Source organism: Trifolium pratense, linkage group LG1 (assembly GCF_020283565.1).
Source record: "Trifolium pratense cultivar HEN17-A07 linkage group LG1, ARS_RC_1.1, whole genome shotgun sequence".
Lineage (NCBI taxonomy): Eukaryota > Viridiplantae > Streptophyta > Magnoliopsida > Fabales > Fabaceae > Trifolium > Trifolium pratense.
The window spans coordinates 8,597,495-8,648,789 of record NC_060059.1 but is presented as its reverse complement, the minus strand read 5'-3'; the positions used below and the strand labels follow the sequence as shown (position 1 = coordinate 8,648,789).

Here is a 51,295-nt window from a genome sequence, read left to right as displayed (position 1 = left end):
AAGTGTTAAAATTTTTCGTTCTGACTCTGATACCATGTCAAGAATTATTGGCTTGATGCCTTTCTCATTGTTATTTCTTGTATATATAGAGGTTACAAGGTTATACAGGTAATTACACTAAATAATTACATTTAATGAGAACAAATCAATATTTGATTTGTTTTCCTTATTCTAGAAACAAACTAATAATTATAATTAAGAGGACAAGTCAACTCCTTATTCACAATTAATGCTGTATCCATCAATGTTTCCCTGCTCAGCCTATGCAACTGTAAGAGCCTGCAAACATTGTACAGATGGATGCTGAATGGACGTAAAATCACAGCCAGTGTTTAGCATCCTATATGCGGAATCTGAAATCAAACCATGTGTCCACCAGTACTCAAATGTCCCAACATAATCATGATAATCATCAATCACACCATTTCCAACCTATGCCACCAATCACAGAATATGATTATTGTAAGGTAGTTGGGTTAGTTGTGACTTGTGTGATAAGCATGGAGATTTTTTTGCGGTTCAGTTCGGTTCACTTCAGTTTTCTTCCTGAACCGAATTATGAACATTTGACTTACAATTGTTCCAAGCATAAGGATTCAAGTAAAGTGACTTGCCATGAGGCCTAATACAAAAAGGGCCAATTTCTTCGGAAGCACCATACGCAATAGAAGAACAACCAGGACCACCATTAAGCCATAAAACCAGTGGCCTTGAATCGGGTTCACGACTCAGTGGTGCTTCAATCAACCAATAAAACAATGCTCTTCCTCTCTTCTCAATCTTGTCTCTTTTTGTATCTTCTATGTTAGAAGCCAATGAAATTTCCACACAGAAAATGGACAAAAACAAAACAACATAGAATATTGAAATGGAATAACTCATATCAACCAATAGTTTTGCAAAAACCAAAACAAAGTAAAAAATTTAAAATATATATTTCTTGGTTTCCTACCCTTTTTAGTTGAAAAACATTTGAGAGGGAAAATGAATGAGTGAGTAAGTGAGGTACTTAAAATTGTGGTATTTATAATTTATAATCAAGAAAGTACAAATATTTGTTATAGTGGGTTGTTAGGGATTAAGATTCACTATTGTAGTGAATACATGCAGTTTCACACTGTTTTCAATCTCGACCATCAATCTGAGATCGGACGGTTTAAATTAAAAACTGTCTTTTTTGTTAAAATCATATCAGCCATTGATTACTGCGTGTTACAGCATGCTGCTGTAATAGCAAGGAATCTTTTTCCAGTTGTAGTTAGCACTATCTATGTAGGACTGACTCTTCACTTTGTCACTACTAATGACGATGTGTTTTAGTTAGTGTCGTTACTCGTTAATGATGTTTGTGTTTGTGCTTCAAAATCAAATAGCACCATGCAAATGATCTAATCATCAATGCTGAATTTTCTTTGCTTTTTATGGATTAATTGTTGTTTATGCATTGTATATTATTATAGTGGTGCACAAGGGAATGGGATTTCTCAAAGTTTCCATCTTTGAGGCAAAGATAGATTTTTTTCCTTTTACTTTTTGGAGTATAATATTAATAACATCATTATTGAGGTTTCACATTGTGATTGCGTTGTCGTCATGTATGCTCAATGCCACTTTATGCAATTGCAATCAACCATATATTTCATTTCACCTAACATGAATATATTCACTTGACTCGAGTCAACTTTGAAAAAATTTGGTTTTAAAATCATTGCAAACAAATAGTAGTCATTACAAACCTACTTAAAAATGATAATCACTTTGTCCCTCTCTAGTTTAATAAGATTGTATTATTTAAACATCAAAATATAAGATTGTATTTATTGAATTGTCGAGATACAAGATGATACATTATCAAAAATATGAGGACTGGACAAAGATGTAGCCACTCTTACCATGGAATGAGGAACTACGCTTGTCTCCGGATAAAAATAACATCATAGTTTGTATTTTGGACGAGAATAGCCTTGCACTCTTTATTAAAGCACCAAATTCTGATAAATCATTATTTGTAGACTTCAATGAGTTCAATCCATTGATCACCTCAAGTGCATCTGTTTCAAATTTAACATACTCCAATTCCAACTCTACATCCCACTCCAAAGCTTCCAGCAGTGAGTGTCTCATTCTGAGCTTGCTGCAACAGATTCCAAAGGTTCTCATTCAGCAGACACGACCTGCTTCGTTGACAGAAAACCAGTGCGTGCTAGTCGCTTTCATCATACATTCCAAAGGTTCTTTGCTAAAGTGCAAAGTATCAAGTATGTCCCCATGTTCTTCTTGTAGGGACTAAATTGTTTATTTTAATTATCATCGATGAACAAAAGTTGTTTTTTACCAATTATTGTGACTGATCTAATTATCTCTTTTCTGATGATGGATTAAGGACTAAGTTGTCTTTTTTTTTTCCTCAATGGCTAAAAGTTGCTTTTATTGTCTTGAGGAACCAAATTGGTTCTCATTGATTTTCTCAGAAGAACAAAAATAATCTTAACTCAACAAGTAATGTTACCAAGTACAGATTGCTTGACACATATGGTTGTACATCCCATTCACACATGTTGTGATTTGACTTTAAGTCTGAGATTCTCTCATTGATTAGGTTATACGTAAATTTCATCCTAAACTTTCAATGTGGTTGATAGTTTTCCTAACCTTGCATGTGGTGTGTGCTTCATATCTAAATATTTTCTTATGAGAAGGGAAGTAATGTTACTAACATGCTCTTTTACTCGAACCAAATATTTTCCTGTTGAACCATGAGCTGTTGGAGAAGGATTTGTAGTATCCTGATTCGAAGATGTGAGATCAGCAGCTGGTCTGCAGTCTATTTAGTAAAGAGGATGCTGAAAGCTGATGCAGTGCTACAAACACCATTGATCCCTGCAGTTCAAGAAGATGAATCATATCGTGGCCAGATCCTAAAGCACGGTTTTCACTCAAAAGCGCATATTATTTGGGCATACATAACATGATTGATAGCTCTGAGTTTAAGGTCAGTGGTGATTGGCCTACTGTTTGGAAGTTGGAATTGCCAGCAACGATTATGAATTTTGTCTGGCGAAGGTTGACGAATTGCCTTCTTACAAGGTCTCGGCTGCGACAAAAAGGTGTGGAATGCTCAATGTCGTGGCTTTGTTCTGGGACCTAATAGAACCTGTTATCCTTGTTGCAAATGACTGAGATTTTTTTACTTCAGGTTTGCAGCCTCCTTATTGCACAACCAGTGTAGCAATTTGTGTCTGCTGTTATGGAGTTGTTGGCATAGCAGGAATGTCCACTTGTGGGAAATTGTTGAGGAAAATTGCACCAGTTAGCAGCTGCGTTTTTGCAGCAGTGGCGCACAACCAATGACAGGTCTCTGTGCAGCAGCCAAGGTAGGAGCAAGCAAATAATATGTTAGTAATGGGTTTTGTATGTTATCCGGTTTTTCTTCTTGCAAAAATCAAATTAAGTCTCACAGTTTTTCTCAATTACTAAAATTGATCTTCACTCTTGTTTAATCCCTTCCATACACTTTATACTATTATACGTTCTCAAAAGGGGTCTTATAAGTAATAATTTTCATTTCTATGCAAATTTTAATTATAAGGCAGAAAGACAAATCTATAAAACATGAAAAGAACAAATTCAGGAGCTATGTCAATGTGTGAAGTAATATCACATTAAAAGAAAGGTGAGCACTAATGATTGGCATTCAGAAGCTAAATTCAAAGTTTGAACTTTTCATTTATGAGAACAGTTTTCTACACAAGATATCACATTAATCTTGCATATTGAATATTATATACTAAAGAATAACACTTTTCATAAAAATAATCACAATTTCAATAACAAATAAAAATAGAAGAGCTACCACTGCTATTGGTACATTTATCGAATTAAATTTCCAGGCAGAGAGGCAAGATGGAACTCATGAGAAATGCATTCCTTATTCTGTCTCGGCCTGTTCCATGTATATGAATATTGAAGGTATTCTTAAGAATGTAGGGTACTTTTTTGGTTCTATACTTGAAGTGAAAAAGAACAAATGCTTCCCATTAGCTTGATGGCATGTACTTGTTCTCCAAGAATGATCTAAAAAGAATAAATGCTTCGCGAGGCTTATGAAGAGGAACCTCGTGTCCTGCACCTCTTACTGTAACCAATGTGAGCCCTTTATAAACTTGACTCCATCCACCAACCTTCACACAAGAACAAATTATATCAGTTAACAGCCTAACACTGACAGATAATGAGATGATAGAAAAATCACAACAGATAGTGTCTGTTGAGAAGTTGTTATTCATAGAAGTTAGCACTACTAACCTTGCCACTGTCATACCAAGGGTACCAGTTGATGATGGTTGGAAGCTTCAAGGCATCAATAGAGTATCGAGTTGCGGCGACGGGAACTACAGCATCGGTGTCTCCACTGCAGCCAAAATATGAAGTTTAAGAAGGGTTCCAATTCTAGATTACAGAATAGGATTTAATTTGTATCCACCGTCAGTGTAAAAGGAATTTATATGTGCATCTAATCACATTTCAGCATGTAGATATCTGTCGAGATGATTTAGAAACTAATCTAACAAAGTAACATTATAATGTGATTTGATTGGAGGTATGTGTGAAAAAAGTTGTAAGTTGTCGGTGCATAGTAATTAATCTGCGCAGTACACATTGAAGAGCAATTTTGTTGAGCCTCAATAATGTCAATGAGCATTTATAGAAATATGATATGGATGAGATTGTTGAATTGAAAAGATGTTAAGAAACACACAAATGATTAAAAGGAACAAAGATATTACTTTATTTTGGCACACTGGTTGAAAAGTTGAAATAAAGATAAGTATATTATTTAAGAATTAAGAATAAACACAACAAAAGTAATGGGATTTGACTCTTTTAAAGTAAGCAATTCACATTAGAGGACAATGTAAGACATGTCAATCAAATCAACCAATAGGTGATATCACATGCACCATGGATGTATTAATTAAAAGTTGAATTATTGTCTAGAGTGAATTTTCTCTTTAGAGGAGTCAAAAAGAAAATACTGCATCCCATCTTAAATATAAGCAAAAAGATACATGTGAATTAGGACCGAATACATATACCTTTTTGTTTATATTTAAGATTAGAGGAAGTAGCTAGTTAAGGTTGGTACCTGAATACCCATATCTTTAGACCGGCATTAATAAGTTCTCGATATATAGGAAGCATAGACAGTGGAGAATCAGTCCAATAATTCCCAACAACATCACTGTCAAGGGGAAAAAAAAACATCTTTTAAACCCAAATTCTTATAGAATTATAGACCTCAATAGAACATCTTAAATATTAATATACCTGCATGTCTTCCATATATATGGAATACCAGTTACATTGGCATGAAGTGCCTTTTGAACTTCCGGACGATTGTAATACAAATCAGAATACCTTTCGGTACACGGATCATACGCTCTAGACATCCATGGCTGTGTCATTTTAGAAGATCAAAAGGAGTTAAAAACAATCGAATGCATTCGCAAAATAGTTTATAGTTTAAACCATTCAATGAGCTGATAGCATCTAGGCTTACATAACGACCGTTCAAGCTGCGTCCGAGCGATCCGGTATTGTTACAAGGCAGTGTATAAATGCTATATGGGTCAATGTTTCCTTGCTCAGCAACTGCAAGTCTAGTAGCCTGCATACATTGCACTGATGGATGCTGAGATGATCCAAAGTCACATGCAATTCTTAGATTCCTATATGTTGAATCTGAAATCAAACCATGTGTCCACCAGTACTCAAATGTCCCAACATAATCATGATAATCATCAGTAACACCATTTCCAACCTGTGCCACCAATCACAGAATATACATGATTAGCATAAGGTAGTTGTGTCGTCACTGTCTTGTGATAACTGATATGCATAGAGGATTTTTCGCAGTTCGGTTCGCTTCAGTTTTCTTCTTGAACCGAATCATGAACGATCCTAGTCTTGTCTATGTTAACATAAAAGATTAAAGCGTGAACCTAACAGTCTTACCAGAAATCCCTTAAAATTGATATCTGGATTATTGATTCCTTTATTTCTCCGGTAAACAAGCTGAGCCAACTGAGGAACATAATGACCTGAAAACCATTTAATTTAATTTTTAAGAAATTGAATGATTCTTGTATAAACCACTCCATTGATAAGTGAAAAACTGATAATTCAATTATCAAATATAGATTCACCTGCATAACTTTCCCCAGCAATGTAGAATTCTCTATGCTTATACTGAGGAAATCTTTCAAACCAATTAACTAGAAAAATATATGCATCCTCAGCTGCACATTCAGAAAACTCAGATCTTAGATACATATTAACAAGTCAAATCTTACTGCCAAAACAAAACAAAAACTAAGTAGCACTGACACAACACCGACATATGCGGTTAAATTCAATTCAATTATTCAATTTTCTCAAATTATTACCAGTGTGAACATGTCAGTGTCATGTGTCGGTGCTTCATAGTTACAAACTTACATTACCTGTTTTTTTGTCACCAAATGTATACAGATCTGTTGATTTATTACAATAAGAAAAACCAACACCAGCAGGAGAATCAAGGAACAATAAATTTGCCACTGCAACATCCAAATTAATAGTAAAAATTACTAAACCAAAAAGGCTGAGAAAGTGGTTATTTTTTTAACGAATCGAAACGACAAAGTTCTGAATCTCATAGAATTAACTTACAATTATTCCAAGCATAAGGATTCAAGAAAAGTGTTTTGCCATCAGACTTAATATGAAAAGGACCAATTTCTTCAGAAGCACCATAAGCAATGGAAGAACAACCAGGACCACCATTAAGCCATAAAACTAGTGGCCTAGAATTAGGTCCACGATTCAGTGGTGCTTCAATCAACCAATAAAACAATGCTCTTTCACTCTTTTCATTCACAGTCACATAACCTGAATACTGTTCAAATTCAACATTCATATTTGGTTGTCCTGGTAACCAACCAATCTTGTCTCTCTTTTGATCTTCTATGTTAAAAGCCAATGAAATTCCAACACAAACAATTGATAAAAACAAAACAACATAGAATATAGAATAACCCATTATTCTATCAATAAATTGTTTTGCAAAAACCAAAACAAAAATGCATATGAATGAGAGAACCAATGGAATTTATTGAAGTACTATAAAGAAACAAAGACAAATCAAAAAACACACATACCAATACAAGGTTTTTTTTTCACATAAAACTAAAAGATCTAAACTTGAATCTAATCTAAAGAAACTATGAAAGAGGGTAAGAGAGAGAGTGTTTGTGTGTGTGAGGAAGTGAGAGACATAAATGTTTGGTATTTATAAACATAAACATGTAAATACAAATGTTAGTTGTTATGATGAGTTGTTACCAAATTAGAACAATGAATTTAGTCTTTGAAAACAATGATGAATGCTTTGAATTTTGTTTTTGTTGTTTTTGGATTGAATGTTGCATATTATGCATTGAATATTAGTAGGCAAGTTGACTGAGGTATTGAGTGGTGCACATGGGATTTATCAAAGTTTTTCCATCGGTAGATAGATCTTTTTATTTTTGTGACTATATTAGTAATAAATATTATTACTATTGAGGTATCAAATTGTGATTGTGTCATCATCATGGTCAATGCTAGTTTATGCAGTTGCAACCACATATAATATGACTAATTTACATCAACAATTCATATGTGAAAGTGACACAAATAACACACATCTATGACTATGAGTAAAAACAAAATCATAAATGTTTTTTAAGTAGATCCCATTGTGGTGTTTCACTGTGGTCCGACCGGTGACGGTTGAAGTTGTGGTCACAGACTCGTGGTGATAGTTGGCGGTGGTTAGATTGACGAGTAGAGTGGATGAAGTGGTGATAAATTAGTGTTAACCTTCCAATTCGTACGAGAACGTGACTTTAGTAATTTAGAGCCCGCAAGGTAATTAAAATTTAGTAAGAAATTGTTTCGGTTTCGTCAATTTTATATGTAGTCAATCTGCAGTCATTAAATCAGAGTCATCCGATCAACATCAAACAGCTCATATTTTAACTTTATTTTAATATTCTAAAATATAAATTTTTTTACCTTAAATTAAAAACCATCCAATTTTAATCGGACGGGTCGATCTCAATGCCAGCATGTAGTCACCGGTGACAATTGCACCTAATCGGATCCAAATAAAGGGGATATTTTTGGAATATCCATATGTTGCATGATTTCTCCACAAAAAATGTCACAGTTTTCAAATTTGATTGGTTGGCTTACTTAGCCTGTTGATAGTTGACTATACTCCATTTTTCAACTTTGTAGGCCACCGTGTTTGCAAGGTTTTTATTAACCTTTTGATGTTTGATGAGATTTGAGGAAAATTTTTTTTTTTACCCCAACATTTATCATTTTACTCCAACATAATTTAAAATATTCCCATCATACCCCTTCAAATACTGTTCCGGTAAGTTTTTGTTTTGCTTGTATGTTAATTTTACGGAACACTTTTTCAAGTGTTCTGGTATGCAAATTTTTATTAGAATCATTCTTGTTTTTACCGAAACAAAGTGTTCCGGTTTGTATTACTTTTACCGGAACAATTTTTGGAATCATACTTGTATTACCGGAACACTTTTCACGTGACTCCTTTGACATCCTCAAGCTTTCAAAACAACATCAACATCATCACCCTTCATCACTACACAACCACCAATAATTCCACCACCACTACAATTGCAGGGTTGTAACCGAGAAGACAAAAAATCTGGAATTCCCAGCGTGAGTGTTCAATAGTAGTGGTGCATACATGGTTGCTACGAAATCAATATTTGAAAGTCTTTTGATAGTAGTACCCATCGACAAGTACGTCAGTATCAAATCTTTGGTTGCTATTCATGAATTTTGATACCATTTAATTCAATAAACAAGGCAACACCGCAACACCAATTTATTAAATCCAAATCCGCTATCTCTGTGATACCAATTCATGAATTTTCACTTCCCACTCCCTTCACCCATTTCCAATTTCTTCCCTCAATTTAACTCTGGATCATCGCTAAGCACGCGCCTTGATTGGAGAGAGACACCCAGATCTCAAGTTTGGAAGGTGGTGCTTCTTGGTTTCAACAACAAAGATGTGTTGGTTTAACTTTCAAGAGGAAAATGATACTGCAAATTATTGTTAAGAGTAGTAATTTCATGAGCAGGTTTAAGATTTCTGAATATGGTAACCTTCAATAGTTTGGACTAATAAGATTAATGGGGTTCGTTGTTACTGTTCTTAAAATTGCATTTTCAATTTTCCAGATTTGTAGTTTAGCCACGGTTAAATCGTGGCTAATCTCCTGGAATTCTTTTTTTTTTTTTTTAGTTTTCCGGTTTAAAACTCATTTTGGTTAGGAATTGTAATCTTCCGGAAAACTTTATCTAAGTATTCCGATTTGAAATTTGGCTATCATAAATTTTTTGTGTGGAAAAAAAATGTAGGGGTGAAGTCAAATGATTAAAAAGGGTAGAGTTGGAAGGAAAAATTATTTGTTGGGGTAAAGGTATAATTGTTGGGGTAGGAAAAAAAATTTTCAGATTTGAGACACAGTATTAAAAATTTATGACAACCCTTGTAGAGAGAAAATGACAAATATAAATGGTAAAGAATCAAATAAAATTGATTGTTAGTATTGATTGTTGATGAAAAAAATACAATGTTCGGATGTGATGGAGAGTGAGAGACATATTTTTGGGAAATGTCTTTTGCTATCACAATAAGATTTTTAACTGGTTCGGCTTTACCTCGGTGGTGTCTTGTGATCTTTTTGCGGTGTTACAATCGTTTTGTTTTGGCAATACAAATGGAAAGCGACTCAATGGGCTCTTTTTAGTGTGACATGCAGTTGTGTGGTCCTTTTGGAGAGTAAGAAATTATTCAATTTTTTCATCTAAAGTGGTGGAAATTGACGAAGTTTTTGAAGGAATTAGGATGATTTCTTGGAAGTGGTTAACGGCGAGAAAAAATTGAGGAAAAGACTGCAATATTGTATCTTTGGATAGGATTTGATTTCTTTTACCGTATGATTGTCAACTAGTGTTACTTTTGGTGTTTGGGTCAAGTACCCCTTGTACTAAGGGTCTGTTTGGCAAGCCAAAAAACTAGCTTTTAGCTTTTGTCTTATGGCTTATAAGCTAAAATACATGTTTGGTAACAGTCTTTTCAGAAAGAGCTTTTAGCTTATTTTACTGACTTATAGCTTCTTTTTCAGAAGCTATTTCAAGTAGCTTCTGAGCTTATAGCTTCTAGCTTTTCATTTTTTTTCCTCTTTTACCCTTATTATTTTAATTAAAATCCATATTTACCCTTTATAATTTATTATCATTAGAATTTAAAATAAAATAACTAAATGCATGTTTTAACGTTGCTTCTTTTAAAATCACATGTATATAGTATGTTTTAACGTTGCCTTATTATCTATTTTCAAATATGAAGGCTAAAACATATTATTTTTTTTATCAATTCATAGGTACGTACCTTACTATAATTCTTTTTTGAAACAACGTACCTTACTATAATTAACCATTATACTATATAGTAAATATATTTTGTTGTTATTTTTTGTTGTTATTTTTTCATAAAGTATATCAACTGAAAGGAAAATAAATTTTTTTAAAAAAATTCAGCATATAAATATTAGTTTAATAATAATATTTGAAAGATATATTTATTGAATTAATAAACTTAAAATATTGTAAAAAATAAAATAAAATAAACTTAAAATATTAAATTCTAAGTATCTTAAATAGTATTAATTTGATAAAAAAATAATTTATTGAATTAAAGATGTCCTTTTATGTCATTTTACATTTATCAGTCAGTTGAACCGCTAATTTTACCAAACACTTCAATCAGCTTATCAGCTAGAAGCTATCAGCCATCAGTCATCAGCTATCAGCTATCAGCCATAAACTATCAGCTAGCTTATCAGTCATCAGCTATTTTTGCCAAACAGAGTCTTAATCCTGACTTGTGGGTATAGTACAATTTGTACTTTTATCCAATCTATAAATTTTGTTGTTCAAAAAAAAAAAAAATTGTATCAAACTTAAACACCGAACCTTTATTTCTTAACTCCTTTTCACTATTTGAGTTACCCACCCCACTCTCTATGGTGGAAAAATTTTAAGGGTCTTGCTAACTTGTTAGGCATATGTTCAGATTTTAAAAGTAGTATTTTTGCATTGAAAAATACAGTATAACATTTTAACATTTGAAAAGTTGAATGCACAATTTTTAATAATAAAATTTTTATACCGAGTTTTTTATCATGTGCCCTTAAGGCACATATTAACATTTGCCAAAATTTAATCATACGTAAATTAATTATGTTAAAATTGATATTGACTAAAATTGAGTTAAAGGTAAATTGATTTATATTTGGATAAATTTATATAGCAGTGAGGCGTAAGGCGTGTCTATATACTTTTTGGGAGCATACAACTCATTGTAAGGTGTAAGACGTGCCTAAATACTTTTGGGGAGCATGCAGTTCGTTGTAATGAGCTTTCAGACTTCAAATACAAGCACGACCTGGTCAGATATGTGTTATTTTTATATTTTTAGGCTGCGGGAATTTCTGTGAATAAAGAGGCACCAATGAACTTCTTGACTGACTCGCAAGAAGGGAAATCGACGTTTTGCTCAACGCATGTTATAGTGTATGGATGGGTGATAGGGAAACATGCTTGTGTAGGCTTGACTGAAGTTTTCCCACTTATAATACCGGTGGTTGGGGGTTTTACTGTGAAACGAATAACCCTCAAAGCTACTTCAAGCAAAATGGTCAAACATGAGAAAGCGTGTTTTGACAATCAATATGTTTTTATACCATTTATTTTTGACATTTTTGGCTTTCTAGCATCAGAGGTTGTAGACCTTCTGAAAATAGCTCAAAGGGTCATGCATAACACAATGGTGTGTAATCTAGGTCTATGTGTGTAGTTTTTCGAATGTTTGGGTTTTACTATATAGAAAGATTTAGCGGCGTAACTTGTTATTTGTGTGTAATTATCTTTTACACACACACACACACACACACACACATATATATATATATATATATATATATATATATATATATATATATATATATATATATATATATTATTTTGATTAAAAAAATTGAGTTGAACAATAAATTTAAATGTAAAAATCAACTATAAAAGCAGAAACTATATATAAATTAAATTCAAAAGTAAAATAAAAATAATAAATAAAAAAATATTTTACATTGACCGAACATAATTTTTTGAACAAGCACAAATGAATTATATTAACATCAAAAGAAAGTCTTGCCTAGCACAAGACGTGTCAGACAAAACCGCAGAGTTTTACAGTTCGCAGTAGTACATTGAATCAAAAGTTTAGTCGATGCCCAAGCATACAAACGGGCTCGACCACCACATGTGGCTGTTTGTGCCTAGATGGACATTTTTATGAAAACTGCATAAACTCAAAAATAAATCAATCCAAACTGTCCCCAAATTTATGAAACCTCATAAGAATAAATTATTAAAATAGCCAAATAAAATAAAAGGGGGTTTTATTCAAACTTACCATCCTATCACCTGCTGAATTTTAGGACCAAATTCTTCAACCTGAAATAAGATAAATCACAATCATTATTTGAATTTTAAAAAAAAAAAGAAAAGGATATTTATAATGAAAAGAAAAAGAAAAAGAAAGAATAACCTCAGTTGGGGTAAGAGAGATATGAGCAGTTTTTGCCAAATGAGAAACATTTGGAGGTTGAAGAGAACAACAATTTGTCGTTTTTGAAGACAACCTTCGAAACTGTAACAACTTGTGTTGGATTTTTGGATTCCACAATGTTGTTAATGGTGTTCCTCTAAAGTACAATACTTTGCTACTCATCTTTACAAAACCCTTATCTCACTCAACAATTTAGTCCTTTATTGGCAAAAAATTAATCCTTTATTGGCAAAAAATTTAAATTTTCAATTTAGTCCCTCAACAATTTCATAATTCTCGTACATATCCTTCTATAAATAGAATAATTTTCTTTTCTTTTTTTTTAAAAAATCTTTTTTACTTCCTGTTTTTGCAAAAGCACGCAGAGAAACTTCATCATCATGTCGCGGCAGAGATCCAAAAGATTCGACCTTCCTCCCGCTCTAGTGGTACCTAAAATCTACGATTCATCAATTTTGTTTCTTCTTAATTCATAATCATTGTTGGAACAAAGTTCACATTGATGTGTGAATTGAAAATAAAATTGAGTCTCATATCGGGTACTAGAACATACTAGTGTGTTGTAGCATACTAATATGTAATTTGAGGAAATAAATAAATTAAGTTTCACATCGGTTACAAACATTATTTATTTATTTATTATTCATTATTCAAGGATATAATTATGTTAGAACTGTAACCGAAAATATTAAAAACTATGCTCCTTATGAGTGTGAAAATAAAATAAAAGGAGCTTGCATCGACAGAAATATGAGAAAAAAACAATCACATAGTGTGAATTCAAAGCATCTCATGATCATCATATTTCAAACTCATTACAAGAAGGTTTTGAAGCTATTGCGGGAACAACAAAACACTTTGCATCTGTGGCAGTAAGTTTGACTGCATTTATATAAATATTCTTGTTGTTTTTCAATTTAATATTTAACATTTAGCTTAATGGGAATTCACTTGTTACATGCAATGGTGTTTACTTGACAAATTTCGTGATGCCAATAATCTATTTGGATACGTCATAAATTCCCTAAACTTGTTGCTAATTGATATAAGATCACTTGTTAATTTTTGATTTTATCAATTGATGGTTTTCTTCGTCAATTTGATTATATAACTGCTTTTACGGTTCATATATCCGTGCACTGTGACTAATGAATGAAGAATATAGGTTATATTAGTCATGTTATGGTGTTTTTGATAAAGGATGATTTTGAGAGTTACTTCATTCTAAATTATGTTTTGAATATAATGGACTTTCTTCGTAGATTTTAAGTTTGATATGTCTATATTGAACTTGTTCTATTGTCTTGTTAGACTTTTAATTCTAATAAAATTACTTGTGTATATTAGAATATTTTATAAGTTGAAGCTTTGAATAAAAGAGAAACCTTATTACTGTTAATTTGGTTTAAGAGTGATAAAAGTATCACTAGTTCCTTCAAATAAAGAATGGTTTTAGTATCATTATCCCTTTGATTTGAGAATGGTTTTAGTACCATATTGGAATGGCCTTAGTGTCATTATATTGATTGATATTGTAATATCATCAATACATGTGGTATTGTAGTACCACATGTGGTATTGTAGTACCACATGTGGTATCGTAGTACCGTTGATTCATAGATTGAGGTTGTAGCATCAATCTGAGTGGTATTGTAGTACCACTGAATCACCGATGAAACATAGAACGATGTTGTAGCATCAATTCGAGTGGTATTGTAGTACCATTCAAGAAGGTGTATTCTTTGACCGATTTCTACCGTGCAGTAGCATATCGGTATACAGTTGTAACTGAGTTGTTTTATCCTGGGGACGGCGTGGCTGATAGTCTGCTTGCACGATTTTGGGCAGTGCCACGAAACGTCTTAAAGAGAGCGACCTAGTCCGCGACTCAACCCAGTAATCTCTTCGGTGGCTGTAAAAAATTTTTTTAACTGTTTTTAAATCCCGAAAACAACAATTTTAAGACGTTTCGTTCTGCCATGACTACCGAAGAAATTACTGGTTCATATTATTATGTCGCTGACTATGGCAAACCATTTTGGTTTAAAGGGAATCACTTCAAACATTAGCAACAAAATAAATCATATTTTTAGAACAATAAAAGAGTTGCTAACGTGTTGAAGGATTATATTTCAATTGTATTTGAAACAATTGAACAAGTTTAAAAATGATAAAAAGTCTAAAGAAGATGCACTTGAAAGTCTGATAACTTGTCTCTTTTGAAAGAAAAAGTTGTAAAGCAAGATCAGAAAAATAACGAAGTGCTTGTTGTCTTGAACAACAACACTAGAAACAGAAAAAGATACTCATCACTTTTGTTGATGAATGTTGAGATTATTTTTCATAAATCTTATGAAAAATAAAAGTGATAAATGATGTTCTTGACATGTTTCAATTCTTTGGAATTGAAATGGAAAATTAGTTCAATAAGAAAGTCAAGTAACTTCATTTTGTTAAGACACAAAATATGATTCCCACATTTTTTAATGAGAATGAAATTACACATGAAACAACTACAACTTACTCTTTTGAGATGAACGGTAAAGCGAAAAAAAAATTATAAAAATAAAAAAAATAAAGAACCTTATACCGAGCTAGTTGTTACAGTCATGTTTAATTTCGGCATTGTATCTCATTAGTGGGGGAATTCAATTAACTGGTTGGTTTTGTGCTAAATAGAGTGCCTAAGTGCAAGAACAAAATTCACTTATGAAATTTTGTAGAAAAGACAATTTAACTTGTCTTATTTTTTGAACTTGGAGTAATTTGACGTAGGTTCAAATTCTCAACTCCAAGAGAGTTTAACTCACTAGTAGAGCCTATGAATGTGTATTTGTTGATACACAATTAACATCAAAGCTTATAGGTTGTTGCCTAAATGCTAAAATGGTCACAGAATCAAAAAATGATTTCTATGAAAATGAATTTCTCTTTAAAATTGAGAAATAGTGGGGGCTCTAGTGGGGGCATTGTACCTGGTCACATTCCAATGATCAGAAGTTGTAATGAGAACATCGAACAAGATGTAATAGAACCTCGAAGAGGTAAGATAGCAAAAGTTGCTAAAAAGTATAAACTTGTTACATGGTTTATAGATTAGAAAATGATCCAACGAACCTCCAATAAACTGTCTTTCTTGGATGCTGATTTATGGTTGTAGCCGTAAATGATGAGATAGATTCTCTATGTTGATTTATGGTGGTAGCCGTAAATAATGAGATGAATTATCTATTGTCTAATAAGACTTGACATTTAGTAGACTTGCCTCATGAGTACAAATTGAATGATTATAAATAAATTTTAGAAATGAAAACAAATATATATCTTTTCAACATGTTTTCTCCAATTACAAGAATAATATCCATAAGGCCAAATGGATGTTATAACTACTTTTCTAAATAGTGAATTGGAAGAAGAATTTTTTATGGAACAACCTAAATATTTTTTTTAACTCATGGGCATGAAAACTAAAGTCGATAAGTTGGATAAGACTTTGTAGAGTCTTAAACAAGCCATATGAAATGACATGAAAAGTTTGACAATTTGATGATTGTCAAATGAATTTCGAAGTAAATGTAATCTTGGATATTGAGATTATTGATCCATGAATGCAAATTTCCTTAAATCAATCTCACTATGATGAGAAAGTTTTAAAGAAATATATTTACGGAAGCAAATTTGTTTGTGCATACTATACGATCATAGTGTAAAAACTATGGAAGAACACTGGTGAAAGTGTAAGACAATCAGAATATGAAAGCATATATATGTTGCCGCATTTGATATGTCACTGATTGTACTTGACCCGACGTTGCATATGTCGTAGCATTGCATATGTTGTGGTACTGTGTGTGCCGGTTTGTTAGTAAACCGAAGAACTAGCATTGATATGCTATTGAGAGATTCATGAGATAAAAATGACCATGAATCTCATATCATATTATTATTAGAGATTTTCTGATATTCTTGAAGGATACAATGATGTAGATTGGAATACATTATTATATGATTCCAAAACAATTAGTGACTATATATTTGGAATATATAGTAGAGAAATTGTATCTTGGAAATCAGAGAAACATACTATATTGGCTTAATCCAATATGAAGTCTGAAATGATACCATTAGCCACAGCTAGTGAAGAAGCAAGTTGGTTGCTTGCAATTTGAGATTCCTTTATGGAATAATCTATGCCAGATGTGTTGATCCGTTGCGATAGTACCGCGGCTATTGCATAAATTGAGAACCGTTATTATAATGGTAAAAGACGTCGAATAAAAAGAAAGCACAACACAGTAAGATAGTTAGTCTCTAAAGGTGTTGTAAGAATGGGTCATGATCACACTAATGAAAAATTTAGCAGATCCTTTGACGAAAGGAATAGCTAAAGAGGAAGTCCATTATACATCTGGAAAGATGGGACTAATGCCTAAATGAATTTCTCATGATGGAAACCCAACCTAAATGACTGGAGATCCCAAGAAATAGGTTCAATGGGTAATAACAAGTTGTGAGGAGTTAAAGATGATCATGCAAGTAAAAATAAGAAAAGCATGATTCCTGAAAGCGAAAGGATGAGATAATAAAACTCTTAATGAGATCTATACTTTGTATGAGAGGAGTACCGAGCTTCAGGAGTACTCTTGATAGACTCACCTATATGAATGTGGAACTAAGGCCGGTTCCTATGGAATTTAGAGGCGAATTCCTAGAGCGTTCATGAAACTGGGATACACGTGCAGGGCCATTAAAGCACGGGCTATAAAGATACACCTTAAGAAAAGGTTGTGTGCGGGTTTGAGAAAAATCCGAGATAGAGTTCAAGACAAGTGTCACTCTTACTAAATCGGGCTCTTACTTGCTATGTAAAGGTTCAAGTCATAGACACCTTTGCTTATGCACAATCTTTTAGAAGCGTCCTACGATATTTTGGAATTTTCTTTTAAATTCAAGTGGGGGATTGTTGGAACAAAGTTCACATTGATGTGTGAATTGAAAATAAAATTGAGTCTCATATCGGGTACTAGAACATACTAGTGTGTTGTAGCATACTAATATGTAATTTGAGGAAATAAATAAATTAAGTTTCACATCGGTTACAAACATTATTTATTTATTTATTATTCATTATTCAAGGATATAATTATGTTAGAACTGTAACCGAAAATATTAAAAACTATGCTCCTTATGAGTGTGAAAATAAAATAAAAGGAGCTTGCATCGACAGAAATATGAGAAAAAAAACAATCACATAGTGTGAATTCAAAGCATCTCATGATCATCATATTTCAAACTCATTACAAGAAGGTTTTGAAGCTATTGCGGGAACAACAAAACACTTTGCATCTGTGGCAGTAAGTTTGACTGCATTTATATAAATATTCTTGTTGTTTTTCAATTTAATATTTAACATTTAGCTTAATGGGAATTCACTTGTTACATGCAATGGTGTTTACTTGACAAATTTCGTGATGCCAATAATCTATTTGGATACGTCATAAATTCCCTAAACTTGTTGCTAATTGATATAAGATCACTTGTTAATTTTTGATTTTATCAATTGATGGTTTTCTTCGTCAATTTGATTATATAACTGCTTTTACGGTTCATATATCCGTGCACTGTGACTAATGAATGAAGAATATAGGTTATATTAGTCATGTTATGGTGTTTTTGATAAAGGATGATTTTGAGAGTTACTTCATTCTAAATTATGTTTTGAATATAATGGACTTTCTTCGTAGATTTTAAGTTTGATATGTCTATATTGAACTTGTTCTATTGTCTTGTTAGACTTTTAATTCTAATAAAATTACTTGTGTATATTAGAATATTTTATAAGTTGAAGCTTTGAATAAAAGAGAAACCTTATTACTGTTAATTTGGTTTAAGAGTGATAAAAGTATCACTAGTTCCTTCAAATAAAGAATGGTTTTAGTATCATTATCCCTTTGATTTGAGAATGGTTTTAGTACCATATTGGAATGGCCTTAGTGTCATTATATTGATTGATATTGTAATATCATCAATACATGTGGTATTGTAGTACCACATGTGGTATTGTAGTACCACATGTGGTATCGTAGTACCGTTGATTCATAGATTGAGGTTGTAGCATCAATCTGAGTGGTATTGTAGTACCACTGAATCACCGATGAAACATAGAACGATGTTGTAGCATCAATTCGAGTGGTATTGTAGTACCATTCAAGAAGGTGTATTCTTTGACCGATTTCTACCGTGCAGTAGCATATCGGTATACAGTTGTAACTGAGTTGTTTTATCCTGGGGACGGCGTGGCTGATAGTCTGCTTGCACGATTTTGGGCAGTGCCACGAAACGTCTTAAAGAGAGCGACCTAGTCCGCGACTCAACCCAGTAATCTCTTCGGTGGCTGTAAAAATTTTTTTTAACTGTTTTTAAATCCCGAAAACAACAATCATAAATAAAAATTACTCGTTTTTAATTAAAATATGTTTTTTAATTTTTGTTTTGGCTGTAATGGTTTTTTTTTGTGACATTTAATGTTGTATTGACTTTTTTTGAGGCATTGCATGTTTTTGTTTCTGGGTTTTTTTGGGTGAGGTTTTTTATGAAATATGGTTGTGGTTTCTTGTTCGATCTGTGGGCGGGGAACCTTGTTGAATAGCGTTGGTGAATTTAGCTCTACGAACCCTAATTTTGGTGTGAAAAGGGATCTGGTTGATTTTTTTGGTGGCGGTGGTGTAGTTTCATTCTCTCTCTCTAACTTCTTTTGTTCCTTATCATCTCACTTTCTCGCTCTTTCTTCCCCCATACAGATTTTCCACCAGCCAACAGAATACGCGAGAAATTTTTCACAGTTTTGAGGCGCAAACACACTCTTCGTAGCTTCTTCTTATTCAATTCAATACTTCATCGGCGAATAAGAGTGGAAGAAGATGATGAACCCAAACATCGGCACCGATGGTAAAGAACAGAAACTAATCCAAACCATAACAACAATGCTATTAACCAATCACAATAATCCACAACAACCTAATCTTCAACCTTTCATCCCTCACTTCACTCTCCCAATCATAATCTCAATCCTTTCATTCAAACCACTTCATTCTCATCCCAAAACCCTAATTTCATTCTTCAAATGGTTCCAATCAAACGCACCTTCATCTCTCTCTCATTCCCCTAAACCACTTCTCACTCTCCTCCCTCCACTCCTCTCTCGCCGTCAATTTGCAGCCGCTAAATCCCTCCTTCTTGATTTCATCACTTCCGATCACCCTCGTCATACTCTCCATCACCATCTCATTCGTGCCGATCATTCTGTCCCGAAACCACTTCTTGATACTTCAGTATCTGCTTATGTTCACTCTCAACAGCCTGAACTTGCTTATCAGATTTTCAACAAAATGAAACGCCTTCATTTTCGACCGAATTTGCTTACTTGTAATACTCTGCTCAATGCTCTTGTTAGGTCTAATTCTTCTCATTCTGTTAATTTATCAAGACAGGTTTTTAAGGATGCAGTTAAGCTTGGTGTTCAACCTAATATTAATACTTTTAATATTTTGATTTATGGTTATTGTTCTGATAATAAATTTGATGAAGCGTTTCGGTTGATTGATCAAATGGGGGAATATGGTTGTTGTCCTGATAATGTTACTTATAATACTGTTTTGAATGTTTTGTGTAAGAGAAGTCAGTTGAGTAAAGTTAGGGATTTGTTGCATCAAATGAAGAGTAGTGGTCTTGTTCCTAATAGGAATACTTTTAATATTTTGGTTCATGGGTATTGTAAGATGAAATTGTTGAAAGAAGCTGCTGAGGTTATTGAATTGATGACTGCGAGTGATATGTTACCTGATGTTTGGACTTATAATACTATGGTTAGAGGTTTGTGTGATGAGGGTAAGATTGATGAGGCTGTTAAGCTTAGAATTGAGATGGAGAATTTGGGATTGGTTCCTGATGTTGTTACTTATAATACTTTGATTGATGGGTGTTTTGAGCATCGGGGTTGTGATGCGGCATTTAAGTTGGTAGATGAAATGAAGTTGAGGGGAGTCAAGGAGAATGCTGTGACTCATAATATAATGATTAAGTGGTATTGTAAGGAAGGTAAGATTAATGAGGCGAGCATTGCAATGGTGAAGATGGCGGAAAGTGGGTTTCCTCCGGATTGTTTTACTTATAACACGATGATTAATGGTTATTGTAAAGCTGGAAAAATGGGAGATGCTTTTAAGATGATGGATGAGATGGGAAGGAAGGGTTTGAAAACAGATACTTTTACTCTTAACACCATATTGCACACTTTGTGCTTGGAGAAGAAGCTAGATGATGCATACGATCTGATCCTAAATGCAAGGAGGCGAGGTTATATTCTTGATGAGGTAACTTACGGAACTCTAATCATGGGGTATTTCAAGGATGAACAAGCAGATAGGGCAATGAAGCTTTGGGGTGAGATGAAGGAAAAAGGGATTCTTCCCACTATTGTCACTTATAACACTGTAATCAGAGGGCTGTGTCTGTCTGGGAAAACTGATCAAGCTGTAGATAAATTGAACGAGCTTTTAGAGAAGGGTTTGGTCCCCGATGAAGCTACTAGTAACATAATTATTCATGGTTACTGCTGGGAGGGAGTGGTAGAGAAAGCATTTCAGTTCCATAACAAAATGGTAGAACACTCTTTGAAACCAGATATTTTCACATGTAATATTCTTCTCCGAGGACTTTGCAGAGAGGGTATGTTGGAGAAAGGTCTTACCCTATTTAACGCATGGGTCTCTAAAGGGAAGCCCCTTGACACTGTTACCTATAACATTATAATATCCTCGTATTGCAAAGAAGGCAGACTTGATGATGCTTTTGACCTTGCGACTGAAATGGAGGGGAAAAATTTAGAGCCTGACCGGTATACCTACAATGCTATTGTGAGTGGGCTTATTAATGCTGGTAGAACCGAGGAAGCAGAGAAATGGGTGTCGGAACTTGCAGAGAAAGGGAAAGATGTGAAAACTCCAGACATTTCTCCAGAGGTTGGTACAAGTGATATGATGTACTCAGAGCAAATAAGTAGTTTGTGTACTCAGAGGAAGTACAAAGAAGCAATGAAACTGTTTCAACAGGCAGAGCAGAAAGGAGTCAGTTTAAGTAAATATACATATATAAAGCTAATGGATGGACTTTTAAAGAGGCGAAAAAGCATATCAAAGGCTGCCAGATAAGATTGACTTAATAATTTTCTCGGTATGTATTGGGCATTTGGATTTATGCTGTCCATAATGTTGTATCGTCGTGATGTAAAGACAATGTTGTGACAGGACTAATGATGTCATGCAAGTTTTCCTTTTCCAATATAATATATAGTTAGCTTTTTTTTCTCAGCTATGTTGACTATATAGTCTTTTGCCTCCATATGCATTTGTGATATTTTGTTGGTTTCTAAAATTAACTATCATTATTATTTATTAGGACTTCTTGTGCATGTTCGGAGTTTAAAACTTTGTATAAATAGAGATTCTAATGGATATCTCACCAGCATTCACTTGAAATTGAAATTTGTTGATTTAGTTCCTAATTGAAATTTATTGAAATCCTTGTTTTTTATTAATTTGATGTCTTTGACCTGTAATTCTGTGCATGTTTCAACAAGGTTTCAAACTAAGCAATTGCTCATTTCTTGCATGATAGGTATTTATCTTTAGGTAATTTGAGGGATGCAAACATACTAGTGGACGAGATAAAGGCGCAAACTCAAACTGGTGATGTTGACTTTCCAAAGACAGACTTGATGCAGTTCATCAATTATCTTTTGCAAACGTGAGTTGACTATATTTCTCAATCGTTAAATTGATTAACCCGTGTTCTAATGAATAGGAAACGGACATTTTTCTCCTGTATTTCATCTATTACCGGATACAATACAAGAACTTTCCTTCACTGATATAGGGAAGTGCTTCAATTGTGTTAGAAATATATGACTCTGTTCCTTAGAGTGCAAGAAAATAATCAAAATCTGTCATAAGGAACGGAGACATAAACCATTAATAAACCACTCAATACAAATTAAAAAGCTAAGTGCTCATCATAGTTTGTTACCGAGAATGAGCAAGAGTGAGAGCAGCTCAATATATAACGCCCCATCGCGCACTCAACACCTTTTTAATTATATTTTTTCTTTGATGCAGGATGGAGAGAGACGCTTTTCCCCTTTTTAATATGTTGAGATCAAATTTCAAGCCATGTATTGAGAGGGAACCTGCCTTCAATGAGGTCAGCTACCTTACCATTCCAAGTTGTATGCTTTATTTTCCTCGTTGTTAGACGATATTTGACATGTAAACTGTGATTTAGTTGCTAGACGATATTGCGGAGAAGTTTTATGGCGTACAGCGAAGGAATCCTATGGGGATGTTTGGAGATATATTCAAGGTAAGGCTATTCAGTATTGATACTTCTCAATTGTTTAATTTTAGCCACATCTTGGCTCTTGCAAAAACATATGCTTTTGAATGCACAAAAACTCATAATTAAGATTCTTTGTTACTGTTATTATGCAGATGATGGGGGCTGAGTAGTGACATTCATGATCAGAGACTCTACTGCTTGATCATCAACTTCTACAGAAGATTCCAATAATTATAGCACCTTTTTTCATATATAGAGCGTATTCATGTCGCGAACAAAATCTCTGTAATTTATTGATAATGTTTATTTTGATGAATATGTAATGATTTGTAAATGCTAGTTTCACAATTTTGAAAAGTCTTCTGTCTCAAAATTACTAGATTATGAATGTTACTGACAAAAGAGGTTCATAATGCCATCAAATCATTTAACTTATTTTCCAAGTATTGACATTCATGTATGTTTTATGTATCTCATTCAAGATTTCGTTTTGAACATCTAGAAAAATGTAAATAAAAAGTGATATATTTAGCTCTCTTTTTACAAAGAAATGTTAACATAACACTGTCACATGAAGACATTACATCACATCTTTGACTAATGGCATAGGCATCAGCATCAAACGAAGCACATGAGTAAATTTCCAGTAATTATGTATTCTGTCATTTATTGTACACAATGTGCAGATTCAGTTGAAATGCTGGAAACTACATAAAGCTCAAATTACTCCTCAATTGAAAAAGCCACTCCATTGTTCTTCTTAAAGTTGTGTGTGGTAAAATCATTTGCCTGTACACAGAATAAAAAAACATATATAAACCACATTCAGGTCTCAATATAAATAGCAATGCAAATGATTCGGGTGCAAAACTTACATTTGTATTGGTGAGTTCTAGATTGTAAAAGTCCATCGCGTCGGTTGTAAATAGAGGACCGGCATGCCATGTCCCACGGCTAAGCTTAAGAAACTTGGGACCTGAAACCTTGAAAACTTGGACATCCTCAATGGCAGGAGGCACATAAAAATGACCACTGCGTGACTTCACAATCGTCTTGCCTGAGTCATCCTTGATTTCATTTGAATCAACAACAGATGGCTTAGCCACTCCAAGATACCAAACATTACCACCAACGGCGCCGAGGCACTGAGTCACATTTGCATGATGTGCGATACTAGAAAACTTAAGTGGACAATTTTGAAGATGCATAATATATAACCTACAAAACACAAATTAATTTCAATAAGTTATGGCATATGTTGGAGGATTTGGAGCTCAATGTCAAACTGAATTGAATGAAGAATCTTTTTTTTTTTTTATTACAAAGAAGGCTAAAGCCCGGAAGAAAGAAAACTACAAAATAACAGCAAGCATCACTTAAAGAATAACTATGTCTAGCTAACGCATCCGCCAATTGATTAGCTTCCCGGTAAGTGTGTTTCACAATCACTTCCCAATCAAGCTCCATCATTCTACAAATTTTATCAACAAGAGCCTTCCCACATAGTATTTTATTCTTTTTGTGGGTAATATCATTAACAATTCCGATAGAATCCACATGCACCTCAACTTTATTAAAATTCATCCGTTTAGCCAACTTGAGACCTTCAGGCAAGCCCCGTAACTCTGCAATATATACATCCCCTCTACCAATAAGTTTTGAGAAACCTATTAACCATTCTCCTTCACTCCCCCTAATGACTCCACTACATCCAATAACTCCATCTCTACAAGCTCCATCAATGTTCAAGCATACCCATCCTACACTAGGTGGTTTCCAACTTACATGAATTGTTCCTGTGTTTGTTTCCCAGGCTGCATAGCCTTACCAGCTAGAGTATAACAAGGAAGCTTCTGCCTAACAAATTCAGTTTGCTTCATAGGGCGCATAAAATCTTCATCATATTTTTCCTTATTCCTCTAACTCCAAGCAAGATGACAAGCCATTTCCCAAAAATTACTCCACCCTCCATGTGAACTTGTTCCTCCTTTGCAAGAAATACTAATAGTAATCCAATCTTCTAAGTTGCTAGTGAAAAATTGATGTCGCATAGCAGTATCTACAGCGCTTATCCACAAAGGTCGAATAAGAGTGCAGTCACGCAAAACATGTAGAATTGTCTCCAGACAGTCGCAGCGATCAGATCCTAGCCCCATGCGATGCTTCCGTTCATTTGTCAACAATCTACCATGTTTAACAAGCCATACAAACGCTCGCACACGCTCCGGCACCTTCAATCTCCAAATCGTTGCCCAAACACCATCAGTCTCATCGCCAAAACCACATATTGCATGATACATGTCCGAGATAGAAAATATCCCCATAGCATTCTCTTTGCAAATTTGTGTATCAGCACCATTACTATCATGAGGAGGTAGTAGTAATGCTGCAATTTTTTCCATGATATCATTTGGCAACCATGTATCAAGTAACTGCCAATTCCACAGCCCATCATCATCCACAATATCAATTAATTTCTCATCTCTCAACTGAGTCGGGATTTGGAGATTACAGTTCACTAGACGCAGCCCTTCCTCTATCCACGCATCGTTGCAAAACTCAATGCTTCGACCATTTCCAACAACGATCCACCAGCTATGCGCTTGAAGATAAGGCCAAAGATTGACAATATTCTTCCATAAATGTGAATCAGATGATTTAGCAACAACCTCACCATTAGCAACGTCACGCTTATATTTTCTCCGCAAAACTTCACACCAAAAATCATTTGACCTAGCTTCAGTAAACAAGCTTTGTTCATCACATTCAATCTTCTCAGTCCTAACCCTCCAATGCTTTTTGGCCTTGTTACCATATCCCATCCGACAGCATGTTATCTTTTATTTTGGGCTGTGTCTCCCCATATAAACATGCGTTGAATTCGATGGATTTCATCAATACAAGCCTTAGGAATAAGGTTTGTCATCATAGGATAAACCAGAATAGCTTCCAAAACGCTCTTAGCTAATGTCACCCTCCCAGCAAAGGATAATTGATTGGCTTTCCAATGCATAAGCTTAGCATTAACTTGATCAATCACATAATCAAAATCCTTCTTCTTTAGTTTCTCTATATCCTGACATTCTAACAACTAACAAGCTTATCTCTCTTCCTTCTAAATTGAGTTGATGGAATTATGTATTTTGTCAAAGGTAAACGTTTTTCAGAAAGAGCTTATAGCTTATTTTACTAGATTATAGCTTATTTTTCAAACGCTATTTCAAGTAGCTTATAGCTTATTATTTTTTCTTCCAATTTTACCACTATCATCTTACTTGAAATAAATTAAATATTAATTAAACATATTTTTTTTATGTCATTTCATACCTATAAGCTAGTTCAACCGCTAATTTTACAAAACACTACAAATTCAATCAGCTAGTTTATTCGCTATAAGCTAAAAAAAGCTAGCTTATAAGCTATTATCTATCCGCTACAAGCTAGCTTATCAACTATCCGCTATTTTTTTACCAAAAAGAGCCTAACTTTGTGCACTTAATATCAAGATAATACAACCCAGATAGTGTACTGTACGATTAACAGTTAAGTGAGCTGCATAAAGTAAGATACAAATGGCCAATTCCAAAAACAGAAAATGAAGGCACCTGGGAATTCCTTGAGTGAGGTCAAGTTGAGCATCATGGGGACCAAACCTCTGATCGTCTGGTGAAGGCTCGATGACCTGACCATAGTCTTTGAAAGATGACGGAGTTGCTTCGATTGGCTTCAAAGTCACCACTTTCAGGCTCTCCATTTCCGATTCAGATAATGCTATATCATACTTTGCTGCTTTCTTTCTTATTTTATTTTTTCCTTTACATTATTGCCATTAAAATAATTAATAATTATTTGATTTTATATTAACTTCAGTTTGGCACAATTTACATAGAAACAACAACACATATAATATAATTGGTAGGTAGAGAGAATTCTGTTCGATCCTCCGCAACTGTGCAACTGTGATCAAAGTATGTTGGAATCACTTGATGTTAAAATTGACGGAAATGACCAATGTGAGAAACGAATGTGTCTTTAAGGGACTAATCCAGACTTTTTTTTCTTTAAGGGATTATTATGAAAACTAACATGTCTTTTAAGGGATGAATAGATTACTATAAATAAACAAAACTAAAAGCACCATAAGAAAATTCCTGTAAGAGGCCTAATATCACGAATATAGTGTATACAGTGGCAATTTTATGTCTTGGAGAAGCTCCAACGCATTCGTGAAAAATAATGGCAATCTTATGCAACATGAGAAGTGGGTGCAACAGTACCACATGAGCTACTTTAATTTATTTTTAAATCTCATTCTCACTAGCATTCACTCACTTCAGTACTCTACTAGTGAAGGAGGAAATTGTCTTTTACGTAGAAGGTAATTCTTTGAACTCACTTTTCAAAAGTTGTGTTTTATCGGTATTTTTGGCAGCGGCAACAGTCTTTCTGCTCGTCCCTTTTTCAATTTCAACTAACTCCACCATAATCGATTGATAACTAGCAACAAAAATATATTAAAGTTAGAATAACATTGATTGATTTGTTAATATGAGATTACATTGAAATTACTACAATTTTGTTCATGGTCATATGGAAATTGCTCGTGCAGTAGGCTAGGAAGGTAAAGTTTAATGTAGTAACTCATGTAGTCCTCATGCTTGGTACATAATGCAGTAAATGGCATTGCTTCAACTTTCACCTTTCATCTTTCACAGGTTGTAAGTATGATTAACTAATCTTTGATCAACCTTGGAGCTGTGTCCAATTGCTTCAACTTTTGTATATACAATAATCTGTCATTTGATGACACATAATAAGCAGAATCACTCGAAACGCTGGAAACTACATAAAGCTCAAATTACTCATTGATCGAAAAAACCACTCCGTTTTCTTTGTCAAAGTTGTGTGTGGTATGATCAACCTCCTGTACGAATAACAAACCGTATATAAATACATACAACATGCACTAAGCTATAAAAAAAAGATGAGTATAATTCCCATGTCCTATTATAAAGAGCATTGCAAATGAATTCAGGTGCATGTAAGTTGTAAAACTTCATTGAAAGGGAAAAGGAAAAACTTACATTTGTATTGCTCAGCTCAAGATTGTAAAAGTCCATTGTATCAGACTTAAATAGAGGACCAGCATGCCATGTCCCTCGATTAAGCTTGAGATATTTAGAACCTGCAATCTTGAAAACTTGGACATCCTCAATGGCAGGAGGTGCATAAAAATGACCGCTGCGTGACTGCACCACTGTCTCGTCCTTGATTCCGTTTGAATCAACAATGGATGGCTTAGCCACTCCAAGATACCAAACATTACCACCAATGGACCCAAGGCACTGAGTCACACTTGCATGATGTGTGATATTAGAAAACTTAAGTGGGCGATTTTCAAGATGCATAATATAGAACCTACCAAACACACATTAATACCAATAAGTTGGAGGACTTAGAGCTCAATGTCAAACTGAATTAAAGAATCTAATACCAGCTAAATTAAAGAATATGCAGAGAAAACACATTTTGAAGTGTCTTTTGCAAATTTCTTTCTTCGACGGATTCCAATATTTCGCTTCTCAAATTTGATATATAGTTGTTTGCTGGGTTAATGCCAGGATAATATCATAGGATACAAATACTATATAACTCAAATGTATCCATAACAACAATAGGAAACCAAAAAAGATGCAACTTTGCGCACTTAATCTCAAGATAATACAACCCAGACAACAACGATTCATCTCTGTGAATTAAACCAATGATTGCAACTAAAAGTGGAACTGAAAATTTGACCCCAAATTCAAGCTTTACATTTTACTTACAATAATTAATGGTGATTTTGCATTTGGAATTTTGAATTCATATTTTACTAGTGTGTTTGGATTAGCTTCAAGACCCATTCTTGCATACCAATATAACGTTTGCTGTGATATTTCAAAGCCACAAACTGCAGCTTCATACAATGTGAAGTATTTCCAATGGAAATGAGAAATTTCCAAACATACACCTACTGCATAATATTGTGATCATTAGATTCTACTAGTTGGAATTATGTGCAGATTCATCATTTTTGTGATATGAATTCTTAAGGATTAACACAGAAATTCAGAGATATGCACATGATAAGCATTAAACTTTATTATCTTCATAATCAATTACATAATCAGTTGCATATAGAAAATATAAGTAGTAGACACAACAATACATGACAAAACAACACAACACAAAATTTAAGGTATTAAACAAATTTTGTATGTTTGGTTATTTTGGTATTTTACACAAATTGTACAAGGACAAAAAATTATTTCGTGATTCAGTGGAGTCCAAGAATTTTAGTTTCTGTCCAGTCCCTTGACCCCAGTTTGTCCAATCCTAAGAACACAATACAACGTTGTCTTTTCTAGTTCCTTAACTTTTATCATATCAAACGAACACAACTGAAGTGAACACAAATGACCAATCCAAAAAACAGAAAGTGAAAAATCTCTGAAAATTAGCATATAGAATTTAGAAAGATACATGTGGAGTTGACAAGAAGCAAAAGGGTGTTTGATAAAAAAGCTGAAAACATTGATAAGATGATAAAAATTGAAGCTTGAAAATAAAAGCACCTCACCTGGGAATTCCTTGAGTGAGGTCAAGTTGATCATCATGGGGACCAAACCTCTGATCGTCTGGTGAAGGCTCGATGACCTGACCGTAGTCTTTGAAGGTAGACGGAGTTGCTTCGATTGGCTTCACCGTCACCACCTTCACGCTCTCCATTTGCGATCGGATTATTGTTCTATCACAGTTCTGTCGGAGCTTGAATGAAAATTTAGGGACGCTACAAAATTGCAATGTAGAAACAAGTTTAATCATAACAATTCAATGATCAAGAGAATTATCCTCTTCCTTTATCTCAACCACACCACAGGGAAGAAAAGATAGCGATCAGGCACCCTGCCTGTCAATTTACCTCAACCACCGGATCAATCCTATGTTTCATAAGACACCGCGTGTTATGATTAACCTAAACTATAAAATCGTTTTTATGATTTTAATCTTTCTTCAAAGTGGAGGTCTTTTTTAATTCCTTCTTTAAACCCTTCTTTCTAATTCCAAATTTTTTTTAGATTTTTGTATGTAGATTAAGAAATATTAAAGATTGATAGGTTAAGTTGATTTTATCCTTACTTTATTAAGAAAGAGAAAAATCATTTAATAAATATTTTAGTTTTTGTATGGGTATAAATGGTAAAATATTATTAATTGTGTCTTGGTTTCTTAAAATGATCAAAGTTTTGGGACAAAATTAAAAAGCTAAAATGACCAAATATCTGGGACGGAGGGAGTAAAAAAAAACTCGTTTCTCTAAAAAACTCTATCACAATTTCGACCATCGTCAACAACAGTAAAAGAGAGTGTCGTAAAAATATAGATAAATCAATCATGCTAATGTTTACTAGGTCTTCCTAGTTTGAGTTTGAACATTACAAAATACACCCTCCGTGATAATATATAAGCAAAAGTTACATTTTTAGGTTCATTCCATAATTAATGTATATGATCTATAATATAGACCAAATACATTAAATACGTAATGAACCTAAAAAGGTATTATTTTTTTTCCATATATTGTCACGGAAAGGGTATTGGCTAAAGACATTGGCAAGTAAATTGAAAAAAATTCTAGATAAACGCAATTTTGGCAAATAGAGTTCAGAGAGGTGAAGCAGGCAGCACGTAAAATTGATATTAGGAAAGGTCATGATAGTATCATTGGAATTATTTGTTAAAACTTATGGAGAAAATGGATATTGATGTAGAATGGATAAAGTGGATTCACATACGTGTTACTACTATCAGATACTACATTTTTGTTGGGTTTTTGTATGTTGGCTACATTTTGCAAAAAACATCTTTTAGCCAAGTGTTGAGACATATGTGCTCACGCCAAGTGTTGCGACAGATGTAACAACACTTGTATGTCTGATTGTTCGCGCCAGCTAGCGTTTTTATTTTCTACTCAATCTTTCGAAGATTTGATTGAAGAATTATTTCGTAGTTTCTTATACAACAAGGCGCACGTGATCAATGTGTTTCAGAAGGCAGCTGAACCCTAGTTCTATTTTCTAAAGGAATTATATTTTTAGAAAATATAATATTTGTTTCAAAAATATATCTTGTGAAGATTGCTGCAGAAAATATAAAAGATTTATTTCAAATAAATCTTTGTGTTTCCAGAAGATTAGAAGATTTAATTTTAAAATATATTTACAACAAATATATTTATGGAAGGAATATTTGATGCAAAGAAAGATTTGATAAAAATATATATTTTGCATCTATAAGATTTCTTGGAGTTGAAGCATTATGAAAAGCCCACGAGGCTATGCTATTTAAAGGGTGCTGCTAACCCTATTTTATTAACCGAAACTTGAAGCTAAAATAGAATATCAAAGATGTAGTCTTTTAAGGGTTTCGTGTCTTTAAGCCACTCTCTAGGAGAGTTGGTGTAAAGTGAACCACTCGGGTTGTGAGATGGTCACTATGTCCTCACTCAGAAACCTATAGGTAATGAGTTGAGTATTGTAATTGGAGGAAGCTTTTAAGCAACTCCAAATTGTGAACTTAGTCGTTGGCTAGGTGGTGATGTTCTTGAAGTGTGTCTTCATCTTTGTCAAGGAGAGTGTCTCCATTCTGTTGTTATTGAAATCCTTACTGGTTGTAAAGTTGAGGGGAGTGAGACGGGGTCTCATATCTAGGAGTTCCTAGGTAGAAGTTGCATTGGGTAGGGATTAAGTGAGGAGTTGTAAACAGGGGAGTTTAGCTCTGAATTAATACTGCTGATAGTGAATTTCCTCCTGGATTGGTATCCCCCATATTAGGCTGTTAGGCTGAACTGGGTTAACAATTATGTGTGTTATTTATGCTTTTCAGTATCTGTTTTTAATGCTATGCTTTATTGTTCTCTCTGTTAAGACAAGTGTTGCGACAAGTGTCTGAACATCGTGGACAACACTTGTCTACTGTGTACCAGAATTTCAATTTTCATTAATGATGAATGTGTAAGCGCAGTCACCTCTAAAAGAGGATTAAGACAGCTAGACAAAGAGATCATTTATCCCCTTATCTTTTTATCCTTTGTGTTGAAGGAATGTTTGTGCTTATCAAACAAGCGAAAAGAATTGGTATTATTCATGACATTAAAAAATGATTGACTTCAAGATATCACCAAGTAATTTTTTAGATAGTGGGTGGAAATGCTAGGATATCACCAAGTAATTTTTTAGATGGATTGCAAGATGATGGTAGATGACGTGCAAAATAAAAAAACAAATTGTTTCTAAGTATGACTTATTTATTGATGACTGTAGAACCTTGCTCTCAAATCATAGCGATTTTATAGTTGCTTTCATTAGGCGTCAAACAAACTATAACGATCATACTCTTGCACGTGCAACCTTATCCTATGCTTCTCGTATTACTTTTGATGTTATTCCAAGTTATATTACTACTATTATTATGAATGAAATGCGTTAAATTTACTTGTGTAAAAAAACAAAAAAAACTATTCTTCAAACCCAAAAAGTGAACAATCAAAGTTGAAACTGATAAACGCATAATTCACAACCCAAAGAGAAGTTCAACAAAAACTCAGTTGGAGAAATAAAAAACAGCAGTGGAAGAAGATAATGAACCCAAAAATTTATTAATTCAATAATAAAAACAGTAGTTATAAATTTTTGGTCATAGAAAATCTTGATTTCAGTTCATAAAAAAAACAAGATGATGTTTTTGTCCTCCAAAAATCATTCATTTTATTTTTTGTCTGAACAATTTATATTCATGATAATGTCAAAATTATAATAGTTTTATGTTCATAATATTCCATTTTCTTTGAGTTAATAGGTGTTTATCCCCTTATAATGTGAATGAGTTTTTGTTTATCCTATGTAATATTTTTTTTTGGATTGCCTCTTTGAAGATTCTCTCATTTACCCTTCATGGAATATGTTGATTTAAAACTTTGTCATTTTACCCAATAATGTTAGCGAATTTTGATTTACCCTTCACCAACCATATCACATCATCATTTTTATGGAATCTTAAGTCAACATATTTCATTAGGGAGTAAACAAGAATTTTCACATCCCAAGAGTAGTAATAAAAAAATAAAAAAAATTACAGGAATAAAACTCGTTCAGGGTAAACACGAGAGCAGCTTGCTCCTTTTCCCTGAGCTCATTTTATTCATGTTGATTGCACATTTGAGTGACACTTGGAAAAAGTAAATTAAACGGCTGACATTAAATGGTTACATTGTTTTTAATTAATAATAATGAAAAAAAAGGGCTCGTCTTCTTTCTCTGAAACAATACTAATACAGTTCATCTTCTCCGTCTTCCTCTTTCCGCCGTTGCTGCCGTCTCCACCACCGCCCTCGTCGCCCGTCCTAAAAGCGGTGTTCTTTACTCTCTTCTGCTACACAGCGGCATTCTTCTTCCTTTTAAGATTCACCACTTGTAATTAGATTTAACACTTGAATGGTGGCGCCACCGTTCAACATCATAAATAGTTTTCAAGTTCTTCATTATTAACGTTCCTCACTATATTTCTTTGTTACCCTCAAACGACAGTTGAAAGTTGAAGAAGATGATGAACCCAAACATCGGCACCGATGGTAAAGAACAGAAACTAATCCAAACCATAACAACAATGCTATTAACCAATCACAATAATCCACAACAACCTAATCTTCAACCTTTCATCCCTCACTTCACTCTCCCAATCATAATCTCAATCCTTTCATTCAAACCACTTCATTCTCATCCCAAAACCCTAATTTCATTCTTCAAATGGTTCCAATCAAACGCACCTTCATCTCTCTCTCATTCCCCTAAACCACTTCTCACTCTCCTCCCTCCACTTCTCTCTCGCCGTCAATTTGCAGCCGCTAAATCCCTCCTCCTTGATTTCATCACTTCTGATCACCCTCGTCATACTCTCCATCACCATCTCATTCGCGCCGATCATTCTGTCCCGAAACCACTTCTTGATACTTCATTATCTGCTTATGTTCACTCTCAACAGCCTGAACTTGCTTATCAGATTTTCAACAAAATGAAACGCCTTCATTTTCGACCGAATTTGCTTACTTGAAATACTCTGCTCAATGCTCTTGTTAGGTCTAATTCTTCTCACTCTGTTAATTTGTCAAGACAGGTTTTTAAGGATTCTGTTAAGCTTGGTGTTCAACCTAACATTAATACTTTTAATATTTTGATTTATGGCTATTGTTCCGATAATAAGTTTGATGAAGTGTTTCGGTTGATTGATCAAATGGGGGAATATGGTTGTTGTCCTGATAATGTTACTTATAATACTGTTTTGAATGTTTTGTGTAATAGAAAATGGGTATTGATGTAGAATGGATAAAGTGGATTCGCATACGTGTTACTATTATCAGATACTACATTTTCATTAATGATGAACGTGTGGACGCAGTCACCTCTAAAAGAGGATTAAGACAACTAGACAAGGAGATCATTTATCCCCTTATCTTTTTATCATTTGTGTTGAAGGAATGTTTGTGCTTATCAAGCAAGCGAAAAGAAATTGGTATTATTCATGACATTAAAAAATGATTGACTTCAAGATATCACCAAGTAATTTTCTAGATAGTGGGTGGAAATGCTAGGATATCACCAAGTAATTTTTTAGATGGATTGCAATATGATGGTAGATGACATGCAAAATAAAAAAAGAAATGTTTCTGAGTATGACTTATTTATTGATGACTGTAGAACCTTGCTCTCAAATTATAGCAATTTTATAGTAGCTTTCATTAGGCGTCAAACAAACTATAACGCTCATACTCCGTGCAACTTTATCCTATGCTTCTCATATTACTTTTGATGTTATTCCAAGTTACGTTAAGTTTACTTGTGTAAAAAAACAAAAAAACTATTCTTCAAACCCAAAAAGTGAAAAAATCAAATTTGAAACTCATAAACGCATAATTCACAACCCAAAGAGAGGTTCAACAAAAACTCAGTTGGAGAAATCAAAAACAGCCGTGGAAGAAGATAATAAACCCAAAAATTTATTAATACAATAATAAAAACTAAAAACAATAGTTTTTTTTTTTTAAACAATATATAAAAAAAACGAGATGATGTTTTTTTCCTCCAAAAATTAGTCATTTTACTTTTAGTCTCTAATGAACAATTTATATTCATGATAATGTCAAAATTATAATACTTTTATGTTCAAAATATCTCCATCTTCTATATTCATAATATTCCACTTTTTTTTTTTTTGTTAATAGGTGTTTATCCCCGCAAGTTTTTGTTTATCTTATATAATATTTTTTTTGGATTGCCTCTGTGAAGATTCTTTTGTATACCCCTCATGATATATGTTGACTAAAGATTTTGTCATTTTGCCTGGTAATGTTAGCAAATTTTGGTTTACCCCTCACCAACCATGCAACATCATCATTTTTATCGAATCTTAAGTCAACATATTTGATGAGGGGGTAAACGAGAGAATTTTCACATCATAGGAGTAATAAAAGGCAAGTTCTAACATGTACAAGTGTATCATATGGTGCACGGTACACAAGTTAGCGTTTTCATTATATCAAATACGAATTTTACAAAATTTACCGTTGGATTGAAAATTTATATCATATAGATCATCCATAAAAAAAAATTAAAAATCATTTGATATGTTATTGAGATTCGTAAAGATTAACAGTATTTAATAAAAATTTATAAACCGTTAATTTTGACGGGTCTCAATAACATATCAAATGATTTTCAATTTTTTCAAAAAAAATTATGAATGATCTATATGATATAAACTTTCAATCCAACGGTAAGTTTTGTAAAATTCGTATTCGTTATAATGAAATCGCTAACTTGTGCACCGTACACCGTATGGTGCACTTGTGCATGTTAGCCAAAGCCGTAATAAAAAATATATTACAGGGGTAAAACTCGTCCGGGGTAAACACGAGAGCAGTTTTGCTCATTTTCCTTTAGAAATTTTTTTTTTCTACCCCAACATTTATCACTTTACCCCAACATAATTTAAAATATTCCCATCATACCCCTTCAAATACTGTTCCGGTAAGTTTTTGTTTTGCCTGTATGTTAATTTTACGGAACACTTTTTCAAGTGTTCTGGTATGCAAATTTTTATTGGAATCATTCTTGTTTTTACCGGAACAAAGTGTTCCGGTTTGTATTACTTTTACCGGAACAATTTTTGGAATCATACTTGTATTACCGGAACACTTTTCACGTGACTCCTTTGACATCCTCAAGCTTTCAAAACAACATCAACATCATCACCCTTCATCACTACACAACCACCAATAATTCCACCACCACTACAATTGCAGGGTTGTAACCGAGAAGACAAAAAATCTGGAATTCCCAGCGTGAGTGTTCAATAGTAGTGGTGCATACATGGTTGCTACGAAATCAATATTTGAAAGTCTTTTGATAGTAGTACCTATCGACAAGCACGTCAGTATCAAATCTTTGGTTGCTATTCATGAATTTTGATACCATTTAATTCAATAAACAAGGCAACACCGCAACACCAATTTATTAGATCCAAATCCGCTATCTCTGTGATACCAATTCATGAATTTTCACTTCCCACTCCCTTCACCCATTTCCAATTTCTTCCCTCAATTTAACTCTGGATCATCGCTAAGCACGCACCTTGATTGGAGAGAGACACTCAGATCTCAAGTTTGGAAGGTGGTGCTTCTTGGTTTCAACAACAAAGATGTGTTGGTTTAACTTTCAAGAGGAAAATGATACTGCAAATTATTGTTAAGAGTAGTAATTTCATGAGCAGGTTTAAGATTCCTTAATATGGTAACCTTCAATAGTTTGGACTAATAAGATTAATGGGGTTCGTTGTTACTGTTTTAAAATTGCGTTTTCAATTTTCCAGATTTGTAGTTAAGCCACGGTTAAACCGTGGCTAATCTCCTGGAATTTTTTTTTTTTTTTTTAGTTTTCCGGTTTAAAACTCATTTTGGTTAGGAATTGTAATCTTCCGGAAAACTTAATCTAAGTATTACGGTTTGAAATTTGGCTATCATAAATTTTTTGTGTGGAAAAAAAATGTAGGGGTGAAGTCAAATGATTAAAAAGGGTAGAGTTGGAAGGAAAAATTATTTGTTGGGGTAAAGGTAATTGTTGGGGTAGGAAAAAAAAATTTCAGATTTGAGACACAATATTAAAAATTTATGACAACCCTTGTAGAGAGAAAATGACAAATATAAATGGTAAAGATTCAAATAAAATTGATTGTTAGTATTGATTGTTGGTGAAAAAAATACAATGTTCGGATGTGATGGAGAGTGTGAGACATATTTTTGGGAAATGTCTTTTGCTATCACAATAAGATTTTTAACTGGTTCGGCTTTACCTCGGTGGTGACTTGTGATCTTTTTGCGGTGTTACAATCGTTTTGTTTTGGCAATACAAATGGAAAGCGACTCAATGGGCTCTTTTTAGTGTGACATGCAGTTGTGTGGTCCTTTTGGAGAGTAAGAAATTATTCAATTTTTTCATCTAAAGTGGTGGAAATTGACGAAGTTTTTGAAGGAATTAGGATGATTTCTTGGAAGTGGTTAACGGCGAGAAAAAATTGAGGAAAAGACTGTAATATTGTATCTTTGGATAGGATTTGATTTCTTTTACCGTATGATTGTCAACTAGTGTTACTTTTGGTGTTTGGGTCAAGTACCCCTTGTACTAAGGGTCTGTTTGGCAAGCCAAAAAACTAGCTTTTAGCTTTTGTCTTATGGCTTATAAGCTAAAATACATGTTTGGTAACAGTCTTTTCAGAAAGAGCTTTTAGCTTATTTTACTGACTTATAGCTTCTTTTTCAGAAGCTATTTCAAGTAGCTTCTGAGCTTCTAGCTTCTAGCTTTTCATTTTTTTTCCTCTTTTACCCTTATTATTTTAATTAAAATCCATATTTACCCTTTATAATTTATTATCATTAGAATTTAAAATAAAATAAGTAAATGCATGTTTTAACGTTGCTCTTTTAAAATCACATGTATATCGTATGTTTTAACGTTGCCTTATTATCTATTTTCAAATATGAAGGCTAAAACATATTATTTTTTTTATCAATTCATAGGTACGTACCTTACTATAATTCTTTTTTGAAACAACGTACCTTACTATAATTAACCATTATACTATATAGTAAATATATTTTATTGTTATTTTTTGTTGTTATTTTTTCATAAAGTATATCAACTGAAAGGAAAATAAATTTTTTTAAAAAAATTCAGCATATAAAAATTAGTTTAATAATAATATTTGAAAGATATATTTATTGAATTAATAAACTTAAAATATTGTAAAAAATAAAATAAAATAAACTTAAAATATTAAATTCTAAGTATCTTAAATAGTATTAATTTGATAAAAAAAATAATTTATTGAATTAAAGATGTCCTTTTATGTCATTTTACATTTATCAGTCAGTTGAACCGCTAATTTTACCAAACACTTCAATCAGCTTATCAGCTAGAAGCTATCAGCCATCAGTCATCAGCTATCAGCTATCAGCCATAAACTATCAGCTAGCTTATCAGTCATCAGCTATTTTTGCCAAACAGAGTCTTAATCCTGACTTGTGGGTATAGTACAATTTGTACTTTTATCCAATCTATAAATTTTGTTGTTCAAAAAAAAAAAAACTTTATCAAACTTAAACACCAAACCTTTATTTCTTAACTCCTTTTCACTATTTGAGTTACCCACCCCACTCTCTATGGTGGAAAAATTTTAAGGGTCTTGCTAACTTGTTAGACATATGTTAAGATCTTAAAAGTAGTATTTTTGCATTGAAAAATAGTATAACATTTTAACATTTGAAAAGTTGAATGCACAATTTTTAAGAATAAAATTTTTATACCGAGTTTTTTATCATGTGCCCTTAAGGCACATATTAACATTTGCCAAAATTTAATCATACGTAAATTAATTATGTTAAAATTGATATTGACTAAAATTGAGTTAAAGGTAAATTGATTTATATTTGGATACATTTATATAGCAGTGAGGCGTAAGGCGTGTCTATATACTTTTTGGGAGCATACAACTCATTGTAAGGTGTAAGACGTGCCTAAATACTTTTGGGGAGCCTGCAGTTCGTTGTAATGAGCTTTTAGACTTCAAATACAAGCACGACCTGGTCAGATATGTGTTATTTTTATATTTTTAGGCTGCGGGAATTTCTGTGAATAAAGAGGCACCGGTGAACTTCTTGACTGACTCGCAAGAAGGGAAATCGACGTTTTGCTCAACGCATGTTATAGTGTATGGATGGGTGATAGGGAAACATGCTTGTGTAGACTTGACTGAAGTTTTCCCACTTATAATACCGGCGGTTGGGGGTTTTACTGTGAAACGAATAACCCTCAAAGCTACTTCAAGCAAAATGGTCAAACATGAGAAAGCGTGTTTTGACAATCAATATGTTTTTATACCATTTATTTTTGACATTTTTGGCTTTCTAGCATCAGAGGTTGTAGACCTTCTGAAAATAGTTCAAAGGGTCATGCATAACACAATGGTGTGTAATCTAGGTCTATGTGTGTAGTTTTTCGAATGTTTGGGTTTTACTATATAGAAAGGTTTAGCGGCGTAACTTGTTATTTGTGTGTAATTATCTTTTACACACACACACACACACACACACACACATATATATATATATATATATTATTTTGATTAAAAAATTGAGTTGAACAATAAATTTAAATGTAAAAATCAACTATAAAAGCAGAAACTATATATAAATTAAATTCAAAAATAAAATAAAAATAATAAATAAAAAAATATTTTACATTGACCGAACATAATTTTTTGAACAAGCACAAATGAATTATATTAACATCAAAAGAAAGTCTTGCCTAGCACAAGACGTGCCGGACAAAACCGCAGAGTTTTACAGTTCGCAGTAGTACATTGAATCAAAAGTTTAGTCGATGCCCAAACATACAAACGGGCTCGACCACCACATGTGGCTGTTTGTGCCTAGATGGACATTTTTGGCCTCCAGCCACCAAAACGTGTGTAATTTAACCTTATCTAACATTTGCTGAAGTGTTATTCATGTTGCCTTGAAAACTCTATTATTACGCTCATGCCACAGGACTGAAACACAACACAACCACACAAGCTGTAGGAATGACCGGCGAGCTCGAAACCCACCTGAACAATTAACAAACTGCACAAAGTGATCCTGTAACATCTCCGCGTCAGTCGCAACAACACCTAACCAAGATCGAACCATAGTCCACAATGGTGCAAAAACTGGACATGAAAGAAACAAGTGATCAACGGTTTCCGATGCACCGCAACCATTCACACAAAAGCAAGCATCATGGTGGATGATATTACGCGCCTCCAAGTTGTCTTTAGTTGGGAGCCTGTTACGCAGCAGTTTCAAAGCTAAAACTAAGACTTTTAGGGGAATCTGTTTATGCCATACAAGATCGGCAGAACCGTCGCAGTAGCTGAACATAATTGTTTATTATCTTTTAACCAAATCATATATAAAAATTAAACTCATCAATATTGTAAATTTTATTTAGTCAAAATATGAAGTAGAAGATAAAACAATATGCCAAAAATAAAATAAAAACAACAAATACAATAAATAATTAAATATACACTGACAGTACATGGTGTCAAAAGAAATCAAATATACACTGACAATATATATATATTTTTACCAAACATATGAAAATTAAACTCATCAATATTGTAAAAAGATTTTATCAAAAAATAAAAAAATATAGACTAAAAGATAAGAATGAAAAAAAAAAATCCATTAAAAAAAAGATAAATACATTAAAAAAAAACAACAATAAAATAGCGGATTCGAAAAAAGTTGAAATATGATTTCACAAATACATTGAGATCCACTACTACAATTTCTCTCTCTCTCTATCTCTTTCATTCTCTCTCTCTTTAACTTCTTTTGTTCCTTATCATCTCACTTTCTCGCTCTTTCTTCCCCCATACAGATTTTCCACCAGCCAACAGAATACGCGAGAAATTTTTCACAGTTTTGAGGCGCAAACACACTCTTCGTAGCTTCTTCTTATTCAATTCAATACTTCATTCATAGCTTCTTCTTATTCTCACTCTTCATCGATCTGAAACGCCGCCGCTAAATAAATATTTTATATATTTATTATTATTCCTTTTATTTTCATTCAGATTGTCAAATTCAATTCGTTAGGTTTTGTTTTTCGTATCTCGTTTTTTTGTGAATTTTCGTTTTCGAGCTGCGGTGAAGCCCTAGATTGGTTTGCGGCGCGGTGGATATTGTTGTGGTTGTGGTTTCTTGTTCGATCTGTGGGCGGGGAACCTTGTTGAATAGCGTTGGTGAATTTAGCTCTACGAACCCTAATTTTGGTGTGAAAAGGGATCTGGTTGATTTTTTTTGGTGGCGGTGGTGTAGTTTTGTTTGTTTTTGGTTACGTGCGTTTTGCGGTGAACGCGGTGAATACGGTTTTTGTTTATTAGTTTGTGCCGCCCATGCTATTGGGTTGAATTTGATGCCGCCGGAACCTTTGCCTTGGGATCGGAAGGACTTCTTCAAGGAGAGGAAGCACGAGAGGTCGGAGTCGTTAGGGTCGGTGGCTAGATGGAGAGATTCGTCTCATCATAGAGACTTTAATCGATGGGGATCCGCCGATTTTCGCAGACCACCGGGTGAGTTTCTATGCCTTTGCCCTTTTGATTTGTTATTATCTATGGTTGTTTAGATTTTAGATGAAAAAAGACTAGATGATTTGTTATTAGGTTTTGAGTTTCTGGATTTTTTTTAATTGTTTTTTGAGCGGTTTATGATTTAGGTGATTATTCTTTGTGTCTTTGATGTATTGTTGAAGATCTGTTCCTGTAGTTACTAGTTATTTTCTTTAAGACTTAAGAGAGGTGGATTTTTTCGCAAGATTTGTTTGTTTAATTATGTGTTTTTCCCCCTTTTCTTCTCTTTTTGTGTGGATGGGAATATATACTTTGCTTGTGTTGATTTTTTTCTGTTTTTTTCTTTCTTTTTTGAATATTTTCTGAAGGTCATGGTAAGCAGGGTGGTTGGCACATGTTTTCTGAAGAGCCTGGTCATGGTTATGGGGTTTCTAGGTCCGGTGACAAGATGTTGGAGGAAGATAGCCGGCCGTCAATTTCACGGGGTGATGGAAGATATGGCAGGAGTAGTAGGGATAATAGAGGAGGTCCCTTTGGCCAGAGAGATTGGAGAGGTCATTCTTGGGAGGTCACCAATGGCTCTCCGAATTTGTCTAGGAGGCCACAAGATATGAATAATGACCAGAGGTCAGTTGATGATTCCCTAACATATTCCTCTCAACCACATTCTGATTTTGTAAACACTTGGGAACAACATCAATCGAAAGACCAGCATGATAAGATGGGTGGTGTTAATGGGTTGGGAACAGGCCCGAGATGTGATAGGGAGAATTCTTTGGGTTCGATTGACTGGAAGCCACTTAAGTGGACCCGATCTGGAAGCTTGTCTTCTCGAGGCTCAGGTTTTAGTCACTCAAGTAGCTCAAGGAGCATGGCAGGGGGAGATTCCTATGAAGCAAAGCCTGATTTGCAACCCAAAAATGTCACTGCTATTGAGTCGCATTCAGGAGAAGCCACTGCATGTGTGACATCTTCTATGCCTTCTGAAGATACGATGTCTAGGAAGAAGCCTAGACTAAATTGGGGCGAGGGACTTGCAAAGTATGAGAAGAAAAAAGTTGATGTACCTGATCCAGGAGCAAACAAAGATGGCTCGGTCTCATCTGCTGGCAATATGGAACCTTGTAATATGACCAGTCCCAACATGGTAGAGAAAAGCCCAAAAGCTACAGGATTTTCGGATTGTGCATCTCCTGCAACTCCATCGTCTGTTGCCTGCAGTTCCTCACCAGGTATGTCGCGAAGCTTTCTTTACTATTGTGTTGGATCCTTCTGTTATAGGGATATATAGGAGCAAAATAGCAATTTAACTTGTAGAAGAGTTTACTAATAACATCTAATCCTGCATGGTCAACATCTTGTATCACATATAGGATCGTAGTTAATCCTATTGTGACATTGTGCTGTTTATCTTGGTGTTTCATGAATAATTGCCCGAAATAGTAGGCAGATACCAGCCGATGCAATTTTGTAAACGTGTCAATACTTTTTAGTCTTCACTACTACTTTTTATATGCAATATTTAGATTGGATTGGGTACCATTTGCTTTATTGATGTTTTCTTTTGTTCTCCTTATGTTTTCCTTTCACTGTATTACTGCCTTCAGTTTTCATGTGATATTGAGATCCTGATCCTTGAACTTGTGTTGTGTCCCTACCTCTGCTTTTAAAAACAGGTAGCTTGAATAGGATAATGTGGTAGGAAAATTTAACATCAAGATATCCACAAACTTATTTCTATAACAAGATTACTTGTCCTATAGGATGGTTAATAAAGTCAATATACTAACAGTCATTGGACTATCTGTTCTCAGTTGTAAATATGTTTTGACATGGTATTCTATATTTATTAAAACTATTGTTTTGGACTCTTTATACTCTTATTTTGGCAAGATAATTTTCCGAGTTTAGATGGCAAATGGCAATTATGATTTCTTCTTCAACTTTCATATCATAGTAATTGATATATTATGTGTACTGCTTGTATTTACCTTGCATAATTTTTTTTATGCCAAAACCTAACTTCCACCTTGTTGCAGGCGTGGATGATAAATTATTGGGAAAGACTGCAAATGCAGGCAATGATGTTAGTAATTTGACCGATTCACCAGCTCCTGGGTTCCAGAATCACCTGCAGAAGTTTTATCTCAACCTTGATAAATTGGATATGGACTCCTTGAATAATTTGGGCTCTTCAATTGCTGAGTTAGTACAGTCTGATGATCCAAGTTCCGAAGATTCTGGTCTTGTTAGGTCCAATGCAATTAATAAGTTGCTGATATGGAAAGCTGACATTTCAAAGGTGTTGGAGATGACTGAATCTGAAATTGATTTGCTTGAAAATCAACAGAAGTCTCTAAAATCTGAATCTGTGGACGTATATCAGTGTCCAGTGGCATTGGGTTCAGAAGAACATGTTGAAGTATCTCAGAAGGTCATTCGGCCAGTACCGTTGGAAATCATTTCTTCTGATGAACCCAATGCAGATAAGATGCCACCTAATTTATGTAGTATTCATGAAAATGACAAGGAAGAGGATATTGATAGTCCTGGATCAGCAACTTCTAAACTTGTTGAGCCTCTGCCTTTGGTAAAAGCAGTTTCTTCATGTGATACTGGGGGATTTGGTATCTTATCAAGGGATGTGGGTACTATTCAATCTACTTCGATGAAATGCTTAGTCCGCTGTACTACTGGGAAAAATGTTAGTGTATCTGCTTGTAATGATGTCAATACACCGACAGAAGTAAAGGAAAGCATGGATGATGCTACCTACGGAGCAAACTTATGTTCTAGCTATGAGGATACTTATAACTCAATTATTGCTTCAAATAAAGAATATGCTAACAGAGCGCATGGAGTATTTGCTAAGTTAGTGCCAAAAGAATGTAAAAAGCTTGGTAATATGGGAGTCAGCAGTGATTTGTCCTCTCATACATTCATTATGGAAAAATTTGCTGAGAAAAAACGGTTTGAAAAATTTAAGGAGAGAGTTATTGCACTCAAGTTCAAAGCCTTGCATCACTTGTGGAAAGAAGATATGCGCCTACTGTCTATAAAGAAATGCCGTCCAAAATCTCATAAAAAAAACGAACTAGGTGTGCGAACTACCTGTAGCAGTAATATGAAGAACCGATCTTCCATCCGTTCACGGTTTCCTTTCCCTGGTATGAATCTTTCCGCTAGTTCTTTTGCTTAACTTATGCCAGTGATTATGCATTGTCTTTCTATTTGATGCTGTTCAGTTATCTCATGTAGTTTACCAATGAGAATAAAAGAAAAATAGGTTTGTTTATATTAATTTTACTTGATTACTCTGTCTAAGAGTATAAGAGCTTTGTGCAACCTTATTAATTTGATATTAGAACCTTTGAGAGTCGATAATTAATTCTTTTACTTTGACTGCTATGGCATGAAGTTGTTTTTGCGGTTTGTTTTAATAACTTTTGGGTAAAAAACAGCATAGTTAAATTACATTTTTCCTTTTTGATGTGATAAGGTTCTATGAATTTGTAGTTTGTTTTTTGCTTGTGAATTCTTTTTAAAATAAATAAAATTAAGTGGCTCTGTGAGGTTGACATCCTTATCACAATAGTCTATTATTTTTTGGCATCTAGGTTTTATTTTTGGTATGAAAATAGCCTCTTTCAATTTTAACGTTCATTTTATTAATGCTATTTATACCTTCTAACTAATATATAGTGTAGACAATTAACAAAATGGATTCATTGAAGGAGAGGAACATAATTCCTTGCAACAAATACAGAAGCATGTGAATGGTGATGGATATATGAGAAAATAGAATCCTGGTCTCAGACAGGGATTCAAATATGAAGGGGGTTATTTTGGTTTTCTACTATTAGGATAGAACAACGGATTGGTTTCTCTGCCATGAAGATGAATTTTTTGGTTTTAATCTTTTCTATAGTTTGGTTTGGATTAGTAGCAGCTTTTCTAAATTTTCCTGGTTTGGTTTGTTCCTAATAGTTTTGGTTTCAACCAGCCACTCTTTGGTTTGTGCCTACACTTAAAGTTACTCCTTTTCTTCCTTACTGGAAGATGGTGTTATTAAACTCGGTCTGGAGATCATTTTGGCCGGGTGGTTGGGTTGCTGGTCTAACTAGTGGGTCTGGGTCACTAGTTGAACCACATGTCATGTCTCTAGCATATTCAATTTCATGTTGTTCTATGTGATTCAATTTACCGCTTGCCACTGTTCTTAAATCTAATATTTTAAAATATCTATATATTAATCCGAATCAACACCTAAGCAGTAAGCAACTAGTGGTGCAGTCGATGAATTGGATATTGCCGCTTTTCATCAAACATGGCTTCAATGCCTGTTTGTGCAACTTCGGCATTATTTTTAGAATACCCTCATTTTCAACGAACCAAACCACTTGGATCTTATGGGTTGAGTGATTTCAGGTGGTCTAACCAAATCTTAGCTGGTTCATATGCACAACCAATCCAATACAATGACTGGAGCGGCCATGGGTTTGAGTCCCAGTAATACCAGTTTGATTGGCCGGTCTGGTTTTAATGACATTGTTCGTAGGAATTTGTTGGTTTTAGTCCTGGTTATTGGCACCTTTAATCTGCCATTGTAGCTTTGTGGCTAATAAATAAGCTAAACACACATAATTGGAAAATCAGTTAATTTCATAATCATGGTGATTCCTTTTTTATTAATTAAATTGAAAATATTCTCTAGTGAATGAAATGTTTTGTCGTCAAATTTAGAATATAGGGATTTAGTGGCATATGACACTGTACTGCAGTGAATGAAATGATCCATCGTTCTATCCTTATGGTAGAGATTCGAAATAAGCCGTCTATATATTGAATTACTGTAGGTTAATGGTTCTTCATGGCTTTACCTAATGTGTATGACCTACATACATGTTGTGGCATGCATTATTTAGTATTTGATCCGGGCCTGTACAAGATGATCATATATAATTTTAGCGTGGTGATATATCTCAATGTATACTATATTTGTGTTTTGTCATGGTGGTGCATACTACAATACATATCTGCTTTGTTGTGCTGTTGTTACATAACTTAGTAGGAGGATTTTATAATTGCTGACCTTTTCTCCTTGACTAGTTTCTTGTAATGATTTTGATCTGAGTACCTTTCTTTCATGGGTTGTCAATTTGTCATTCCTGTTCAGTTTCATTTGCAAGTTATTTGCTTGGCATGTGCTGGCTTGACTGGCTAACGTCGAGTCAGTTAACCTCAATTGTTTCTATGAGAATAGTTGTTATGTTACTTGGTAGTGTTTTGAAGTTGATGATCACATTTAAATAGGTTTTGAGTTTTGATGCTGAAGCAAGGTTTATCCGGTACTCAATTTCACACATCAAAATTATAGATGTATGACAATTTGGGGATCCTATTCTGGTTTATCATATAATTATTATATCTGTCTTATTTGTTTGTTTTGCTATTACACAGTTATCTTCAATTATGAGTAGGTTTTCTGTGATGTTTGGTGTTGACGCAATATTTTGTTTTATAGTTGTTTGTTGAGTTATAATTTATTTAATCTTTTTGCTGTGATGATAACCAAGCGTTTTTCAATGCACGCAGCTGGAAATCATCTAAGCTTGGTTCCAACCGCAGAGATCATTAACTTCACAAGCAAACTTCTTTCAGAATCCCAACCTCAAATTCAGAGGAACACCCTGAGGATGCCAGCATTAATATTGGATGAGAAGGAGAAGATGGTTACAAAGTTCATATCTAGTAATGGGCTGGTCGAAGATCCGTTGGCTATTGAGAAAGAAAGGGATATGATCAATCCGTGGACATCAGAAGAAAAAGAAATTTTCTTGGAGAAATTTGCTGCAATTGGAAAAGATTTCCGGAAAATTGCTTCTTTTCTTGATCACAAGACAACTGCGGACTGTGTTGAGTTTTACTACAAGAATCACAAATCTGAATGTTTTGAGAAACTGAAGAGGAAAGATGTTGGTAAGCTCGGGAAGTCATTTTCAGCTAAAACTAACTTGATGGCATCAGGTAAAAAATGGAATCATGAAGTTAATGTTTCTTCGCTTGATATTTTGAGTGCAGCTTCATTGATGGCAGATGGCATTGCAGGTAATAAAAGGATGCGGTCAGGAAGAATCCTTTTGGGGGGATATGGTAATGCCAAAGCATCAAGAGCCGAGGACAGCAATATTGAAAGATCAAACAGTTTTGACATCCTTGGGGATGAAAGGGAAACTGCTGCTGCGGCTGATGTATTGGCTGGTATATGTGGTTCACTTTCATCTGAAGCTATGAGTTCCTGCATAACAAGTTCAATTGATCCTGTGGATGGTAACAAGGAAAGGAAGTTCTTGAGAGGGTACCCGCTATGCAAACAACCCTTGGTGCATGATATTTCTCAGAATGCTGAGGATGAGACTTGTTCAGATGAGAGCTGTGGTGAAGTGGATGTTTCGGAGTGGACAGATGATGAGAAGGCAGCTTTTCTTCAGGGTGTATCATCTTTTGGTAAGGATTTCGCGAAAATAGCACGGTGTGTAGGTACAAGGTCCCGAGAACATTGCAAAGTTTTCTTCAGCAAGACTCGGAAAGTCCTTGGATTGGATCTCTCACACCCCATTCCTGGAATTGTCGAATCCGCGCTGAATGATGATGCAAATGGTGGTGAGAGTGACACCGATGATGCATGTGTTGTTGAGGCAGGTTCAGTGGTTGATGCTGACAAGTCTGGAAATAAAACAGACGAGGACCTGCCTTCTGATGCCTTGAATACATTCCATGACGAATCCAATCCTATGGAAGCTAGGAGCCCGTCAGCTGAATTTAATGAATCAAGAGAAATCAGTGAGACAGAAGTACGTCTTGAAAATTTAGACGTGGCTTCCAATGTTTGTGCAATTAAGGTTGAATCTAAGCTGGGATCTGATGGTAGTGGGGTTGACTTGGGCAAAACCGACAAGTCTGGTTCAGTCAATGAAGTTGGCTTGGGAGATGCAGTTAGAGAATCAATTTCTGCTTCAGGAGTAACTGAACCGCGGGAGTGTCGTTCTGTTGCTGTGGATAGACTAGATTATGAGGGTTCTTCTGGGGTTTTTGGAAATGGAGTGGATAGGCAAAGAGCGTCAGCACCCCAATGTGTTGATGACAGAGATGATAAACATGAAGCTGATGCAGGTATTGTAGTTGAATTGAAAAACTGTGTGTTAGAGTCAAGCACTGCAGCAAATATTTCATTCTCACCGGTGGTCAATTCATATTCAGGATTGAGTTTTGGTTCTGAAAATAAGCGCGTGTCCTTTGGAAAGCCTCATACCTCAGCATTATCTACAAACGATCCTCGGTCAACTGTAAATTCATTTTTTCTAAAAGCTTGTACTTCTCAGTGTGAAAAAACAGTTAACCAGGATAGGCTGTCCTCAACTTGTGATATTCAGGGAGGTAGAGATATGCGATGTCATAGCTCTGGTAGCAATGGTGACCATCAGCTTCCTCTTCCAGGGAGCCATGTCGAGACTGTCAGTGTCCTCCAGGGCTATCCAATGCAAGTGCCCATCAAGAAAGAAGTGGACGGGGATGTGAATTGCTGCAGTTCTGCGACTGATTTGCCTCTTCTGCCCCAAAAAATCAAACAGACTGATGATCATTCCAAAACATCATGGCATTCTTCAGATGCAGAAAAAACATCCGGAAATGGTGATGTGAAATTGAAACTGTTCGGAACGATACTAACGAATCCTTCTTCCACTCAGAAACCTAATTTGATTACAAAGCGAAGTGAAGAAAACGGTACCGGTCATCCAAAGTTAAGCAACAAGTCTTCTAATCTGAAATTTACTGGTCATCAAAATTCTGATGGAAATTCGAAAATTTTGAAGTTTGACCACAGTGATTATGCTGGCCTTGAAAATGTTCCAGTGATGAGTTATGCTTATTGGCAAGGAAATGGAATACAGAGTATACAGCCTGGTCTCTCGTCTTTGCCCGATTCTTCGTTCTTGTTAGCTAAATATCCTGCTGCCTTCAGTAATTATCCTATACCATCTTCCAATTTGGAGCATCAACCATTGCAACGGCATTTGACTGGTTCATCTAATTTTATAGCTAGAGACAACAATTGCAGCAATGCTATGCTTGATTATCAGATGTTTAGAAGTAGGGATGGTCCACAAGTGCAGCCATTTATAGTAGATGTCAAACACCGCCAAGATATATTCTCTGAGATGCAGAGAAGAAACAGTTTCGAAGCAATCTCTAGTTTGCAACAGCAGGGCAGAGGAATGATGGGAATGAATGGTGTTGGAAGACCTGGGATTCTAGTGGGAGCGTCGTGCAGTGGTGTCTCAGATCCCGTGGCAGCAATCAAAATGCATTATTCCAATTCTGACAACAAATATGGTGGTCAGAATGGGAGTATTGTAAGAGACGATGAATCTTGGGGAGGGAAGGGGGACTTAGGCAGGTAGTAGATGTGGTCGGCGGCAAACTTTTCTCTTTGCCGCTTCCTGTATAATAGTTTTTGTGCTCAATACAGTGGGGCGATTTAATGGTTCTGAAGCCCGTCTTTTTGGTAAATTATTAGGTTCTTGTTATGTGGCAGCAGCTTTGTATTTGTTGTATTCGATGAAAATACAGAAATAATCTTTGGAAAAAGTTAGGAGGGGCGATTGCCATTACCATTTTCATTTGCCCCCTTTACTTCTCATTCTTGAAATCATCTCCCTACTTGGTTTGAAGTTTTGACTATTCATTTCAAGGTACTAATTCCCTATGAGAATGATAGTGGGCTTGGTTTGTGTTTCAAAACTCCCTTAGCTTTTATAATTTTATCTGTTAGTGAAATATGGAAATAGATTCAAAAAGCTTTTATAATTTTATCTGTTAGTGAAATATGGAAATAGATTCAGTGGTATAATTTAGTTTTGGAGCAGCATCTTTGTTTACCAACTCTGATAGGAATTGCATATATTTTTTACACTCTCATTAACAGGCTGAGTTGCCAATTAAGGATTTATTGCAACAATCTAAAAGTGGACTGATACTCTTATGTTTGTAGAAGGAATTTGAATGGAATAAGGCAATGGATACCGTAGAGATTTACCACAGCTGAATGAATAGATTTTAGAAGAGAAGACCTTAGGAAGAGGTTGAAGAGAAGACTTTAAAAATAATAGTTTTTTTCTCATAAGAAAAAATAAATAATCTGTATTAAAGTTAGGCGTGAGGGTTGCCGAAGAGAGTGGAGTGGAAAATGACTTTCACGTTGCCTTCCTCTATTTTCGCTGGTGGCAGACCAAATTTTCTTTAATTGTTTATCTTTTTCAACACTGATATCATGATGGACCCCTTTTACCAAAGTCAAAAAGATGACAACAACTCACT

General features: G+C 34.3%; 5 protein-coding genes and 1 long non-coding RNA gene across 9 annotated transcripts; 3 read left to right on the top strand and 3 right to left on the bottom strand.

The window, feature by feature from the left end:
• Positions 1-3,702: 3,702 nt before the first annotated feature.
• Positions 3,703-7,639, bottom strand: LOC123919257 (serine carboxypeptidase-like 27). Its single transcript, XM_045971332.1, has 9 exons — positions 6,712-7,639; positions 6,504-6,599; positions 6,207-6,299; positions 6,016-6,101; positions 5,561-5,821; positions 5,329-5,456; positions 5,147-5,242; positions 4,306-4,411; positions 3,703-4,181 (listed from the first exon to the last, which is right to left on the bottom strand). The coding sequence occupies exons 1-9, from the start codon at positions 7,079-7,081 to the stop codon at positions 4,038-4,040; spliced, it is 1,380 nt and encodes a 459-aa protein (XP_045827288.1). The 5' UTR covers positions 7,082-7,639; the 3' UTR covers positions 3,703-4,037.
• Positions 7,640-19,251: 11,612 nt separating this feature from the next.
• On the top strand, positions 19,252-22,565 carry LOC123919152 (pentatricopeptide repeat-containing protein At2g16880-like). The gene is made up of 2 exons (XM_045971324.1): positions 19,252-21,991; positions 22,436-22,565. Exon 1 carries the CDS (start codon positions 19,681-19,683, stop codon positions 21,967-21,969), a length of 2,289 nt encoding a protein of 762 aa, XP_045827280.1. The 5' UTR covers positions 19,252-19,680; the 3' UTR covers positions 21,970-21,991; positions 22,436-22,565.
• A 367-nt stretch (positions 22,566-22,932) lies between these two features.
• LOC123919246 lies at positions 22,933-23,595 on the top strand. Its single transcript, XR_006813159.1, has 3 exons — positions 22,933-23,017; positions 23,099-23,176; positions 23,305-23,595. It is a non-coding gene; the product is annotated as an uncharacterized LOC123919246 (long non-coding RNA).
• Positions 23,596-23,661: 66 nt separating this feature from the next.
• Positions 23,662-27,663, bottom strand: LOC123919214. Its single transcript, XM_045971330.1, has 4 exons — positions 27,549-27,663; positions 26,758-26,965; positions 24,028-24,370; positions 23,662-23,941 (listed from the first exon to the last, which is right to left on the bottom strand). Exons 1-4 carry the CDS (start codon positions 27,634-27,636, stop codon positions 23,876-23,878), a joined length of 705 nt encoding a protein of 234 aa, XP_045827286.1. The 5' UTR covers positions 27,637-27,663; the 3' UTR covers positions 23,662-23,875.
• On the bottom strand, positions 27,663-30,163 carry LOC123919230. The gene is made up of 3 exons (XM_045971331.1): positions 29,775-30,163; positions 28,237-28,570; positions 27,663-28,076 (listed from the first exon to the last, which is right to left on the bottom strand). Exons 1-3 carry the CDS (start codon positions 30,017-30,019, stop codon positions 28,011-28,013), a joined length of 645 nt encoding a protein of 214 aa, XP_045827287.1. The 5' UTR covers positions 30,020-30,163; the 3' UTR covers positions 27,663-28,010.
• A 10,918-nt stretch (positions 30,164-41,081) lies between these two features.
• On the top strand, positions 41,082-50,785 carry LOC123919105. Of its 4 annotated transcripts, XM_045971323.1 has the most exons (6): positions 41,103-41,920; positions 42,286-43,149; positions 43,957-45,084; positions 47,513-47,944; positions 48,026-49,090; positions 49,178-50,785. In XM_045971323.1, the coding sequence occupies exons 1-6, from the start codon at positions 41,764-41,766 to the stop codon at positions 50,377-50,379; spliced, it is 4,848 nt and encodes a 1,615-aa protein (XP_045827279.1). In that variant the 5' UTR covers positions 41,103-41,763; the 3' UTR covers positions 50,380-50,785. The 4 variants fall into 4 exon arrangements, with proteins under 4 accessions (XP_045827277.1, XP_045827279.1, XP_045827278.1 ...); XM_045971321.1 differs by having other exon boundaries at positions 41,082-41,920; positions 48,026-50,785; XM_045971322.1 differs by having other exon boundaries at positions 47,513-49,090.
• The last annotated feature ends 510 nt before the right edge of the window (positions 50,786-51,295 follow it).

Bases quoted from the DNA above. Each gene is read 5' to 3' on its own strand.
- LOC123919257 (XM_045971332.1), bottom strand. From the start codon at position 7,081: ATGGGTTATTCTATATTCTATGTTGTTTTGTTTTTATCAATTGTTTGT. The intron at 6,102-6,206 runs GTGAATCTATAT...AATGGTTTTCAG, and splicing joins TGCTGGGGAAAGTTATGCAG to GTCATTATGTTCCTCAGTTG. The intron at 5,822-6,015 runs GTAAGACTGTTA...TTGGTGGCACAG, and splicing joins TCAATTTTAAGGGATTTCTG to GTTGGAAATGGTGTTACTGA.
- LOC123919152 (XM_045971324.1), top strand. From the start codon at position 19,681: ATGATGAACCCAAACATCGGCACCGATGGTAAAGAACAGAAACTAATC.
- LOC123919214 (XM_045971330.1), bottom strand. From the start codon at position 27,636: ATGGTGGAGTTAGTTGAAATTGAAAAAGGGACGAGCAGAAAGACTGTT. The intron at 26,966-27,548 runs GTGAGTTCAAAG...AATAATGTAAAG, and splicing joins TAAAACACAACTTTTGAAAA to GAAAAAATAAAATAAGAAAG. The intron at 24,371-26,757 runs GTGCCTTCATTT...TGTGTTTTGTAG, and splicing joins CTCACTCAAGGAATTCCCAG to GTTATATATTATGCATCTTC.
- LOC123919230 (XM_045971331.1), bottom strand. From the start codon at position 30,019: ATGATTAAACTTGTTTCTACATTGCAATTTTGTAGCGTCCCTAAATTT. The intron at 28,571-29,774 runs GTGAGGTGCTTT...TGTGTTTGGTAG, and splicing joins CTCACTCAAGGAATTCCCAG to GTTCTATATTATGCATCTTG. The intron at 28,077-28,236 runs GTAAGTTTTTCC...TTATTCGTACAG, and splicing joins TTGAGCTGAGCAATACAAAT to GAGGTTGATCATACCACACA.
- LOC123919105 (XM_045971320.1), top strand. From the start codon at position 41,764: ATGCCGCCGGAACCTTTGCCTTGGGATCGGAAGGACTTCTTCAAGGAG. The intron at 41,921-42,285 runs GTGAGTTTCTAT...TATTTTCTGAAG, and splicing joins CGATTTTCGCAGACCACCGG to GTCATGGTAAGCAGGGTGGT. The intron at 45,085-47,512 runs GTATGAATCTTT...CAATGCACGCAG, and splicing joins TTCACGGTTTCCTTTCCCTG to CTGGAAATCATCTAAGCTTG.